This window comes from Nyctibius grandis, chromosome Z, assembly GCF_013368605.1.
Source record: "Nyctibius grandis isolate bNycGra1 chromosome Z, bNycGra1.pri, whole genome shotgun sequence".
NCBI lineage: Eukaryota > Metazoa > Chordata > Aves > Nyctibiiformes > Nyctibiidae > Nyctibius > Nyctibius grandis.
The window spans coordinates 56404654-56476742 of NC_090695.1; the positions used below are offsets into that span (position 1 = coordinate 56404654).

The 72089-nt window shown below is 40.6% G+C and overlaps 1 protein-coding gene across 1 annotated transcript; it reads left to right on the forward strand.

Moving 5' to 3' along the window:
• Window positions 1-9601: 9601 nt before the first annotated feature.
• PJA2 (praja ring finger ubiquitin ligase 2) lies at window positions 9602-47326 on the forward strand. Its single transcript, XM_068423275.1, has 9 exons — window positions 9602-9646; window positions 25362-25562; window positions 28225-29287; window positions 32890-33075; window positions 35283-35468; window positions 40581-40692; window positions 43815-43929; window positions 44238-44353; window positions 46675-47326. Exons 2-9 carry the CDS (start codon window positions 25364-25366, stop codon window positions 46804-46806), a joined length of 2109 nt encoding a protein of 702 aa, XP_068279376.1. The 5' UTR covers window positions 9602-9646; window positions 25362-25363; the 3' UTR covers window positions 46807-47326.
• The last annotated feature ends 24763 nt before the right edge of the window (window positions 47327-72089 follow it).

Sequence of the window (72089 nt, forward strand, 5' to 3'; positions counted from 1 at the left end):
AGCCACTTTGGTAAATGGTTCCTCAGCCACAAAGCCCTGGCTGCTTGTGATTAACATGTTTTGCCTCTCTCTCTGTTTATCACCTGTAAGGAGAAAACACTCCACACTGAATATAGTAATGAAAGTCAGTATAAGGTATACATTGCAGAAATTATATAAAAACATCATTTAGTGAATAAATTATTCTATCAGAATCGAGGGAGAAAGAGCAATTAGTGGCACTGACATGGGAAAAGAAGATATGGCATACAACGCAGTTTGCAAGAAGGGGGAAATTAGCAAGACACAGATGGCAGGAAACACAGAGAAGAGAGCATTGACATTAATGGCTTGCACAATCTGCAAAGGAAAACAGAAAGGAAGCAGGTTAATAAAGAAGGAAAAAAGAAAATTATGGGGGAGAGACAAGTTAGGGGCTATATCCGAAAGGTAAACTGCAGAAAATCTGTATAGATTTTTAAAAGAAAGGAGTGGTTTTGAACTGGATTCTTAAAGGGCTGAGGAGTCATTTCAAGGTGACCTGTTTCTATTCTTAGTCCAAGTGGTAAGATTGGTTGCAGAGTTCTGCAGGTAAGAAGATGACAGAGGAGTTACAAGGACAACAAATGGAAAGGAAACGTAAATACAAACAGGCCAGAAGATTTCAACGCTGTTGGACAGTGCACTCAAACAGATGTATGTGCTGACAGTGGGAAAAGATGCATAGTTTGGGATCCAGGACTCCATTGCTCTGAGAGAAGTCAAAGACAAGTAAGCAGGCAGCAGTCTCCTCAGAAACCTCCTTACTGTTGTAATACAGCATCTTTAGCATTTTCTGGTGTTACTTCCAAACGAACCCAGCATACCAAGCAGCAGTATAAACCAAACAAATTTTGCCAGCTACCCACACTACCGGCTACTTGCAAACGGCGCCTGTACCTGTGAGAATGACTATTAATCAGATTCTAGTATTATTTGACCTTCTGTAGGTTAAAAAAAATATTTCTAGTTTGAAAATATATTTTGAGCATTGAAACAGAGTGGTGGAGTTAGAAACTAACGCTAGTGTGTACATTCCTATTTTTCACAGTAGCCTCCACACTTCTAAATACAGATGTTTTCACCATGTGCTTGCATCCTGCTAAGTCGAATGCTCTGGAGTATCCAGAAGTCAGTAAGTTGGAAAGGTGGAAAGAGCATAAGTATTCACTGGTCTAAGGAAGAGTTAAAGTCCTACTGACACACAAATGATTTCTAGCCCTCTCTTACTTTTTAGAAGATTGAAGTTGTGTTGTTGCTTTAATGACTCATCTGAAGAATTACATACTAACTTTGATATGCATTAAAAAAACACCAGACAAAAATATTTTTGAAACAAACTCACTAGCCCTTCTAAAAGAGCCTTTCTCCCTTCTTGGATACACCAGATACTTACTTCCAGCTTCCTAGTTTACAGATTTCCCAGCACATTAACTTTTTGGCCTGTCAGCCATATGTCTGTTGACCTTATAGACTGTTGCCTTTACGGGTTTTAACCATACGTCCGGCTCCCACAGCAACTGCAGCAGTGGATTACCGCAAAGGCCTTAGAGATAAGGAGTGACATCATGCACTATTGTTACTGCCTTTGCTAGCTCAGCAACACACATCCGTACAGCCAAACACTTCACGGGCTTCCTTTCCATGTTGCGTTCCAGTTGTTGGTGACATAACCCATACCGTAGTCACAGAATTATCCACGCACTTAGTTCTTCAATAGCAGTTCTAGTTCTGATATAAACTGCTTGTGTTAGATATTTCTGTGGTACACTAAGAGCTGTAATCTGTATGTGTAATCCTCTTTATGTTGTGATGTAGCACATGAGTTGGCTGTTTGATACAGTATTCCTGTCCTTTCTGGACAAAAAAATGCCGCTAAATCACTGTAGTGTCATGAAATTGCAGCATATTAAGCTGTTTGTATCATAATGCTTTGTATACTTTCCACATTCTGAAAAATATGGATTAAATTATATTTCCCAAATATATATATATATTTTTCCCAAATCATCCCTTGAAGAAATTAAAGCGGTAAATAAGCATATAAAAAATAATCATCGTACCATGGCACCAAGTTTACAGAAACGCATGTAACTGCTGCACAGCTGTCAGAGCCTCCCCACACCTTTTGCTGCTTTACTGTTTGTGTTATGAAGTGTCCCTGGACATGATGTCCTTCGAAGGTGAAGCCCAGAACAGAACTTCATTCGTTAATAGCTTATTTCTTTCTGCCATTGTGTCAGAATCAGTACTTTCAAAAACACAACAGGGACTGTATTATAGCAAGAGAAATTTTCACTACTGCAAGAAGTGATACAGTTTACAAATTGATTACTCCTTATAAATGCAACTGAAATACTTTTTAAATTTATTTATAAATGCCCGAGTACTTCAGAGTTCCTGAATCCTACCCTCTTTCTCTCTTCTCTTTCCTATTAACAAGTGTTCTGCATCTTTTAGAGAGCCTCCCTCCTTTAGCAAACGCTGCCGGTGCCGAAACCGCTGCACTGACGGGCACGGAGCTTTTCCTGACCGCTGCCGGAGGGGCGCGGGCCCCCGCAGGCCCCTGCCAGGCACAGGGCACCCTGGGCCCGGACCGGCCCGGCCTGGCCCGGCCCGGCCCGGCCCCGCGCACCGGCCGCCAGCTCCGCGCTCACAACATAGCGCTCCCCCGCCTCCGGTGCCGGGCAGCGCTTCGGGGCGCTTCAGGGCTTTCTGGCGAGGGCAGTACGCCGCCGGTTCTTCCCGCCGCGCTCGCCGGAGGTCGGGCCTTCCCCGCCGTGGTCCCGCCGCCCGCCACCGGCCACCGGCTCAGCAGCGGCGCAGCGCCACCTGCCGGCCGGCGGGGCCGGGCCGGGCCGGGCCGGGGGCGGGCGGGAGCCCAGGGGAGCCGGGAGCCCGCGAGAGCCGGGAGCCCGCCGCTACCTTGGATCAATTAAGCTCATTAACTACACGTGTAGAGCTGCTGTCTGCACTCCCCGGGGAGGCTTCTCCTTTCCTCACCGAATGTCCCTCGCGAGGTGAAACACGACCCTACCGCAGCCCGGGCGCTGGGCGCCCCAGTGGGCCCTGCTCACCCACCCAGCACAAAGGCCGCCCATGTTGTTCGGTGGTCTGGCAGCTCTCTGGGGCCAGACTCCCAGGAGTACTCGACAGGACGCAGATCAGAGGGGAAAAAACATCCTTGAAAATGTGAATAGGGGAAATGAAGGTCCAATCCCCGTGAGCAGCACAAATCCATTCCTTAATTAGGGGGGGTCCTGCCTCCAGCCAGGTGGAGGAGAGGGACAACCGACTTTATTGGACTGTGTGGATTCGATGGCCTGGCACATCAAAACCACAAAGGTATCGAGCCCTGGTAGACACTGGTGCACAGTGCACCCTAATGCCATCGGATCATAAAGGGACAGAATCTGTTAGTATTTCAGGAGTAACAGGGGGACCTCAAAAGTTATCTGTATTGGAGGCCAAAGTGAGCCTAACTAGAAATGAATAGAAAAAGCACCCCATTGTGACTGGCCCAGATGCTCTGTGCATCCTTGGCATAGACTACCTTAAGAGAGGGTATTTTCAGGACCCAAAAGGGTATAGATGGGCCTTTGGTGTAGCAGCTGTAGAGACTGAGGACATTAAACAGCTGTCTACCTTGCCTGGCCTCTCAGAGGATCCTTCTGTTGTGGGGTTGCTGAAGGCTGAAGAACAACAGGTGCCAATTGCTACTACCACGGTGCACCGACGACAATATCGCACCAATCGAGACTCCCTGATCCCCATTCATAAACTGATTAGACAATTAGAAAATCAAGGAGTGATTAGCAAGACTCGCTCACCCTTTAATAGTCCTATATGGTCAGTGCAATAGTCTAATGGAGAATGGAGATTAACTGTGGACTATCATGGCCTAAATGAAGTTACGCCACCGCTGAGTGCTGCTGTGCCAGACATGCTAGAGCTTCAATACGAACTGGAGTCAAAGGCAGCCAAGTGGCACGCCACCATAGACATTGCTAATGCATTTTTCTCTATTCCTTTGGCACCAAAGTGCAGGCCACAGTTTGCTTTTACCTGGAGAGGTATCCAGTACACCTGGAATCGACTGCCCCAGGGGTGGAAACACAGTCCTACTATTTGCCGTGGACTGATCCAGACTGCACTAGAAAAGGGTGGAGCTCCAGAACATTTGCAATACATTGATGACATCATTGTACGGGGTGATACAGTAGCAGAAGTTTTTGACAAAGGGGAGAAAATAATCCAAATTCTTCTGCAAGCTGGTTTTGCCATAAAAAGAGGCAAGGTCAAGGGACCTGCCCGGGAGATCCAGTTTTTAGGGATTACATGGCAAGATGGGCGTCGCCAGATCCCGATAGAGGTGATCAACAAAATAACAGCTATGATGTCCCCACCAACTAACAAAAGGGAAACACAAGCCTTCTTAGGTGTTGTGGGTTTCTGGAGAATGCATATTCCAGATTACAGCCAGATTGTACGCCCTCTTTATCAAGTGACCAGAAACAAAAATGATTTTCAGTGGGGCCCTGAACAACGACAGGATTTTGAACAGATTAAACAAGAGGTTGTGCATGCAGTAGCCCTTGGACCAGTCCGTACAGGACAAGATGTTAAAAATGTGCTCTACACCGCAGCTGGGGACAATGGTCCTACCTGGAGCCTCTGGCAGAATGTGCCAGGGGAGACTCAAGGTCGACCCCTAGGATTTTGGAGTCGAGGAAACAAGGGCTCCGAGGCCAATTACACTCCAACTGAAAAAGAGATACTGGCAGCATATGAAGGAGTTAGAGCTGCTTCAGAGGTAATTGGTACTGAAGCACAGCTTCTCCTGGCACCCTGATTACCAGTACTAGGCTGGATGTTCAAGGGTAAGGTTCCTACTACTCGTCATGCAACTGATGCTACATGGAGTAAATGGATTGCATTAATTACACAGAGGGCTCGAATAGGAAACCCTAATCGCCCAGGAATCTTAGAAGTGATCATGGACTGGCCAGAAGGCAAAGACTTCAGAATGTCACCAGAAAAGGAGGTGACACGTGCTGAAGAAGTCCCACCATATAATGAACTACCAGAGGATGAGAAGCAGTATGTCCTGTTCACTGATGGATCCTGCCGTCTTATAGGAAAGCATCGGAAGTGGAAAGCTGCTGTATGGAGTCCTATTCGACGAGTCACAGAAGGACAAGGTGAATCGAGTCAATTTGCAGAGGTAAAAGCCATCCAGCTGGCTTTAGACATTGCTGAACGAGAAAAGTGGCCAAGGCTGTATCTCTATATTGACTCATGGATGGTAGCAAATGCCTTGTGGGGGTGGTTAAAGCAGTGGAAGCGAAGCAACTGGCGGCGCAAAGGTAAACCTATTTGGGCTGCTGAACTGTGGCAAGATATTGCTGCTCGGCTAGAGAAAGTAGTCGTGAAGGTACGTCACGTAGATGCTCACGTACCTAAAAGCCGGGCCACTGAGGAACATTGAAACAACCAACAAGTGGATCAGGCTGCTAAAGTGTTCCAAATAGATTTGGACTGGGAACATAAAGGTGAACTATTTTTAGCTTGGTGGGCTCATGACACTTCAGGTCATCAAGGGAGAGATGCAACATACAGATGGGCTCGTGACCGAGGGGTGGACTTAACCATGGACTCTATTGCACAGGTTATCCATGATTGTGAAACATGCGCCGCAATTAAGCAAGCCAAACGGTTAAAACCTTTGTGGTATGGGGGGCGGTGGTTGAAATATAAATATGGGGAGGCCTGGCAAATTGACTACATCACACTCCCTCAGACCCGCCAGGGTAAACGTTATGTACTTACCATGGTGGAGGCGACCACCGGATGGCTGGAAACATACTCTGTGCCCCATGCCACTGCCCGGAACACTATTCTGGGCCTCGAAAAGCAAATCTTGTGGCGACATGGCACACCAGAGAGAACTGAGTCGGACAATGGGACTCATTTCAAAAACAGTCTCATAGATAACTGGGCCAAAGAGCATGGCATCGAATGGGTATATCACATCCCCTATCATGCACCAGCATCTGGGAAAATTGAACAGTACAATGGGCTGCTAAAAACTACCCTGAAAGCAATGGGGGGTGGAACCTTTAAAAACTGGGATAAGCATTTGGCACAAGCTACCTGGTTAGTTAACACCAGGGGATCTATCAATCGAGCTGGCCCTGCTCAGTCAGACCTTTTACATACAGTAGAAGGGGATAAAGTCCCTGTGGTGCATGAAAGGAATCTGTTGGGAAAAACTGTCTGGGTTCTTCCTGCTACAGGGAAAGGCAAACCCATTTGTGGGATTGCTTTTGCTCAAGGACCTGGATGTACTTGGTGGGTGATGCTGCAGGATGGTGAAGTACAATGTGTCCCTGAAGGTGATCTAATCCTGGGTGAGAATACTTAATTCTGAACTGCATGATGTTAATTGCTGCATAATACTAACAGTGTTCATAAGTGTCTTTCAGGTTGAAGCAGTGGTGATGAGACCAGAGCTAGCTTCATCAAGTGGCATCCAGTAACCTCCTCGAGACTGACATCTTTAACCTGCAACCCGTGGGCACGAACCATGACAAAACTCATACCATCTCTCCTGCCCTGAGAGACTGCTAGCCAGATGGAAACCCAAAATCCTGAACTAAATGAACTTAATGAACTTTTTGTATAGAGATGAATCATAAACTAGTGATATCTGTATATAGCTGAAAATGAAAAGGTAGTGGTGATCTGAGTATGATGTGAATGGTATGGAATAAGGGGTGGAATGTCCTGGTTTGGCCTAAGCCAGGCCAATTTTCCTTTCAGTGATTTTTACTTTCAGCTAAGTCTCTTCTAAGTAACTGCACTTTCTGCAACTAACTGCATGTTTTACAGTCAGTGTCTGCTTCTAGGACAGATAACGCTCAAAGTTTGTAGTTATGACTGAGGCACCGGTAGGGATGTTATGCAGAAAGGCTCCTGCTGTACTTATTCCTAGAGAAACCAAGGTCACTGCTGAATTCCTCACTGCTTACGAGTGAAGAGCCGAAGGGGGGTCGCACCTGCAGGGAGGGAGCGGACAGGGCAGGTGACCCAAAATTGACCAACGAAGGTATTCCATCCCTTGCACGTCATTCTTGGTATAAAGCGGGGGGATCACGAGGGTCTCGCTCTCTTTCTGCCATGGCCGGTGTCCGAAGAGGACTCTGTCTGTTTTCCTGCTGCCCCCGATCCCCATCTGTGCATCCCTGAATCCAGCTCTCGACCATAGCTGGGCACAGCCTGGGTCTTCCCGGAGCCTGCCCTGCAGTGCCCGTGGTAACGTGGCCGACATCAGGGGAGCTCGATTTTGGTTTTGTGTATATTTGTATATATTCATATATATATTACATTATTCCAATATTATTATTATACTCTTTTTTGTTATTATAGTTTATTAAAAGTGTTTTATCTTTCCAACCCGTAAGTCTCTCTCCCTTTTCCCTTTCCCTTTCCCTTCAGGGTAGGGGGGAGGGTTAACAGAGAACATCTGCCACAGGTTTAATAGCCGGCCCAGCTTTAAACCATGACATCCCTATACTCTGTTCCAATACTAAACATCGTCAGTTCTTGCAAAAAATAATTTTAAGAAAAAAGGTATTAGATGATGATATCCTAGCCTGCTTCCATGTACATCAAAAAGTTTTGGTCATCCAGTATTACCATGCTGGGTACACATAACAGGAATGAATCATTTACAAACACCAATATCTACTTGTTGAAACATGGCAACCAAGATAGAGAATAAACTTCATCCCCAACAAAGAAAACAAGTAAACACTGGACCTAATGAAATGTGATTTCTATGAATGTGTCCTATACTCCTGCTGCCACTCAACAAGAATCCCCAGTCATCTGTTTTCTTACAACTCCTCCCCTCCTCTCTTACTTTATCAGTTCAATTCTTGCTCCTTGGCCATTCTGCCCTTCCATATTTCCTCCATTTTAAGCAGGGCAAGCGACAGGGCATACCGTGGCTGGTTACTAGCTTTCTATGTGCTAACAGCTAGTATGTGCATGCCAACTGCTAGCCAGGAAACCATATAAATGGGTAACTGTAGAGTTCATGCTTAGCAGAAGTGCTGACTCTGCTTTCTCCTGTACGTAGCTGCTAATTTTTGCACAACTTACAGAAATCTAAATATGTTGAAGATGGTCACCTGGCTAATAGGGATGAAGACAAAATGGAGGCATTCAATGCTTTTTTTGCCTTACTCTTTAATAAACCTGACAGACCTTGGGCTGCCCAGTCCCCTGAGCTGGAGGACCACAAGTGTGGAAACAGTCACTTTTCATTCATGGACACTGAAATTTTAAGGGACCAGCTGTACCAGCTGCATGTTCACAGGTACATGGGGCCTGGTGGGATTCATCCCAGAGTACTGAAGGAGCTAGTGGATGTTACAGCAGGACCCCTCTCGATCATCTGCCAAAGGTCTTGGGAGTCTGGGGAGGTCCCTGCTGACTGGAAGCTAGCCAGTGTTATTCCAGTTTACAATAAATCATAAAAATCAATATGCAAACTTTATAAAAATAGTAGTCGAAAACAGGTGAAGCTTCATCACTGTAGACAGTGTGCAGCATGTCTTCTCTGGCCTTGTTTTTATATGTCATAGTCTGTGCTGTCTTCATCCCAAATGCTGTGCGCTTCTCCTGCTTTCTCCACGCACAGAACAGCACAGCTCTTCTCATGCAAGGCCATTATTTTTCTGCTTTTCCCTTCCTCTGTCTTTGTTTCATCTGCAAAGTATACGTCTTTTGCTTATGTCCCTCTTTAGTACACTGTGTATCGCCTGATGTTGTAGGTAAATCTTTCTGTCACACCACGTGCTGCCCTTTCCCACTTTGCAGTAAAAAGCGCGATTCCCTTCTGCCTGCCTCTCAATAGTACAATCTCCTAAATTCAGGTAAAAGTGACCGGCCCAGAGGTGAACTCACTCTGCATGGTTAAATGACTGATGAAAAGGCCAACAGTAATTTATTCAGTAACAGACAATAAACGAAGGCCAGGAACACGAAATGCGGACAGGAACGCCGCTCCCGGCGGGCAGCTCGGTGGCAGCTCGCGGTGATGAGGCACGCTGGCCGCCACGGCGTCCTTGCCGCGGCTGCCTCCGGGCCCTGTCCCCTCGGAGGTGCCCGCCCTCCTCGGAACACTCGGTAAGAGCCGGTCAGCGGCCCCCCCGCCGCGGGAGCTCACCTCAGCCGGTACGGCCGCAGTGCGCCGTCGGCCTCCGGAGGTGTTAGCTACACAGTCTCCACCCCCGCCGGGCAATCCCGGGCGGCAGCCGGGCGTCACAGCCTGCAGAAGGGGGCAGCTCCTGCCGGTCGAGGACTGGGGAAGGGGCAGCAGCGCCCGCCGGGCCGCTGGGTTCCGCTCCCCGCCGAGGCACCGCCCCCGCCCCGCCCCTCCGTGGGCGGCCGGTCTGCCTCGGTTCCGCCCCCCCGTCGGGATTGGTCGCTGCGTCTTCACCCTGGCCAAGTATTGGCCGCCGCTGGCGGCTGTAAAGCGACCGGATTGGCTGTAGTGGCGGACGCGGGCAGGCAGGGAGGCGGTGGCTGCGGGGAGGTGGCCTAGCCGGGCTCGAGAGGGGTGAGTGCGGGCCCCGCGGGGCCGGCCCGGCCGGGCGGCTGTGGGTTGAGTTTCCGCGCGGCCGTCTTCAGCTCCCGGGGCTGTTGCTTGGGCCGCGGAGCGGCGGCCTCCCCTCAGGGACGAGCTTGCGGGGCGCGGCCCGGCCCGGCCCGGCGCGGGGGCGGCCGCGGTGGTGCCGTGGCTGAGGACATGGGCCGCAGCCCGTGGGCCGAGGAAGAGGCTGAGAGGGCACCGCGGCCGCGTCTGTCCAGCGCAGCGGGCCGTGGTGGTCCGGCGCGTGCCTGTGCGTGAGGGGCCGAGGCCGCCGGTGGGCGCGGGGAGGCCGGCGGGGCACGCAGCTACGTGCCAGGCACGGGCAGGCCTTCAGTTCAGAGTTGGTTATTTTTGTTGGCTTTTGTTCGTTGTTTTTTTTTTCCCCCAGCAATGTGACGGTCACTCAGTGTCCCGGGGCGGAAGGGGGAGCCTGCTGCGTGGTGCTGAGGCCGGAGAGCCCTCGGCAATGGCGGGCGTGGGCTCCCCGTCCTGCGCTGCACGCCTCCGAGAGCAGCCCTGCCAGCTGCGCGGTCTGGGCTCTCGCTGCTCTGCCTCAGACAAAATAAAAATGGATGTGAGCAGGCTCACTTCTGAAATAAAGCACTTAACCTTGCTTGAACAAAGTTATGAAGCACTCGCAGTACCTGTTTGCTGGAGGAGGGGTGGTCTGAGCTGGCTGTGAGCAAAAAGACCTCCAAACGCAGGGACAGGAGTATGGCATGGGCCTGCAATCCAGAGGACATTTGTTAAGGTGCATCAACTAAAAGCGTACATTTTCTTACAAGCAAAAATGCACTAACCTCTAGTTACGCTGCGCAGGGTGGGTTTTGCACCTGGGTGAGAGCATCCTTGAGAGTGTCTCTGTGTGTGATTTGATGTTGCACCTTTAGCAGATTCACTTGAACTGCTGCTCTTCAGCTGAGCTGACTGCAGTGGAACTGAGTTCTCAGAATACTGTGCACTGCAGATACACTTGACTGGATAGTGCGGTGAAGTAACACTTTTTATGAACAATATGTATCAGTTACATAGCATGCATGTGAGTCTGCATGGTGCACAAAGATATAAAAAGGTATAAAAAGCTGGTATGATAACTGTGATGCTGAGTACTTCATAGGATGTGTCTGAAAGCTTAGAGACTTCATTTGGGTCCTTTTTCTGTACTCTGACGTGTTCAGACACTTCATTCTTTCAGTGTAGTGCTTGATTCGCACTTGTCTGTGTACCCAGTTAAGTGATTTAGAGGAACGATTTTTGATTAAACCTCTGTTATACTGTGTCTAGAAAAAATAAATTATGTCCTGTAGCAATAAAGAGTGCTGTCACACTGTTACTGTTCTCTATTAATGCACAAATAATGAAGAATACATACTTTATAGATGTAAATTTCATTTAGGAGAAGTATGCATATTTAAATTTGTGTAAGCAAAATATATGTGATAAAATAAGTTTATTTGCAGCTGAGTCAGGCTTGCACAGAATTGATTTCCTGTTCTTTCTCACCTATTAAAGAAAGGAAAGATGTCTGGAAAAAGTTGTTCGGAAAAATCATTATTTTGAAGTTGCATTAAAATGCAGGATTGGAAGACTTCTGTGAAATGTGCCTGGTTTTTAATTTCCTTTGCCAACTCAGTGAATTGCAATGCAGTGTAGGTAGTGTGCAAAAGTTCTTGACTGATCAAAGCCACATCAAAATGAGACATATTTATGAATTATTACCTTGTTAAGTTGGCTGCTCCCATGAAGATGTTTACTTCTTCAAGAGCAGTTTAGCATAGCAAATAAAAAAATATCGTGTATTGGGTTAATTCAGCAAATACTGTTATGGCTGTTTGTAGCGAAAGTTAAGCTGATATTGCTACCATTTTTACATAGCAATCTCCCTTATGGTCCATAGTACTTGTTGTGTTGTGTTTGTTTTGATTCTTGGTCTCTTAGGAAGGCTTGAATAAAAGAAAAAGTATTACTGTGCTCTACAGCAGTAGAGGTCAGAATCCCATTGTACTGAAGACAACACATTTGTAAGGCAGACAGTCCCTGGCTTATAGTTTGCAGTGTAGGTAGTGTTTGTTTGGCATCTGAGGTAATTGGAGTTGTGGATGTAATTAAAGTTGCGAGCATAAAATTTAGAGTTCAGTGAAGGTTTATCCTAGTATTTCTGAACCATATTTTGAACAAACAAAGTATGGGGAGCAAATTTGTTCTAATTAATTTATTCACTGATACGTTAATGATGCCCCTGCATTTTTATGGATAGCACTGTAAGTCTGATAGAGTCCACTGAAGAGTTATAATGAAGCTTCAGCATTCTTTTATCTATGTGTTTAGTAGTATATTTGGACAGGTCCCAAAGGTCTACTTTGCATTTATTTCAGTTGGCAAATGTATTTGAAAACTTCAGTTAATGCTTTGAAACGTTGTTCAAATTACAGAAACAACTTTGAATGTGGGATAACTATAGGTAAACCCAAACCCCTGGAGGAGGGGAATGCTAGCTAACCTTGGCCTTCTGTTCAGAGCACCCGTTGGAGAAGCGTTATACCACTAACCTGAGTTTAGGATGGTGCTTTCCATCAGTGTTTAGAACTTCAGCTTCTGTGGTTTTGATAGCCCGAACTTTGAACAAAATACACTTCAGGATGTTTATCACAGTGATATCCTGAAGTGCTTGGAGTAATGCTGCATACATTTAATATAGGGGCACCTATTTGACTTGTCAAAGTGTAAAATATGGTAGGTCTTGCAAGAACCTTTGTTCTCTTATACGCCACACCTGGCTGGCTGTTTTTGTGGTATTTGTGGAGCAGGGCTATAACTTATACAGGAAATGGAGGTAATTTTTAATGAGCTTTTAGTAATTAGTGGAATACTCTGCAAGGATGACAGAATGGATGGCCAATGTAAATTGCTAAATGTTCTTGTGTCACAGTGGGAGAAGGTGTTTAGGAATTCTGCTGCTAATGGTGTTAATCATTCTAAATAGTTTTAAAACAGCTTTTCAAACTTGATTAATTTCAAGTGTGATATTTTGATACTACACCCTTATCCTGCATTTCAGGTAACTAAATATGTGACTGTGGAAGTGGAGAGAATTCCAGCTGGCACATGTGTGTCCTTTCATATGTACTTACAATTATTGAAACATGGCCTGAAAAGTTTGTGGTGGTTCAGATGCTAAAATCCCCTATGCAATACCTCTCTGCTAGGTGCTAAGCAGGGAAAAGAAAATCCAGAGTGATAACTGATTTGAGTATGAAATGATGCAACTAGTTGATGCTGCAGAAAAGCAGGATACAGAGAAATGGTTCTTATCAGGAGTGTGAATTGTGGGTGATTGCTCAGGAGATAAGTGATAATCAGTTATACCAAAATGCCCTACCCTGCCTAGCTTAGTGTCAGAGGTGAAATTTCTGAAACAATCAAGAGAAATTTCCGTAACCCAAATTATTTTAAAACAATAACGAAACCCGCCTTCTGTTTTAGTGGCTCTGTAGTCGACTTTACATCTCAAATAGATGTGTCTTCATCACATGTTTGGTGAACAAGATATTTGTAGCTTGGTGACAACTTAAAAAAAAATTGCAGTGTAAGATTTTGAACAGTTCTCAGAGTCATCAATCTGCAACAATATTTTTGAGGTCTCAAAATTGGCTCCTGGGTAATGGATCTGTAATATTTTTCCAAGATTGTAGTAAGTTGCTTTAAGTGAAAAGTGGTTTTTAAAAGGAGATGACAAAAAAAAAATCAAGTATTTGTACCACACCAGGTAAAATCATACAGCAAGCAATTTCATACAGCATATCAATTGTGTAACCTTTTAGAAAATTTTTAAAAAGAAAAAAATGTGTAAAAGTAATAGTGAAGTTGATCAGTACAGAAGTTGTGATTTATCTTCTAAGTTATGTGAAAGCAAGCAAATAGTGATTGGGAGTCACATTGTAGATCCTATCTTAGTGTATACACCAGGGGGTTGGGAAACAAAGCACACAGATTTTCCCCTCCACCCTAACACAGTTATGTACAATTGTGATTCCGGCCCCGGGAGCAGAATAAATATCTGAAATTCTGGAGGGCTAGTTCAGAGAAATGATTGGGGGGCTGGTAGGGACCTCAAACAGTTACCCTGTCAGGCTTTTCCTCTCTCCCAACCCTTCCTCATGGTGATTCTTACACTACGTGTTTGTTTGAAACCCTTTCTCTGGGCTGCACTGCTGATTGATAATCTTCAGCCTCTACAGGCAATATGTTTAAGTGATACGATGTTTCTAGTGGTAGAAACATTTCTCTGATGTAGTTTCCATGTGTTGTTTCCAGGTGTTGCGGAAATCTTCCTTGCTGCCATTTGAGTGATTTTTTTTTTTGAAGTATGGTACTTAAAACTATGTGCAGAGTGTTAGATCCGATTTTAACATCAATCAGAATAGAAGGATTACTATTCCTGTCTTGTAGCCTTCACTCTAATACAGCTCCATATGTTGCTGATTGCCAAAACAGAGGGAAGTATTGACTTGTGTGTAACTTGTAGTCCTCTGTAATCCTCCGCTGCCCTTCTGCTTAGATGCACATCACCAATTATTTCCCTTCTAGTAATTTCCTCAGTTGTTTGTTCCTACCTGCCAATAATATCCTGCACTTTTCATTTTGAGAATGATCTCACTTTCTTCACAGGTAGATTAGAATCACTTCACATTCTGTTTCTAAAATTTAAGAGTCTTGAAGGCACAACTGACTTCAGATCAGCTCTCCTGTCTGTTGGTTGGATGAGAGGCTTTTGTTACCCTTGTATCCAAGGTACAGAATTCCCTTTATGAAAGGAAGAGTTTAAAACAGTGAGTTTTCACTGTTCTTCAGGAAAAAAAAATACTTCCAAAAAATGACTTTCACTACTTTTGGTAGTGGACAAGGATTCATTACATGGTTTGGGTTAACTTTGCTTTAATAAAGACAGTTATGTGAGATGAAAGACAACAATGGAAAAGTAGATCTTTATAGTTTGCTGAATGTTATCTCTCCATTGTCCAAGAGTTTCAAGTACCTGAACTTCCACCTTGGGATTCTCTTGTCATCTCTTATTTGCCGTGTTTATGGGGGAGAAAGAAAGTGACTGTTCCAACTTCTTAAAGTAGGCTGAGGTCATGTGCACTGACAAAAGTAAAAGTGAACCGTGTCTGCTTAAATTAGAAAGTTTTGGTGTTTTGTTCATTACTGGCTTGTATTTGCTGTCTTTCAGCTCTAGAGAGATGCTTCCTCGTTTAGAAAGTTTGTAAATAGAATTGAAATAGAAATGCAGAATGTGAAAGTCATGGGCAAAGGACAAGAGGACAGATATGGGGAGTTTGGTGCTTTTTTTTTTAAGTGGATAAGTAATTTGAGTGAGAGAGAGGGAAGGAGACAGACTACCAGTGCACCTTTTATTAAAAATAAGGACTGGGTGTCTGGTAGTCTTCTGAAAAGCAGTAGGTAAAAATTACTGCTTCCTTGCCCTTAGTTTGGTGCACATATTTAGAATATGAAAAAATGTGATATTGGGGAAGGAGATACGAAGGTTCAGCTGATGATTAGCAGCCCCTAATAGTGTTCATCACAACAGGGGCTACTGGCAAAGTTACGCTTTTTATGCTTGCAGCTGTAATGCTGTCTTTCTAAGGGAGAACGGGACTTGTTCTTAATTGGTTAGTACATGACACATACAGCATCCTTATCTTTAAAAGCTTTTAGTACTTCAGTAACTTAATCTTCCCTCTCTCTTGAGTTGAGATTTAATGTGGGCTTTCTGCTGAAGCTATTTGTCAGGATGAAAACTAGAAAAGCAATTATTGTGGTAAGCCAGAGCTGCCAGTTTGTAGAACAGATTTGCGTGTCCTTCCCAGGTCAGGGTTGTGTCAAAGTCAAGGAAGAAGAAAGTGATGCATTCAAACTATTTACAGTTTTGTGTTAGAAAAGAAAGAGAGCTGGGCTAAAATGTGAGCAAGTCGGTGCAAATAAACTAGAAATAATGCAGAAGTTGAGTATAGTGTTTGAGCAGGTAGATGGTCAGAGGACAGTGAAAAATCAGCACTGGAATGGTTACAGATCATTGCCCAGTGAAGAGAGGGTCCATGGCTCAGGGATGCAGGGGCTTTGGCAGCAGAGTTTGTGTAGCGATTCCTGCCTCAAGCTGCTTGCATCTGTCTTGGTTCTACAGCCTCAGCTGTGATAATGCAAGTATCTACTGAGCTTTAAAAAAATGAAGGCAGAATTAGTCCCTCAAAGAAGGGGATTCAGTAAAACTGAGTAAGTTCACTCAGTGCAATTTACAGCCTGACAGCCAACAGTTGTAGCCATAGCTGGGGCTGCATCAGAATAAGCCGGCCTAACCCTGCCTCCTTGGCTGAAGTGGACAGATGACAGACATCTCTGTAGAGGGATTCTGTGCACCTGTGTGGGTCAGAAGAGCCTGGGTGAAGGAATAGGAACCGTGCAGGATCTTGAACTCTAGGAGGATGTCTAAGGATAGAAAGGGACTGTATCAAGGTGGTGGTTTGTAGCAACTCACCCGTTCAGACACCTTTACATGGGAGGTGGTGACTAGGCTCCACCTGTAAAAAGAGTTATGTCCTTGAAGCAATTTTGGGTTTCTGTTTTTCTTCATGACTTTACTAATTGCCCTGTGAATATATTTAATGCACTTCATTCAGAGCAACCATTTAGAATTTCCTGCGTATACTTGAATTCACTATTGTTTGTATACTGGCAGCACCTGTTCCCTTTGAAGTCTAGCAAAATGTTTTGTAATTTGGATAGAGTTGTGAATTGTATATGCTGATTATAGGAGGTCCTTAATTGAGATTAGAAGTATGCAGACAATGTCCAAAAAACTAATCGACTTGCTTCTGTTAGCCTGCATGTTGAATAATGCTTTGATAAATGCAGAAATTGAACTAATTATATTTGCATGCCTAATGGTTGCAATATTTCAGAACCTCAGCTTTGCATTTATGGCATAAAATGCATACAAAACTGCAAACTTTCAGGGAAATGCAAACCAGAAACTGTTTAGTATTGAAGTGGAAGGAAGCTGCTGTCAGTTTACTGGTGTTCATCCCCTCTCTTTTGGTATTTGGGAAGAGACTCAGATCAGTATGAGAATATTTACAGTGATCTTGCTTATGGAGGTCTTAGATTTTTAAAATATGTGTGTGTGGAGGTGGATGCTAGTAGTGTTTGGTTCATGTGTATTTGTTTATTACCTTTTCAGGCAATTCCAAGGAGTGTCTGTTATGTAAAGAGAGTCTAACACTTAAGCATTTGTATGGCACTGAGCTAAGACATATTGTGTTCATCAGTAAGGAGAGGAAGAAAAAGACATAAAACCTGCTTCAAATTTATCTCCAGATCTCTTCTGTTGAAATAGAGAGCTTTTTTATGAAGCAGCATTTTAGAGTTTCTGTCCTCTAAATTGTTGATTACTAACTGTTTACATTTTAAGCACAAATAATGTGCTTCATACAGTATCACCAAGCATCCTACATTAAAATGCTACTAAATATTGGGGCGATGGGGTCTGTTTGGTGGTCTCATCTTCTGTTTTCCCAAAGAACAATCTCTTATTAGTCTTTGATCTGATTTTATATTCCTTGGAGACTGGGAATTTGGCCTGTGATAAAAACTGCAGTGGAAGTAAATCCCTCCACTCCCTTTCAGCCCTGGGAATGCACAACCTTCCCCTTCTCGCCTGTTACCAGATGTCTGGCTGTGCACTGCCACTGTGGTTTCCAGCCCTGCTGCTGCAGGGAGCACAGTCTGTTTCTGATCTCTTCTTCAGCTGCCGGAGCTGAAAGTGTGTGCGGATAGCCTTTCCCTAGGGGTAGGGCTGCCAGGCAATTGGGGAGCGCTGTGAGTGAGTGAGGGCAGAGCAGAGGGTGAGTGAACTGTCTTACAAGTGTCAGTACCTAATTTTGGTACTGTGTATGCTTAGTGTCATAAGACCGCCTTGTATCACTGTTTTACTGTTGCTAGCATTCATTCTGATTATATCAAAATTCATAGGGTCAGGCTAGTAGTATAAATGTGTTGACACCAAGTGTGCATGCACACTTAATGAGTTTAGTTTGGAGTGACTTAACAAGTAAGTGTGAAAAGCCCAGCAGTGTTTTTGAAGTTCAGAAAATATAAATTTGCTGGGATTAATATTTTCATTAGCTCTCTAAATAGTGTTAACTGCAGAATTATTTTCGTCATTAAAGTGGGCAAGGTGACAGTAAGCATTTCCTTTATTCACAAAGGTATTCAGATATCTTTCATTGCCTATGCTGTATTTCCAAAGTTAGGCCCACAGTGGAAGAAATACCTGATTCATGTTTGCTGCAAGGATCCTTTGCACTATGGAGATTCTAGAGACGTAAACTAGTCAATCTGTTTAAAGGTACAACCATCTGCTGTTTCAGTCATTAACAAAATAATCGGCTTCTGTAATCTGAGAGGTAAAAAGAGTTTTATTTTCATTTAAAGTGAATTCAGTGATGGGCCAACCTGCCAGCTTATTGAACTTGGACCACAGGCCACTTTCAGCCTCAGGCAAAGGGAAGGAACCATACTAAGTAAAAACATTGACTTAGTGGAATCTGTAGCTCAAAGAATAGTGCAAAATGACCTGGAAAGTTAATGAAAAGACAATAACTAATGCCTGAAAAATAAATACATGAAGCATATTCCATTTTTCAGTGTACATGTAGCTGAGCTGATACTGCTTATGGAAATAATCACTACCATGTTCTCAAATACCCTAGTGAGCAGCCTAAAATCACTGCTAAACCAAAGACTTTGAAGAAGGAACTTTTGGATGAGTAAATACAATCCTTTGGAAAAACGCTTAATATTTGCTTATGATGTAGTATACTGTTTTCAGCTGGGATAGAGTTAAATTTCTTCGTAGTAGCTTGTATGGGGCTGTCTTTTGGATTTGTGACTAAAATAGTGTTGATAATGCAGTTTTTGTTACTGCCAGGCAGGGCTTACAGAGAGCCAAGGCTTTCTCTGCTCCCCACACCACCCCACCAGCGAGCAGGCTGGAGGTGCATGAGGAGCCGGGAGGGGACACAGCTGGGACAGCTGACCCCAATTGACCACAGGGATGTTCCGTACCATATGACATCACACTGGGCAATGAAACTGGTGAGGGGAAGGGAGGTTGGCCAAGCTGCCGTTACTTTGGAACTGTCTGGGCATAGGTAGGTTGCTGGTGAGCAATTGGGGATTTTTTGTGTTGCTCTTTCTCCTTGCTTTTGTTTCTTTTCCTCTTTATTCTTTTCTTTTTTCCTTTAAAAAATTATTAAACTGTCTTTATATTGGCGCACAAGTTTTCTCACTTTTAACCTTCTGGTTCTCTCCCCCATCCTACTGAGTGGGGGAGTGAGTGAGTGGCTGTGTGGTACTCAGCTGTCTACTGAGGCTAGACCATGACATACAGCTTTCTGAGGTTTAGATAAATCCCAGACAGCAAAGGTAAGTTCTAACTGAATATTCATTGGTTTGAGTGGACATTTGCCAGTGTATGTAGTTTGAAGCTAGTGAGCATAATAAAACATTTAAAGAATTTCAGTGTTAATCTGCCCATAGTCTCAAGGCAGGGAAGTTGTGACAGTAATGTGTTATTTTAAAATATTGAAATATTTCTCTCCCTTTTTGCGGTTACTCCATGCCTTTCTTCTGCTAACTGAAATGGAGTAATCTCCCCACTGTCCTGAGAAGTGGTGCTTAGAAGACTGAAAATTTTCCATTCTAATTAAAATTTCTTTTAAATTCATCTCCTCTTGGAAACTTTCAATACCTGCAGGAAATAGAGATGTAGAATATTGGTTACAGATCAAGAATACCGGATAAAACAGTTTAAAAGATAATGTGACTATTTTTACCTGCAACTTTTATCTTAATTGATCAGGTGTATGCTTTCATTATGATTCAGAATTAGTCGGGTATGGGAGAGAGTGTCAAGAATGTGAGTTGTTTTTAAGTTTCACCCATTTGACAGACAAATGCATTCATATACTTCTGGAAGTAAATGCAGATTTTTTTTTTTTAAGACGGTAACCTAGAAAACAGTAATTGTGTCAGTATTACATGCATTCCCTTTTCAGACCTTGAATGTGGGATCCTGTTCTTGCATTGTGGAAGAATATGGTTTCTGTAATTCATAGATGTAAAAGAAAAAAGAGCGGCTGGGTAGAATAAAGGAGATTTGTTTTTCCTTCTATGTCAAGTGTTGGTGAGATTGAGACCAGAATATACAGGCAAGTTTTTTTAAGAATGCTGGGAAAAATCTGAGGAAAAGTGGAAAAAGTTATGAGTTACTGAAAGACAGAAAAGAAGTACTTCTTAGGGAGGTATTTGAAGCTTACTTGACATGTCTTTTAAAAAAAAAAAAAGCTAGTTAAATACCCTCTGCAGCAGAAAATTATTATCCCCTTTACCTCTTTGGGATGAAAAACACTTGGGTCTGCTTCCCCCTAACTTTGTCCCCCCTGCCCCCATGCCACACACTCCTAATTTTGTTTTCCCCCTATGAGGTGCATAGTAGGCCTAGGAGGTGACTGTATGTGTGAACGAATGATACCAAGTAAATAAAATTGGACATAACTGGGTGAAAACAAGATCCAGGTAGAGTTGATGGAATACTTAACTGAAAATGTCCTTGTGAGGTTTTTAGGGTTATGGGATATATTTTTGCAATGGAAGTTATAAAGCTTGGTTTCCTTCTCCTTAAACTGCAAAAATTGCTAGGTGTGTAAGGAAAGGTTTTCACTATTTCAGCTCTTGGGAAAAAAGCAATATTTTGTTCAGATGTTTAGAACGACAGTTTCTTCATGTAATTTTTTTATTGTTACTTCTATGAATTAGACTGTGCTCCAACAAAGTGATGCCGTCCAGGTGGGTCACAGCAGTTCTGGGAGTCACAGATAAGACTAGCCTGCCTGCCTCTGTGGCAGTCGATGTTGCCCCATTCAGGAGTTAGGTGTATGCCACAGTTGGTGTCTTACATCTGCTCAAGTAATTGTGATTTGTTTGAGTAGTGTTGTAGATGTAGGTCATGCACTTCTTGATCCCCAAAAGCTGCTTCTCTTATAGTGTGCAGGTTGTGAGGGAGTCGAGAGGATGGGGAGAACAAAAGGTAGTGGAGAGGAGAGTAAAGGGAGGTGTGTGGGTTTCAGTGGATGGGGACTGGGATCCTGTCAGAGGACTGAGCATGTAACTGAGCAGGAGACTCCAGTGGTCCTTCATATGGCTCTGTAAATTAGAATGATTTGAGATTTGTATGTAAGACTGTGGTCAAAGGGTTGGATTATTTCTGAACATTTAAGTTACGGTGCTAGGTTGTGAACACAGGTGTGCATGTATCTATGGTTAACCTTGAACATTGTGTTACTTCTGGAAAAACAGTGGGTTTTTTTTGTGGGAGAGGACAAGTTGATTATGCGAATTGGATGGATTGGGTCTCAATTCTCAGGCTTTCTATGTTACAGCCTGTAGTTAGCTGGCTCTAGGGAGTGGAGTCCTTAGTGCAGGATTTGTAGAAGTAAAGAGGAACTATGCCGCTCTGCAGTGCCAGGGAAAGGCTGGACCTACCTGTTTGTGCATTTTTAGGAGACACTCTCTCCTGTTTGTTTTTTTAATGCAGCACTGGTTATCTAAAATGCTTTTCTGCTTTATGGCAGCTGCTAAAGATCCTTTGAGGAATTCAGGTGACTGTAGTACCCTTTTGAAAGGATGGAGGTGTACATATAAACATCTTTAGCCCTAGAAGTGAATAAATAGCCTGTTTCCCCTACCTTGATTATTTAGTCACTGGTGTGTTGCATCTCTAAGACTGGTCAGTTTTGCAGAACTGTGTATTGTCAGCAGGTATTGGGTATGTTTTGAACAGGCCTACTAAACTGAGCTTCTGAAAGAAGATGGAGCAATACTCACTTCTAAGGCTGGGTTAGCCTGGAAGATGCTGGGAGAGGATATTATGTGTCTCAGGAACTTGATTGCCTGAAGTGTTTCTTGTAAATTGGTCTCTAGATTCAGGTGCCTAAATGCTGCCCATTTTAGGCATGTAGACAAATAAATGCATGGCTGCTTCTCTTACTTTGAGATATTTTGTATCTAGGTAGAAGTTAACCTCTTCTGTAAACCAAATGTGACATCCAAACTTCTGGTAAACAGTGAAAGCTTTCACTATATTGATCCAATAAATATTTCCCAGGGCAGAAGAATAACTGCATGATGTATCTGTTAAGAACAGAATACAAGATGAGATACTCTGTATGTGAGAGAATTACTTGGAACAAAAAATTGCACCCAGCTTTAAAGGTTTTGCATACTGTGAACATCTATTTTTAAAAAAATAAAATATTTACATTCAGAGAGTTTGACTCTCTTGAGTGGACATCTGGTTTTGAACAATACTGGTGTTTTAGAGAACAAACTAAAATTAAGAATTAGGCAGTTACATTGTGTTTTTACCTTTTTTGTTTCAACCACTTGTATTACCATGTTTGAGGGCAGATTTCTCTGTTGCTGTGCTGGTTTACTAATATAACTGTTGGATTCTGCTCTGCATCTTTGGATGTGGCTGCATATTGTCAGCTCCCTCTAGCAGTCTGCTAACCAGCCATGTTATAATCAGTGGAAATTTAAGAATTGTCAGAGCTTGCTTGAATAAACATGACTTGCTGGTTGACTTAATTAGTCAGCCAGTTAATATCCTTACTAAGAAAGTTACATTTTCACTCTCCTTTTTCTTACATTAGTTGCAGAGACTTTTTTTTTTTTTTGGCAGAGGTGGTAGAGAGTTTTCAGGTTTATAAGGATTGCAGGAGTAGTATAGTTAATAATGAATTGACCATTTTAGCTTCTGTTCTTTAATGTGGGATGGTCAGGTTTGAACAAATAACTGAAAATATTTTCAAGGGAGATTATATGTAATTGAAGTACATAGAGCTTCATAGATAAATGAGAAAAAAGCCTCTGATACTTGTGAATTTTTTCTGCAAACGTTCAACTGAGTTGTGTCCCAGGTCTGTAGAAATAAGCGGTATCACCATATTGCAGCAAGTGATGGACATGTTTGGACTTCTGCAGTGTTCATGGAACTGGGCTATGGTTGGAGAGATTTCATGTGTGGGACGAAGAGTGGAAAGTAGACATGCCTAGGATTACGTGTTTTAAGAGAGATTTAGAGCCATAGATATAATATGGTGAGTTATAGCACAACATTTTTGTAGCAAATGGTTTCTTAGGATTGGCTAAAGATAACAAAACGTGAAGCTGACAACATTAGGTAAAAGATTCCTCATCTTATAATTTGCTTAAATGTTGCAGTTTTAAGGAATCAAATTGTAAATATTTGCCTTTTAATTTTAAGCACTTCAGGTATCTTCATTGTTGCTGTCAATTCACTGGGAATGAAACAGTAATATTTTAGACACTTGTGGCAGGTGTTCTATTGTGAGTATAATTTTGTTTGGTTTACTCCAACAGTAATGTTTTTCCATGTCAGGCTGAAAGAGAAAGTGATTATTTTTCTTTTCCTGGAATTTGCATTTCTTGTGTAGCCTTGAATCTTCCACTGTCATTATAATACTCATGTTTGTCCTTTTTTTTCTTTTTTTTTGCTGTGGGAAAGATCATGCGGAAAGTATTTGGATTTTTTCCACAGAAATTTGACTGAAGTTCATATTAATAGGGAATGTTTTCAGAATTGCTATGCTGGCAATTGTAGACCAAATTCTTGTAGAATGTTATGTGTCTGAACCTCTTAAGACTAGCTTCTACGAGAAGCTGTAGTTTACAATTGGTAGCTTTTTTCTATTTGCTTCTTTATTAAAGCTTTTAAGGGATCATCTGATTTCTGAGAGTGCAGTCCCAAGAAAAATATTTTTTTTTTCTTTGCATTTTATTTTTCATGATTTATGTTAGGCAGGCAGCAACAGAGTTAGTTTTATATATGTCAGTCCAAGGACAATGACAGCTTCAACAGAGATACTAGATTAAAAAACAAAGAAAAAAAACCAAAACCTACTTGGACTCTGTCCTGGTTTAGCCTGCAGCCAAGGATAAACAATAAACAGTTTTTCCCTCACCCAATCTCCCTCCTCCAAATGAGGAAGTGAACTGGGAAAAGGAGGGAGACCTGTAGGCTGAAGTTGAACAGATTTAATGAAATAAAGAAATCAATATAAATGACAACACAAGAGACAAAGCTATACTTATCTACAGAGTATTGGCAAGTTGCTCCAGGAATCACGATCATTGGCAATGAGGAAGAAGGGAGGAGAGGCAAAGAGAGCAAGAAGACCCCCACCTCTTCCCAGCCAGCCCTCCCTTTTATAGTGAACTTGATGTTAATGATATAGAATACACCTGTGGGCCAGCCTGTGTCAGCTGCCCTGCATTTAGCTGCTAAGGACCTTGATCACCATGGCTGGCCACAAACTGAAACCAAATCCCAATGAAACCAGGACAGACTCTTTCACAGTTCGTAAATGTGTGCAGTTGTATCCTTTAGGCAGTCCACATACTGGAACTGCCAGCCTTACTAATGGCTATACAAAGCTGCATAAAATAACTGCTAATAAAAGGTGTCTTTGCATATAGGTATTCTCTTTTGAAGGGTAGTGAAGAGATCAGTTTAACAGCCAGGAAAGAAAAAAGCTTTCTTACTTTTCTGTAGTTCAGAAAACTAAATGATTGCAAACTTTATCTTCCTGGACTTTAGTGTCTCTTTTTCAGTTTGGTGAGTTTCAAGAACAGAAAAGCTACTATGTTAATTCCATATCTAGTAAAGATTAAAAGTGATGTAGAGCGTCATGAAAAAGCCACTGAACATCTGAAATACTGAACTTCTAATTGCATTTGTACAAGCAACAGCTTTTGGACATGAACACTTGTGTTGATTATTAATGGCTGATAGTACTGCTGTATTAAAATCTCTCTTCATTACAATATCGGCAGCTTTCCCCCACTGTTTTCAAGATTCCTTGTACTACTTATCCCATGTTTCCTTGATAAAATCATTAAGATCCATTGATATGGAATACTGCTGTAATAATAGAAGCCATATGTGGGCAATTGCCTTGTGTGGCCATGCTTGAACATACTACATAGTGGAAAGAATAAAGCCTTCTCTCTGATACTTGGGACTTCTGTTTTAGAAGGTGTGATCTGATTAATTGTACTTTTCCTGTCACAGAGATAAGCTACCTAGGGCTGGCTGAATTGTGCTGCATTACCTGAAGGCTTTTGTATTATAGTGCTTGCAAATGTTTTTTGTAAGGTGGCATGTGTTGTGTCAGAGCTACGTGCAGAAGAGTATCCCATTCAAAAAAAAAGTCATGCAACATCTGGACTTGATTTTTTAAAATTTTTTTTTTATAAAATCTCTGTTATTTACTACAAACATGATACAGTGGGGGCAAGATAGGTGTTTGTCTATATTATTTAGTGTAGATGAAAATGCTTTTATGTACTTTTGTGACACGTGTCGAGAGCACTTCAGGCTCTTAATAATTGTATTGTTAGTGAAGCTCAAGACTTCAGAGAAATAGGAAATTCCTTGCTAAAATAATTACATCAAAGTGTTAGGGAAGAGGGAAATTACAAAGACGTATTGTTGTCTAATGCAATCTCACTGTCTTTTTCTTTCCTGCGTAATCTCATGTAGCAATGGGTCAAGAAGCTGGCAAACCTGCCTGGCCTGAACCAGCAGGAGGATATCAAACTATTACAGGTAGAAGATATGGAAGAAGACATGCTTATGTTGGTTTTAGACCATCTTTGAATAGCCGAGACAGAGGTGAACATCAGCACCATGAAGACCGTGAACGATTAGAATTGGAAGATGTTCAGAATGAGAATTCTTCATGTATGTGCATATAGTTTTGTATGTGCCATTTAATTGCAAACTGGGATGCGTGGGGGTGGAGGGGGAAGGCACATAAAGAAATGTGAAGGGAAGAGAGTAGCCACTTAAATAACACGTGTAAAGTACATTTCATACAGCTTTATGGAATGAAACTTAGCATGAAGGCAAATTAAAGTAGTCTATATAATAATAAAAATATAAAGTAGTCTATCTTAGGCTGTTTAATTTTGCCTAAAGTGCATTCCTGAATGAGTTAATGCATTCTGACCAACTAGATAGCCATAACATTGCATAATTCAAATTATTTTGTCTTCAAATCAATTTGCAAATCTCATTTGGAAGAGAATACCTATTCTAACCTTCTATTTGGAAGGCTGTGAAATATTTAATGTATCACGGACCAGGTTGTTCTGTCTTTATCTGCCTTAGTGTAGTTACAGTGGAAAATAGTTTAAGCCTATAAAACATCGTTAAAGGTTTTCTTTTTGTTTGTCTATACCAGTCAGGCCACTTTCCTTTCTTGTTTAATCAATATTGAACATTAGTAATTCCCAAAATGTCTTTGGTGACTTTAGCATCTGAATAAGAATTTCATAGAGAAATACAACATGGCTTGATGGATTAGAAACATAGTCCCATCTCCTTGAGTGTATGAGGTTTTCTGCTAAAAAAGAGTTTGATATAGCCTCAGATCTTCCAAAGTAGCATTTTTTTCTTGTTCCTTTATAGACTATTTTGTAACTGCTTTCTCCTTCTAATTTTCTTTTTTTTAATAATAGCATGGTGTTAATTTAAATTTGTCATATACCATTGTTGTTGGAGACTGTTACGTGATGTAGGTTACCTTGGGGTGGTTTTATTTTTTTGTAACTTGAACGTTTTGGCAGTTGTCTGTGCTTCATACATTTTCTACACTTTCATCTAGTTAAAGGTTTGTTTCCTGTAAGGCAGTGTTGATGCTTGTGGAGATCTCCCTACTGGTCTCTCTATAGTGCTACTACCTTCCTTGTTTCAGTTACTCAGAAATGAGCATGCTATTATTTTAGGGGTCATAAGAAATACGCCGTTTAGAGCGTATTATCTCCTTGTTCTTAATACAGTTGATTTGTATATAAATTCTAAGAGTGACTCATTTTCTATATTAAGTTTAATAAGAAAATGCCTTTCCTTTTACATTTGGTCTTTTGGGGTTTTTTTGTGTTACAGCTTTTCAAATTTATTTCTGGGAAGTGTTTTGGATTGATTTATTTCCCTTACTTCAACTAGGTTACATTTTTCCCCAGTTGATACTTATTTTTTTGTAAGTGGGTACTACCTAAAATATGTTGCATATTTCCTTGACAGTTGGCTTGACATCTTATATACATCTAAGCAACTGTGGAAGATGGGTTGAAGGAGATATTCTTGGAAATATTAAAATCTGACTGGACTTGGTCCTTGGTAACCTACTATAGGTGACTCTGCTTGAGCAAGAGGGATGGACTGGATGACATCCAGAGGGGCCTTCCTGCCAGCCTCAGCTGTTAGCAATTTTGTGAAGGAGCTTCAAGATTTCAATTAGATAAAGTGTAATATTGCAGTATTGCTTCCTGCAAGCCAGACGCCTAATGCTGAGGGGCACACCTCTCAAAGAGTCCAGTGCCATGAATTCACTGACCTAGGCATGGACTAGCTATTTAGATTATACTCTTTTTTTTCTTTTTTTGTTTTCTTTTTTTAACCCCGTAACACTGATTTTACATGTTTTCCTGCCTTTACCTGTTTTTAAGATAACATGCTAGGGAGTCCTTTCAATTAACCATGCATGTCTTTTTTTTTTTTTTTTCCTCTTGTCTTGTAGTTAAGTTTCCAGATCTCTTAATATTGACTTAAAAATTTCAATTACTCTCATCAAGTTATGCAAGCCATTGTATGTTCAAAAATAATTTGGACTATTGCCTTGGTTAGTAGTTTACAAATGACTTGAACTAAACATTAATTTTGTAATAGCAGCAGTATACATGCTTTTACCTTCTTTAACTTTTGCTGCTGGGTTTGATATTTATTGTCCCTTGATGCAAGAAGTGTTCAAGTGTAATGTAACCAAACTGAATTTGTGATGATGGTAACTACTAACTGTAATTCCACATTCATCCCTGCTATTATTTTCTACAGAGGAGTTGCACTCACAGCTTCATATACTATAGTGCTATTAGGATGTAATTTATAGTAGCAATAAATGGCTGTATCTAAGTGTGGCAGGAGTCACAATTTAGCCCGTTAATGGCTAATCCAATTTTTAAATTATGGAAAGGAATGTTGCAGCTTTTTTAATCTTATAGTGTGTTTTTCCAGATTTCCTGTTTAAATCTTAAAATTCCCTTTTATATAAACAATGTAAAAATGCTGCTTATGAACATGTTCCTTTAATACTTGTTTTTTTGCTGTCACAGACTAAGCTCAAATTGTATCATTTAAGTGTATTTCTGTATGCTTAGTTTATATAAATAAGAACTTAAATATATTGGTGAAGAATGACTGCATCTCTGGTAAACACTTTATCAGATTGCACTGCTGTCCTATTGAGCTATACTTTTTTTTTCATGAGCAGTTGTTGTAGATGAGAATATTTCTATTGTTTTTTATTATTCCAATGCATTCTTTTTTACAATTTTCTGTGAAGATTCCAGTCCGTTGGTTCAAGTTTCTTCTGACTTACTGGAGGAACCTTTGTTAGAAAATACTGGAACTGGAGAACCCATTTGCCAAAGTGTATGGAGCCGAACTTTTGAAGCAAGCACATCGCCGTTTTCTGTATTCTGTCATGGTCGGGAAAGCAACAAAATCTCAGGGAACTCCGTGAAACCTTATGAAAATTCTGAGGACATTGCAGATTATGTATCTGGGGGTTGTAATGATTTGAACGGTCAGAATGGAATTGCTTTTGTAAACATTGACTCTTATGAGCCAGATAGCAGTGATGGAGAGGAAGATGATACTCAAAACAAATTTTCTTTGGCAGGAGAAGAAGCAGGTGTATTTCAGGAAACACTAGATAACATGTTTTCTGAGTTAGAAAAAGGCGTAGAGTCTTTTACTGACTTGCAGACCCGATTGTCTGCTCTCAACCACCGTGTTTCTAGAGAATGTTGTGAAGAAGCAGGACCAATGCCTTTAGTGAGATATTTTAACATAGATTCAGGCTTGACACATCCAAACAACAGGACATTTAGAACTTCTGCTGAAGATCAAGCTATATCAAAAAGTAACGTGAGTGTTGCCAATTGTGAAACACAGCAGATGAGAAATATAGTGGATGTTGGAATCAGAACCCCTATAGCAACTGCTAATGAATTGAATGTCAATGATGGAACGACTGACCAAAGAAATTCACCTGAGCTAGTAGTGAGACCTAAAATAAGAAAACAAAATACTGCAAACCAGTTGGAGAGAGAGAGGCTTCTCCCTAAAGGTGATGAAGAGGGAAGTGGTTCCTGGAGGAAAAGTGAAATTGCTGAAGTCCAGCAAGGCCATGCTGAGCGTGCCTTACGAAATGGCAAAGAAGAGATGAGTTCTAGTATCTTCTTTGACTCAAAGTACAAAGGTCATCGAAAGAACACAGAAATAGACCTAAGGAAAAACGCAGCAGCTCAAGAACAAAAAAATGTACAAGATGATAGCACTTTTTGGGATGAGTTTGAGCACTGCAGCAGACACTTCTCAACGTCCCACAAAGATGAAGACAGGTAAAATTTCATTTTTATATATCCATTAGTATTGAATCTTTTATGTAAATTATGTGCAAATCTGAATAATTTGTTAGCAATTGGGACATAAAAACTCAAGCAATTTCAGAATATGATCAGATAACAAGATGCCAACTTTTCCTTTCAGTTCTCCTTCACCCTTCCTCAAGTCCATCTAAAGAAATGGTAATGTACATTCTTCTGGTACTGTAAAAAGCCTTTCCTTATATTTGGGGTAAAAGCACCTTACCACTAAGGAAGACTGCTTGTTTATTTTTTATTTTATTTTTACTGAGCAGATGGAGGGTAGAGAGGAAGAACCTTGTTCAGCATAGTTTTTGGCAAATTATGGGTCTTTGAACATTATGTTCAAGACTTGTTATTTTCAGAATCTGTTCTTTTTGCCATCGATTCTCAGTACTCCGTATGACAGCCTGTGTATGTTCCTGTCTCCAGCCCTTTGAAAGAAATTATTCTTCCTTGTTCTATCTGAAGAATAGCTTGATAGGATTGCTTATAATCCCTTTTTTAAATGAAAGTTCTTTAGACTAGTAGGTGTTTCCAAAGTAACTATTAATGAATACAGTTTCAAATCTACAAATGGATTCATCCTGGACACCAGGAACAGTATTCAGGCTCCTCCTCTTTTGGGCTGTCTACCCAGAAGACAGACTAATTTGGCTAAACCTTATATTGATTAACTTTTACTCATACAATGCTGGTGAAGGACTTTTCACTGTGAAACACTGTTAGGTACCTGAGCTATTTGAAGGTAAAAGAAATCATAACTTTCTGTTCATTTATGGTAAATGCAGTAGTGTTTGTCATGGCTTTTGTTTGATTTTTTTTTTCCTGTTTTCCTTTAGTTTGCTTTCATCATGTTGATTCTTTTCCCACTGCATTCTTTATAAGACATGTCTTCTGGATGTTGATGTGGCTTTTTTGTACATGTGCTTGCCATTAGGCTTCATAAGCTAACCTGCTTAGTAGATGGTGTTTCCACTGCTTTTGTGGAGAGAAAATTAATCTGCATAAACTCTTGTCCTTAAAATATCACGGAGTCCCAGTTATGAGAGGACAAAATCCTTAAGGCATTGTAAAATGGGTTAGTAGTCTTAATTTTCTTTTTTCTTATAAAAGATACAGGTGGATTTGCAAATGAATTCTTTCTTCCTTGTAAGGTTTACTTCTTGAAAAATTTTGTTACTGCATAATCTTTTCTGCTTCTGAAATACTACTACTAGAAGATTAAAATGCAATGGAGGAAATGGACTGTATTTTACAATTATAGTATTGGCTTCCATGATGCAAATTGAAGGTTAGTTGTAGCATGACAAAAAGAAATACAGATTACATATCTGAAAGTGACTATGTCATGATGGCAATAACTGAACCACTAAACAGGAGGCATATGTGTTCTTTAAATTAAAAAAAAACCACAATTTCTGTTCTAAACCCTCAAAAGACTTATCCTTATGATGTAAATTGTGAATGATTACTCTGTACAAAGGAGTAATATGTTTTTCCACTCTCAAAAGGTAAAGTTTTATGTTTAAAGGGTTAATCCATATTACATGTTTAGGTATACATATATAGCTGCATAAAAAGTGGTATTGACATATGTGTCAAACTACATCCTGCAACTCAACTTTCACTTCTTTCCAACCCAGTGAGAAATTCACCTTGCTGATTGCTGCAGCATGGGCCTTCACCTCACAGTTTTGCTTCAAGGAAGTGCCCAGCTGTTACAGTGTTGGCATGTAGAAGCTGTGTGAGAAAGAGCGTGTCTTACATGTTTGTTAGAACCACATATGGTCTAAGCTGGAAGGGTCATGGCAGGTCCCTGGAGGGCAGGGTTGGTGGGATAAGGACCATATCCTTTAGCTCCCTCCATTTAGTTTTGGATTGTATGGCAAGTACAGGCCAGTTCAGCCAGGGGAGAGACTATTCTCAGAAAATCTATGTACAGATGCTAAGTTAGTGTGTTATGCTTTTGGCAAGTGACAAGTCTGTAACTCTCTAACTCTTAAGTGATGTTCTGCTTCTCTGCAGAATTGGGCACAGTTAAATCCTAAGTTTTGAAATATATATATTCAATGTTTTTCCTTTGTTCATTATTAATGACTTTAGGCATGTCCTCTTTTCTGTTTTGAATTAGTGTTTGTGTATAAACTTTAAAGAGAACAAATTTGACTAACATGGGAATATTATTATAAACTGTGTTGGAAATAATTCCTGGGTTGTAATATAGAGAAAACTAAAATAAGAGACTTGAATATTTGGGCTAGTCTTACAGTATGCTCAGTTAACCTTTTTAAAACAAAACCAAAAAAACACAAAAAAACCCAAAAGGTTCTAAAACGTTAGTATTCAGCTTTAATTGGTGTAATATAAAATGCATTTGCCTATCAGAATTTCTTAACAGATATGACTTCTATTGTAAAGTAGTCCTTTAAATAGCCCAGAGTTAATGAATATTCCCATTTCTATCACTTTGCCTAGTCCTCAAAATTGTGATAGAAAAATATATTCCTGCTTCAAATGAAAATGCTTCCATATAATTTGTGTCTTGACCTTCTTTATTCATGTAAGACTTGCAGTGTATAATGTACAGTTTTTCAAAAGTACTTGTAGTTTATTAAATAACAAGTTTTATTGGCATGTGCTTGTAATATTATATAGAAGGAGGGTTTCTTTAAAGTGAGTTTGTAGGTGGGGAGCTAACATTGATACACACAGACATACTGGGTTTAGGAGATTGAAAACTGAGCTGCAGGTGTTGTGGATTGCTGTGTAAGATGTGCTCTATTAAGCATGTTTGCTGTTCACATATTTATTAGTTTTCTTTAACTTTGAAGTGACATAGCTAGTTGACTATACTTTGGTAGGTGTCAACTGTCACTGTTAGTATTGAGTGAACCTTCTAAGTGGCATTACCAAAGGTAGCAGTAGGTAAGTTCATCCTTCTTGAGACTCTACTGATGTCACTATTTTGTTTAAGCTGCCCACAGCTTGTTATTTACTGCCCTTTTCTATGTGGTGACTGAGCAAATTCTCTTTGAAAAACTCCATGCCATTCATCTGCTTGGGCTAATGAATTATATAATTTGCAGTAAGTCATCCATTTTATTGTCGTATGATTAAAAAAAAGGGACCATTTTATATGGCTTAGAGGTTATGAGACCTTTAAATTTTGTTTCGCTGGGAGGTAAGGCTGACATTGCTTATTGTTTCTTAAGCAAGCATTGCTGCTGCTGTTTTTTCTTTGTGTGCTAGGGGAAGGATGTCTATAGTGGGTCTGGGCTTAGATTCCCGAGTTGTTTTATGTACTCTGCAAATGTGGAGGGGGAAGAACAAAATCTTTTTGCAAAGTGGGATGTGCAGAATTCTTTCTTAGGAACTGATTTTTTTAATCAGCTCTTTATGTATACTTGCCTTATAACATCTATAAATAGTACAAAATTAACTTCTTTTAGAAAAAAACAGTCTATATTGAGAGCAATGTTCATAGAAAAGTAGGAAATCACAGAATGTTTGTGTTTGTTTTCCTTCCCCTAAAGCAGTGTTTAAATTCACACCCCATTGCCTTGTTTAAATTGCAGCTCTGAATGCAGTGATGGAGAATGGTCTACAGCTGTGACTACCTATTTTACTGCTGCAGAGAAAGGCCAGTCCTCAAGTGATGAGAGCTGGGAGACTGTCCCAGGCAAGGAGGAACGTGAGCCTGAAGTGCAGAGCAGCAGCAGTGGTGTAGAAGAGGAGAACACAGACTTCTGTTTCCAAGGAGGGTATGGTTTTATTAGCTAACTTCCTGTAAATTCTGACGTCAACAGTAACATGTTATCCATATGACGCTACACAGAATAACATCAATTCTAAAAGTAGTTACTATACTAGCAATAATAATTTGCCTACTTCAAAATAATGTGAGTAGTTGTATGTATTTCAAGTCGGGGGAAAAGTGGCATGTCATGCAAACAATTCTGTTTTATGAAAGATACAGAAATAATGAGAGAGCATTGACATGTAGTGTCAGTAATGATAATGGGGTGGATATACTGACTTTAAAAAGCCAGATTAGGCAAGTTAATTGTGAAGACATATGTTACATACATATCTTGTGATACTGCTTACTACTCCTTGCAAAGCAGTTGTTTATCTCTTTACTTTATTGCATCTCATATTCCACTGCTGCTTTTTATTTCTTTAGCCTTATCAGTGATTAAAATAAACTTGAACTGTTCACTTGCTGAGAACGTAATTATTTTTCCAGTCATTCAGTACTTCCTGTTATAGAATGTATCTACCTTTGTTGCAAGGCAGAATTTGTAGCTATAAATAGCCAAGGAAAGTTTTTTCTTTTTTTAAGCATCTAATATTGACCTTATATTCTTGGTTTGGGTCTTTATAAAACAACAAGCCATGCCTAAGCATTCTTTCAGCTTCTTCCACTCTTAGGTAGATGGTACCTATTACCAAGTAGTCCAAATCTCTGTTACTGCTTTTTTAGTATCTGTGTCTCTTGAGGTTTAGAGAATTAGCATGGCTTTATGAAAACATGTGAAAACTCATCTGTCTTGGAACAACAACAATGGAACTGTGTACTCTTTAGCTTTCTTTGATGTGAACAGCCTGCAAATGTACTCATTTCTGACATGATTTCTGTTTATTTGCCCTTTGATAAGGAAATGGGACTCGCAGCCCTGTGGCTCTAAACGTCCAGGTGACTTGTGCTGCTCTAGATAATCCAGGAATGAGAGGAGTCTTTCTTCTTATGCAAATAGTTTATCTTGCAAATAATATCTCTTTGCATTCAGGCCAAGTTTCCCCATGAAGGCTGTTCCAGGGTGTCGAGAGCCTTTCTTTTTGGTGGCTTTAGGAACTTGTAGATGAATAAAAAAATATTTAGTACCAAATTTACTAGCCCTGGCAGGGATACTGCTTGTACTAAGGAAAATGCAAAGCAAGCTACTTACTGTACTGCCAGCCTTGAGCATTAGACAAATAATTTTACCACAGAATCATGGGTGTTACTAGATTCTTAGTCTGGAGCTGATATTGTTACCGGAAAATAGTAACCAAGAAAACTCTCTAAACCAAATGATAGTTTAGAAAGCCGACATTGGTTTATTGCAGCGCTGGGTGTATGGGGGATCTCTCCTCCTAGCATGCACACCTAGGAACAAAAGCTTGCTCCTTATGTACATTACAGAAAAATGAATATTCATGTAATTCCAAGAAAAGCCCACCTATTCCAAGAAACTTATGCATACGCTAATACATTATGTAATTGTCTTTGCACGTGCGTACTAAATTGGGGAAGGGGTCTGGGGTGGTCTCTGGGGGTCTCTGGTGGTCGCAATCCCCCTTAATTGTGCTTCTGCGTGAGCATGGTCAAGGCCTTCTTGTTTACAAGTGCAGGTGGCCTCAAAGAGAAGATATCGTTCTGGTTCTTACTGGACTTATCTCTCCTCTGGCACCAGAGTTTGTGAATCAGGTTAATTTAGACATCACAAAGGTGTTCTTCACAGTCTTATTTTGTCTTTGGCCCTCTGTATAATTAGCAAAGAACTTAACAGAGACCTTGGATTCTCTAAGACTAAGCGTAAGCAAGAATCATTGACAACTATAACACTGTTATCAGTCCCATAAGCAGACTCTATCTACAAAACATGTAGTTTGCTTCAGAACGTACTGTTATTCTCTGTTATTCTAGTTGAAAGGAAAATTACTGACAGGAAAGATGATTCTGTGTAAAGGTAACACAGAGCAGGCCTTTTAGAGCCTACTCTGAGGCCTACTCTTGCTAAACCATTGTTAAACCATCTGGTATCAATATCACTGTGAGTGTCTTGGTTTTTTACAGCAAATACTGGGACTCTGCAGTCTGGAAAACATGCAGCTGCAGCGGTTGTAATATGTGTAGCTTTTGTTGCTTGCATGTGTTTGTAAATTCTCGATTTCTAGTTTTAGCTTTTCATTTATTTATTTGAAGGAGACAGACATCATTGGAGGAAGGAGAGATTCCGTGGTTGCAGTACCGGGAAGAAGTAGAAAGTAGCAGTGATGAAGAAAGTGATCCAGTTAGTGATTTTGTGCATCCTGGATTCTTCCTGTTGGATGGAAATAACAACCTTGAGGATGACTCCAGTGTGAGTGAAGACCTGGATGTGGAGTGGAGGTATGCCTTTGATAGTTTTCTGCATTAATTTCAGAGGTTTTATAATTACTGTTTTGCTTTTTATGTAAGATGTCAAAAATGCTCACAGTTACCAGTATGCACTTGCTTCAAAGGCTGATAATCTGAGTTTTAAGGTACTTCAAGTGCTATGTTTCTTCTAACGAAGAAGCATGTAGAATTGCTAAATCAGGCTCTGATCTGAGAAGATTCTGGTACATTAATTCAAGAGATGGGTGTACTTTTTCAATTAATTTTCAAGATGGTAAGTATTGTGGAAGTATAACAAAAGTAAAGCAATATACATGTAATCAACATTCAATTGGTCTTTTCCTTTTTTGCAACTGGTATAAATTAGATGTTATAAGCCTGTTTTATTTCTTTGAAATTCCATGCGCTTACCTAATTTTGTCATAATTTTGAATGCTTCACTCAGTTTTGTGTCGTTAGATTACTGAAGCATATTGCAATGTATTTATTATAAAAATTCTGCGAATACCAGGAAGAATATGATTGAAGCCACTGGCACAGCCTAAATCCTAGAATAGTATAGTGTGTTTGTTTTAAAGTAAGAGTGAGCTAGACAGAACGCTTTACAGTGAGAGACTTAATGCTTGCTCGTTTCTGCTTATTAAAAATATTATGAACTACAGTGTACACATACCAAAACCACTGGTGTCTTCTCCTTCTAAAGTTGTATTCTGAAAAAGCATAACAGGGACTTAACGCATGAGACTCCAAGCGAGAAGTAAGGCACATGTTCTTACAGTGCCAGGCAGCAAGCTAGCAAAGGAATTGTAGGATATGGACAAAAACTGTTTTTTAAAGTGTTGGAGGTTAGCCTTGGTAAGCTTCCTGATGACTCAAAATAGGCAGGAAGATGCTTCTCTAATAGTCTGTTAAGTTTTGTTTGTTGAGCATATGCAGATCTGTACGTGATTTTGCTTGTGCCCATTCATTTTAAGATTTGATCTCTGAATGTTGAAAACAGGACTTGAAGCAGCTGCCAAGCTATGAACTGTGACACACAATGTAATCAAAATCTGAATGCTAGTTATAAAATGAGCTTAATAGCATACATATGAAATTTATTAGCTGAGCTGTACGCCCTTTTACTCTGGAGCAATCAACAGTAAAAGCTGCCTTCAGAATTTCATGTTCTTCTGAAGTCTCTTGTTTTGAGTGTACCTCTGTACTGGGAGCAGATGCTGGCAGGGAGGGCTGCAGGGCTGCCCTGTGTGGGGGACAGCTGGCTCCAGCTGGCTCCAATGGACCCACTGCAGGGTGGTTCCTCTGGGAAAGTGTATTTAAGAAAGAGTAAACAATGCTGCAGAGCAGAGTGTGACAGCAAGGAGTGAGGATGACGTGATAGAAATAACCCTGTAGACACCAAGGTCAGAGAATAAGGGGGAGGAAGTGCTCCAGGTGCCGGAGGAGAGATTCCCTGTAGCCCCTGGAGAAGACCACAGTGGAGCAGGTAGGTATTTGCTGAAGGAACTGCCTGTGGAGAGCCCATGCTGGAGCAGTTAGTGAAGGACTGCAGCTTGTGGGAAAGACCTGTGCAGGAACAGGTTTATCCTGAAGGGCTGCAGCCCATGGAGCAGGGGAACAGTGTGAGGAGGAAGGAGGTGACAGAGAGGAACTCCAATCATCTGACCACAACCCCCATTCCTTGTTCCCTCTACACTGCCTGGGGTAGCGGGACGTAGAGGAGTCAGGAATGAAGGAGTGAAGTTCAGCTCGCTCCCTGAAATGCCTGTACACCAATGCGCGCAGCATGGGGAATAAACAAGAGGAGTTAGAAATCCGTGTTCGGTCGGGGGCTATGATCTAGTGGCAATTACAGAGACTTGGTGGGACGCCTCACATGACTGGAATGTGGTCATGGATGGCTATGTCTTGTTCAGGAAAGACAGGCCACTAAGGAGAGGTGGTGGAGTTGCTCTTTATGTGAGTGAGCAGCTAGATTGTATTGAGTTCTGTCCAGGGGCGGATCAGGAGCGAGTTGAGAGTTTGTGGGTGCGAATTAAGGGGCAGGCTGGCAGGGGTGATACTGTTGTGGGTGTCTATTACAGGCCACCGGATCAGGATGAGGAGGGTGATGAGGCCTTCTACAGGCAGCTGAGAGCAGTCTCTCAGTTACAGGGCCTGGTTGTCTTGGGGGATTTCAACTACCCTGATATTTCCTGGGAGGCCTACTCAGCCAGCCATCCTCAGTCCAGGAGGTTCCTCCAGTGCATTAATGATAACTTTCTGATGCAAATGGTGGATGAGCCAACTAGGAGAGGAGCGCTACTGGATCTTATCCTCATTAACAAGGAGGGTCTGGTTGAAGAGGTGAAGGTTGAGGGCAGCCTTGGTTGTAGTGACCATGAGATGGTAGAGTTCAGGATCTCATGTGGCAGGACCAGAATAGCTAGCAGAATCACAACCCTGGACTTCAGGAGGGCCAACTTTGGCGTTTTCAAGCAATTGCTAGGGGAAATCCCATGGGACAGGGTACTAGAAGGTAAGGGGGCTCAAGATAGTTGGTTAGCATTCAAGGACTGCTTCTTCCGAGCTCAAGATCAGAGCATCCCAACAGGTAGGAAGTCAAGGAAGGGTACCAGGAGACCTGCATGGTTAAACAGGGAACTGCTGGGCAAACTCAAGTGGAAGAAGAGGGTGTACAGATCATGGAAGGAGGGGCTGGCCACTTGGGAGGAATATAAGTCTGTTGTCAGAGGATGTAGGGAGGCAACTAGGAAAGCTAAGGCCTCCTTGGAATTAAACCTTGCAAGAGAGGTCAAAGACAACACAAAGGGCTTCTTCAAATACATTGCAGGTAAAGCCAACACTAGAGGCAATGTAGGCCCACTGATGAATGAGGTGGGGGCCCTGGAGACAGAGGATAAAAAGAAGGCAGAGTTACTGAATGCCTTCTTTGCCTCTGTCTGTACTGTTGGAGGCTGTCCTGAGGAGCCCCGGACCCCTGAGGCCCCAGAAGAAGTCAGGGTAGAGGAGGAATCTGTCTTGGTAGATGAGGGCTGGGTCAGGGACCAATTAAGCAATCTGGACGTCCATAAATCCATGGGCCCTGATGGGATGCACCCGCGGGTGCTGAGGGAGCTGGCGGAAGTCATTGCTAGGCCACTCTCCATCATCTTTGCTAAGTCGTGGGCAACGGGAGAGGTGCCTGAGGACTGGAGGAAAGCGAATGTCACTCCAGTCTTCAAAAAGGGCAAGAAGGAGGACCCGGGTAACTATAGACCGGTCAGCCTCACCTCCATCCTTGGAAAGGTGATGGAACAACTTGTCGTTGGTGCTGTCTCTAGGCACATCAAGGATAGGGGGATCATTAGGGGCACTCAGCATGGCTTCACCAAGGGGAAGTCATGCTTAACCAACTTGATAGCCTTTTATGAGGACATAACCCGGTGGATAGATGATGGTAAAGCTGTGGATGTGGTCTATCTTGATTTCAGTAAAGCGTTTGACACGGTCTCCCACAGCAACCTTGCAGCTAAACTGAGGAAGTGTGGTCTGGATGATCGGGTAGTGAGGTGGATTGTGAACTGGCTGAAGGAAAGAAGCCAGAGAGTGGTGGTCAATGGGACAGAGTCCAGTTGGAGGTCTGTGTCTAGCGGAGTCCCTCAAGGGTCGGTATTGGGACCAGCACTATTCAATATATTCTTTAATGACTTGGATGAGGGAATAGAGTGCGCTGTCAGCAAGTTCGCTGATGACACAAAACTGGGAGGAGTGGCTGACACACCGGAAGGCTGCGCAGCCATTCAGAGAGACCTGGACAGGCTGGAGAGTTGGGTGGGGAGAAATTTAATGAAATATAACAAGGGCAAGTGTAGAGTCCTGCATCTGGGCAAGAACAATCCCATGTACCAGTACAAGTTGGGGGCAGACCTGTTCGAGACCAGCGTAGGGGAAAGGGAGCTGGGGGTCCTAGTGGACAGCAGGATGACCATAAGACAGTAGTGTGCCCTTGTGGCCAAGAAGGCCAATGGCATCCTGGGGTGTATTAGAAGGGGTGTGGTTAGCAGGTCAAGAGAGGTTCTCCTCCCCCTCTACTCTGCCCTGCTGAGGCCGCATCTGGAATATTGTGTCCAGTTCTGGGCCCCTCAGTTCAAGAAGGCCAGGGAACTGCTAGAGAGAGTCCAGCGCACAGCCACGAAGATGATTAAGGGAGTGGAACATCTCCCTTATGAGGAGAGGCTGAGGGAGCTGGGTCTCTTTAGCTTAGAGAAGAGGAGACTGAGGGGTGACCTCATGAATGTTTATAAATATGTAAAGGGCAAGTGTCATGAGGATGGAGCCAGGCTCTTCTCAGTGATATCCCTTGACAGGACAAGGGGCAATGGGTGCAAGCTGGAACACAGGAGGTTCCACATAAATATGAGGAAAAACTTCTTTACGGTGAGGGTGACTGAACACTGGAACAGGCTGCCCAGAGAGGTTGTGGAGTCTCCTTCTCTGGAGACATTCAAAACCCTCCTGGACGCGTTCCTGTGTGATATGGTCTAGGCAATCCTGCTCCGGCAGGGGGATTGGACTAGATGATCTTTCGAGGTCCCTTCCAATCCCTAACATTCTGTGTTTCTGTGTTTCTGTGTTTCTGTGTTTCTGTGTTTCTGTGTTTCTGTGTTTCTGTGTTTCTGTGTTTCTGTGTTTCTGTGTTTCTGTGTTTCTGTGTTTCTGTGTTTCTGTGTTTCTGTGTTTCTGTGTTTCTGTGTTTCTGTGTTTCTGTGTTTCTGTGTTTCTGTGTTTCTGTGTTTCTGTGTTTCTGTGTTTCTGTGTTTCTGTGTTTCTGTGTTTCTGTGTTTCTGTGTTTCTGTGTTTCTGTGAAGTTGAACCTGGGAGGAGAGGGAGGGCTAAGGGGTTTTTGTCTTTGTTTCTCACCATCCAAATCCATGTTTTGACAAAAAATTTGTAGAATCATAGAACAGCCCAGATTGGAAGGGACCTCAAAAGAGCATCTGGTTCAACCTTTCAGTTAAATTAAGGTTCCACCTTAAGTTGAGACTGTTTTGCCTGTGATGGTGATTGGTGAGTGATTATTATTATTTACTTAAGTTATTTACTTTGAAATGAAGACCTTGTTTCCTAACTCATGTTTTTCAGACTACTTGATGAGTTTGGTGATGGTCTAGGACTTGCTCAAGCCATTCCTTATACCGATTCTCAGTTTCTCACATTTATGGCGCTGGAGGGACACTTACAACAAGCTATGGAGGTACTGAAATATTATTGGTGGTATTATAGCAGTGATGTTGTGACATAGATTTTTATTATTGAATCCTTTTTCAGCATAATCTGAAAATTGGGAGAATCAGGGAAAAAAATTACTTTCCTGTTTTAGCACTTTCAGGTCTGCAAGCTTGAAAATAAATGTTGGCAGTTCTTTTATGTAATGCAAGAAGTCACTGATCAGTGCTACTCCTTTTAGAATATATATTTATTTTCTCTTAAAGGAAAAAAGATATTGATTTCTACCAGTATAAATACATGCTATTTAAATTATTGTAAAGAATGTTGCCAAATTCCCTACATAACAAAGCAAAGTTCATACCTGGATCTGTGCCTATGAATTGTCCCAGCCTTTTTTTTTCCCAAGAGTAAAAAACTCTTGAAACACTGTACCCCAAGCTGATTTGCCACTTTGCAGTTACATATTATCTGTGTATTTATACTTGGCTTTTTAACAGGCTACTTGTTGCCAGTTATGCTATTTTAGTATTATTTAGATCTGGCTTTAGGGCAAACAGCTATTACTTAAATCTTGCTTAATCTGATTCTGCCTTGTGGGTGCAACATACCTCTGCTTTTGCTTCAAGTTTAAAAAGTAACCCATCTTCTTCCTGATAATTATTTTTGCACCAGAGGTTTTGTAATGGAGAAGTCTGAGCTTTGGCTATTTTCAATTATTATTCTGATTTGATGAACAGATTGGATTGAGTTTAATTATAACATCATCTGTCTAATGACTGTGACTTTATTCAGCCTGTTACTGATTTACTTAATCCACCTCCTTAAGTTTTCCAAAATTCTCTTATCTAACATAGTAGATTTATTAACCAGATCTCTTTCACCTATACCAACATACTTTATTACGGGAGTCTATTATAGCTCAGAAAATTCTCCAAAAATTTCTCTATCCAGCAAACTAATTTACTGTAGCTACACTTGAAAGGTATGTGACATGATAATGCATCCAAAATTCAAGTGTATCTTAAATGAGGGGGAGAGAGCTGTCCCCTATTAATTGTGACATTTGGAGGGGAGAAGTAGTGAATATATTAAATACATTTTTTTTAAAAAACTATGTTCTATAAGACTCTGGGATCCTAAAATGTACTAACCTCTGTGTGTGATCTATTTTTTTTCACTTCCATTTGTTTTAAAGAAATTACGTAGCTGGAAGTGTTTGTTTTACTTCAGTAGCAGTATAGAACAGGTTGGGTGTCTCTGTGGTGTCAGTGACTTAATTTATGACTATTTCCTGTGCCAATTCACAGATGTGAGGAGCTTGAACCCCTGTAGGCTATAGCACTCCGGTTTTTAGCAGTGTCCAGCATTTGGTTTATGGTACATGGAGCAGTAGGCAGTCACCTTTATCTCCTTCCTCTTATTACTTGTGTATCTTTGAAGTTATAAAAGTATCTTGTATACAAGTTGTAAAACGGATGCGTCTTTGCTCTGCTTTGGTTTTGAAGATGTGGTTTTAAGCATCAGAGTCATTGTGAGGGTTTCTGTCTGTGATGTTTCTTTTACAACGCTTTCAAAACCAAACAATACAATGCTGTTATAAGTTGTTTTCTATTTGAGAGTACTAATACTGGATATAGACACAGAGGTTTGACACATAGGTAATATTGCATCCTTCCATCTGCCTGGAATCTTACCTAATTTTTCCAGCTGTAGTAGTTAACCTAATTAAGCATAGTATTTTACCTATAAATTATTCTCAGACCATTGCAGCTGTAGCAAAATATCACTGCAAATATTAAAATCACCTTAATGTTAGTAAGGCAGTATTGTCTGCTGTACCAGAATTGAATGCTTTTAAGCCGCATGGAGGAGAGTACCTATTTTGCAGGTGGACTTGCATACTGCACTAGGGCTAACTGTCCCAGGATTTCCTTTAAATTAGCAGATTTCTAGATGAGAATACATGTGGCTGTAGAGGCTCTAAATATTTGTCTATTAGCTCATGCTGATCTCTCTGTTGCCACAAACATTTCACTGTAGGTGTAAACCTGCTAGTTTAGATCTGTGGTAGGGATGGTTGCCTGAGCTATCTTGCCACTGCGATAAAAGTGCGGGCATGTTTTCAGGCTGCAGCCCTAGTGACTTTCTCAAAAGTTTAAGAGGAAAGACTACTGAAGATGTTGGTGTATAATCCAGTGTTTCTCTAGTATATTTTTGGGTTTTTAGTTAAGCGTATCCCCAACATGACAAAAATGTTGGGTTATCTTAAACTTCTTAACAAAGGGAGTTTTGTGGCCATTAGAATAGTATTTTTCATGCTGATTAGAGCAATAAGCAGTTGTACTTGAGAGGAGTGACTAGTTCATTCAGGATATGAACTCAGTGCTTCTATATTCTTGGCTCTTCAGTTTCAGTTTGTTCTAGTGTTCAAACAGGTATATCTAGTACATTTCTAGGCAAATATAACCAGTCTGAATTCTGTGTTGCATTTTTTTCTACTGGACATCCTTTCAGTGTCTTACAGCGTTGAATGTATGTTGTAAACATCAAATCTGCCTGCTGTAGCATTTGAGTCTTAAAGATTGTGTGGTGAAAAACTTCAGTTTCAAGCAAGATGACTTCAGAGCACTATGTCTGTCTTAAGTCATTATACAGATGAGAAATATCTATGTGGATCCTGTTTGGTTTTTTTTCTGAAAGCTTTCATTGATGGTGTAGCCAAGGTACTTAATATTTTTGTTTGCACCTGCGTAATTCAATATTTTCAGTAGGAAACACATGAATGAGGCTTTTATTTTCAGAAAGTGAAATGTAATGACAGTTTTGTATTAGCAAGCTTTATTGCATTTTTGACTTGCTGCCTTTTCTGAAACTTCATAAAATGAACAAATGTTCATTAGAGAACAAGTTGTGACTCTGTCCTGATACTTTAAGAAGGCCTGAAAAACAAGCTCTTACTGTTATGACCTTCGGTTTCATCTCATTCATTTCGAAAATAAAAATTATGTAATGGTTAGTCTGACAGACATAACTTCTATTTAAGAAAATAATAGTATTAGAATTGGATTCCTTTTCTTGCTTATCTGTTTTTATATAGGATGTTACATTTGTTAGTAAGAAAACTTGGTCTTTTCTCACCGTTTTCAGACTGCTCTGGCACATTTGGAGTCTCTCGGATTTGATGTTGAACAGGCTCATCCACCAGCTACTAAAGAAACGATAGATTGTTTGCCACGCATTATCGTCAGAGATGACCATGATGGTATGGAAAAATAATTAAGAATTAATTTCCATAAAGTTTATAAGAACAAATTTAGCTTTCTGTAATACCATAGATGCAGTATTTAAGCATACTGTGCAGCTGGCAGTGCTGTTCTAAAAGCTTTTGAATCTTGAATCAGGCTGAATATAACTCTGGTTGGTTTGGAAAAACTCAATCTTTACTGGAATAAGTGTGATTGTATTTTGTAATCGTTAGTGATACTGTAGATAATATATGTATTTTAATTTCAGCTCATCTTAGATGTATAACAAGATGATAATAATAATGTTTTTTCTTCATGGGTGTAGGTCAAGAGCAGTGTTGTACTATCTGTTGCAGTGAATACATGAAAGATGAAATCATAACAGAGCTACCCTGTCATCATGTGTTTCACAAATCTTGTGTAACTCTTTGGTTACAGAAAGTAAGTACTACAGGATTGGTGGGGGTTTTGTGGGTTTTCTTGAGTATTTGGAAGAACAGTTTGTAACTTTTTGAAAATGTGGGATGAAATACCAAGAAATAATGGGCTGTTCATTTTATGCATTATGGAACCAGATGCTAGTGCAAGTGAGGAAATTAATTTATATCTGTACTCACCTGAAGGGCAATTTCTTGAAAGAGGAGGTATTTTTGTGAGGAAAAGCATGGTCTGCTTTACTAAGAATGAAAGAGATGGATGAGTTGTAACTTGGTTTGGTACAAGAAAAGCTTTCTTTACTGTATTCATGCCTTGAAGTAAAGATGGCTTGGTTTTCTCTAAGAGCAAAGGATCAGATCTGCTTGCCAGAATGTCAGGCTCATTTATGGTGACAGCTAAGGTTGGCAGGAGAAGTACTGAAATGCCTGTAAATTAATTTAAAAAGATTACCTTTGGTAAATCTATATTGTATTAAATTTCTTTTTCATAATCTGTAATCAGTTTCCTTCCAAATGTCTTAAAAAGGCTTACATCATATTGAGGTGTATTGGGTTTGTGTGGCAAGGTTTGGTAGTGGGCGGGCTACAGGGGTGGCTTCTGTGAGAAGCTACTAGAAGCTTCCCCCATGTCCAACAGAGCCAATGCCAGCAGACTCGAAGATGAATCCACTGCTGGCCAAGGCCAAGCCCATCAGTGATGGTGGTGGCGCCTCTGGGATAACACATTTAAGGGGGGGAAAAAAACCACACGCAACAGCAACCGTAGCCAGAGAGAGGAGTGAGAATATGAGAGAAACAACTCTGCAGACACCAAGGTCAGAGAAGGAGGGGGAGGAGGTGCTCCAGGCATCGAAGCAGAGATTCCCCTGCAGCCCGTGGTGAAGCCCATGGTGAGGCAGGCTGTTCCCCTGCAGCCCATGGAGGTTAACAGTGGAGCAGATTCCACCTGCAACCTGTGGAGGACCCCAAGCCGGAGCAGGTGGATGCCTGAAGGAGGCTGTGACCCTGTGGGAAGGCTCCTGGCAGGACCTATGGCCCCGTGGAGAAAGAGGAGCCCATGCTGGAGCAGGTTTGCCGGCAGGACTTGGGACCCTGTGGGGGACCCATGCTGGAGCAGTCCTTTCCTGAAGGACTGCACCCCATGGAAGGGACCTGCTGGAGCAGTTTGTGAAGAGCTGCAGCCTGTGGGAAGGACTCACGTTGCAGAAGTTCATGGAGGACTGTCTCCCGTGGAAGGGATCCCACTCTGGAGCAGGGGAAGAGTGTGAGGAGTCCTCCCCCTGAGGAGGAAGAAGCGGCAGAGAGAACGTGTGATGAACTGACCACAACCCCCATTCCCTGTCCCCCTGCGCCTCTTGGGGCAAGGAGGTAGAGAATTCGGGAGTGAAGTTGAGCTCAGGAAGAAGGGAAGGATGGGTGAAAGTGTTTTTAAGACTTGGTTTTTATTTCTCATTATCCTACTCTGATTTGATTGGTAATAGATTAAACTAATTTCCCCAAGTCAAGTCTGTTTTCCCTGTGACAGTAATCGGTGAGTGATCTCTCCCTGCCCTTACCTCAACCCACGAGCCATTTGTTGTATTTTCTCTCCCCTGTCCAGCCGAGGAGGGGAGTGACAGAGCAGCTTTGGTGGGCACCTGGTGTCCAGACAGGGTTAACCTACCACATGAGACTAGACTAAAAGAACTGTAATTAATGAATTATTTTGTTTGGTTTTTTTTTTCCTTGCACTTGCACTCTGCTTTACGCACAGTGTGATCCTGGACTTGCTAGTCCTCAGTGAGCCTATGGTGTAACTCATCATTTCCTCAAGAGGTACAAGAGGAAGATTAATTGGTTCAGACTAGGGAGATCAGAACACCTCTAGCATGGGTTGTTGGTGGGTTTATAATTTTTTTTGCATTTATAGTGTTGATTACTAGGTTGATGTTGCTTGTATTATAAGTCTTGACTTTTTCTGCTGTTCTAGTGAACTGCTCTTGCTGAAAACTAGGACAAAATACTTCCTGTTAGATTTGGACTGTACCTAGTTTATATTTAATCCTTCCCTCAAAAAAAGTTCCCAACTGTAAAATCAATTATTTGAAGACGACCTTGTGGAGAGTCTGGTGTATCTGCTGTGTAACTGGTGTAAAAGCAAAACAAACCTTTGTTCTGAGTTTGTTAGCTGTCTCTTAGCTCCAGGCAGCCATACAGTCAAATTTAACTTTGAGACAGTGCTGTTGTGAAGACATTAAATACTTTGTAAATAATAACCTTTAGCTTTTCAATATAATTGAATGCAAACTGCACAAATGACCTGTTTTTTTCCCCTTTTTTTTGTAGTCGGGAACATGCCCAATTTGTCGTCATGTGCTTGCACCTGTGCTTCCTGAAGCAGCTGCCGCCACTGTTTACTTTCTACCTGATGATGATTCTGCATCTTCAGTTCACAGTGCTACAGGAACTTCAAACTAGGGTCTGAAATTAAGTCTTTGTCACCAAAATAAAAATGTAAATTTTGCCTGTTTAATTAAAATGTTAAAACAATTACAGATAAAATATTATATGTAAAATACTGTCTATATTATGTATATTAGTTTAGAAAGAGGGTGCAAGACTTTCTAAACTCTTTAGGTTTACAATAATAGCTTAAATTTTCAAACTGTAATTTGGAAGAATGTGCAGCCTTTTTTCTTAGGAGGATGTTGCTGGTAAGTGTAATGTCTGAAGCCTGTATTAAGATTAATTTTTCCAAAAAGATAATTAATGTGGCACTTTGTTCAAGTTCTTGCAGCTGCAGTGCAGTTGCAGCTTATTAAAGTTAAATTTGTTTCATGTAATATAACTGAACTATTTGGTTTTGTCAAAGTTAATACCACTGAGTGACTTTGTAATTGATCTCTCATATTTGCATCAAATGTGAAGATGTTGTGTGGTGCCAGCAGTGGTAGACTTTGATTTCAGTGGAAACAAATTGCATAATGAACAATATTTCTTACCAGTTTATTCCATAATAAACTTTCTTCCAAAGGTTAGAAGTGCTATTAAATTGATGCTGGTTTGTGTTTTTGTGGTGTGTTTTTGTTTTGTTTTGTTTTTTTGTAAATGCTAGCACCATTTTTAAGCCTGTGTCCTGAATAAGTGTCTGAACTATGGATCTTCAACATCTGGAGTTCTAAGTTTCTAAGAAGTTGTATCTATAAGAGCTCGGCAGCTGGTTCCTTCAATTTGTGTTTAAATTCCATTCTACTAACAAGGTCTCCTGCACTCTCTCCTGCATGCATGCATGTTCTCTCTCTTTTTAAGATATATTTATTTTTTTAGATATCAGGGCTGGAGTTGTTTTCTAATGCAGATGTAAAAATATTTTTGGCTCTTGGCATCTTAAGTCTGAAAATGTAGGAGAAACTTTGCACAGTAAGTTGAAAAATACTTGGCAATTAGGATAATTGTTGTAAAGTTATTTCAGAAATTTAAAAATCAGTGATGTCTCTGGTATTTGCACTTGTTACAGTGGGTTATGCTACAGCTAATATTTTAAAGGAGAAAAGACTGATCTCTAAAATGGATTTCTATAAATAGCACTCCAGTATATGCAGAAACTTTAAGGGGCATGCAGTTAGTCATTACAAGACAGAAAGTTAATATTTGGATGTGTATATGTGTACTAATGGATGCACAAATACTTTTCTGTGGCCGTTGGATAGACACACAATTCCTAAAATGTTGATGCATGGGAATAACACATGAGGGGTCTAATCAAATCCTCTTAAAACAGTTACAGGTTTTTCCAGTAGCTTTGAAATTAAGCTGAATTAAGCTCTTGGAGAAGTGATTGATTAAAAATTAATAATCCTATAGTAGCTTTCTGGCTAGTCAGTTATGATTATGGCTGCCATCATAGTATGTAATTTCTTTACATATATTAATATATTCTTTTATTAGCAGTAGAAGATAGTAGTAGTATTCATGTTTGAGGGACATACTGAGTTATGTGATGTACTTTGCAGTGTACCTTGAGGACTGAAGCAGAAAAAAGAATGGTGGCAGTTGCCATGAGTCTTCTGAGGTTTTCAATTATTTAATTCCAAAATTTAAAGTACAAGGAAGTCAAAACGATAGGATACTGGTGAAAAGTGGCAGATGTGTAGTTCTTTGCAAGCTTATTTTCCAGTATTAAAACTTCATATTCACTGAAGTAGGCGTCAGTAAGATTTGGGGAAACATACAAGGAACATATACATCTAGGCATACTCACCAGCAGAATTCATACTAATCCAAGAAATGCTATAATCTTCTGCATCTCTATCATAAAATAGTGCTGTGGAAAGTAGATGATCCATGGCTACCAGCTCCCCAAGGCAACAAAATAGTAATGCAACCTTTAAAGCTCATCTAAGGTGTGTATGGGATGTATGTAGATTTAAGACAAAGTGGAAATGAAGACATTTGTATTGCTTGCAGGAGACTTAGTAGTATCAAACTTGTTCTTTGCTAGGGCCTTTGGTTCTTCAGTAGCTCCCCCTGCCACAAATATTACAGGTATTTTAGTCAGCCTGTGCTTTGTTTCTCTCTGGAATGGCACAATATGTTGGCCTTCATTTAATCTCTTAAGCACGGTGTTTTATAAAGAGAATTACTTTAACTTCTGTGGCAAGATTTGGAAATCCTCCTGCTAGAAGCTTTTGATTCCAGACTTACCTAGCAGTGTCAAGAGCTAAGCTAAAAGCTTTTTCCTTCATTCATTATCTGTTGCTGGCCTCGGCTCTGACTTCTTCCTCTTTCTAAACATCTGTCTAAAAGAAGAGTGTTTGTGTTCTCTTTTTTTTTTTTTAACTTGATTGTAGAGGTCTTATTCATAGCTCTTTCCTGGCTCCTCATCTGAGGAACTAGCAGATGAAAGGTCTTTCTAACGAGGTGTCTGAAAAAGCATATGCTAGGTCATACTCAAAAGATTAACAGTAGAAGTGTTTAACACAAAATAGAAAGTAAAAAAAATCCAAACCTTTGGATCATGTCCAAATGTTTGTTATGATTATTTGATTTTTTTTGTAAATGAACTCATAACAGATTCTGTGTAGATCCTGTGGTTCCTGCCTTAAATACAGAATTGTTTGGTTAAAATAAGCCAGTTCTTGAAAAGGTTCTGCAAAGTGTAATGTTTTTCTAGAATAATAAAAATTAATTTTCTTTTTTGCTCAAAGAGAATTTTCAGGTAAAAGAACTTGTAGCTGCAAGGAAGAAAATCTTTTTTCCCCTTGTTAGGTAAAACCAAGCATTCCACAAGAACAAGAAATCAAATGTGAAAAATAAGCTTGTTTCTGGTGAAGGTTCATGTTGTCTGTACATGCACTAGTACATTGGAAGCATCTAACTTAACTGTGTGATGTAAACTGAATTAATTTAAAAATTTTCATTACAAACTTAAAATGCTTTTTTTTGGCTTTAAAAAACCCAACAACAGAGCCATTTTAATGTTTTGTTTCTCCCTTTCAAATACTGTCAGGTTTTGAAAGGATAAATTGTCTGTTTTGGCTAACAGATTTTTCTTAAATAGCCATAATGAGAGCAATTAACTAGTGTGAAAAGAACTTCCCTTCAAGTCAAAGTCTGCCATGACTTTTCAAATATGATGAACAGTGGCTTAGTAACTTCATCTGCTAGTTCCCTCAGGACCCTTGGATGCATCTCATCAGGTCCAGTGTTATTTTTCATGTCCCTAGCCAAGTTCAGCTCCAGCTGTGCCCTGGGTTTCCTGATCCCCTCCCTGCAATCCCAGGCCGTATACCTGTAATCTCCCCAGGATGTGTATCCCTGCCTCAACTGCCTATGCATTTTGCTTTTGTATTTTAGCTTGGCTAAGAGGTCTTGACTTAGCCAAGCTGGCCTCTTGCCTCCCCTGCTTGACTTCTTGCACATTGGGATTGAGAGTTATTGTGCCCTAAGAAAAATGCCTTTAAATATCTCCCAGCTCTCATTCGCTCCTTGGCCTCTGAGGGCAGTTTCCCAAGGGATCCTATGCACTAGCACCCTAAACAGCTAAAAATTTTCCCTTCTGAGGTTTAGGGTCCTGACCTGACTTTTTACCTCTCCTGTACTCCTCAAGACTGAGAATTCCACCAGGGCATTATTACTGCAGTCCAGGCTACCTCCAATCTTGACCTCTCCAATAAGTTCTTCCACATTAATGAAAAACAGGTCCAGCAGTGCCTCTCCTCTAGTTGGACTCTCCATCACCTGAACTAGGAAGTTGTCGATATGATTATATTATTTGATACTTGTGCTCTGTTTGTTTGCAAAGCACAGAATTTTTTTTTTTTTTTGTGGCACTAGCAAGGCCTACTGAGTGATGCTTGTAACTGCTTTTTTCTTTTTTTTTTATGTCAGACCTCTCTTCATTGGTAATTACTGCTTTACATTTGAATCCTGAAAACTGTATTACTACTTTAATGATACTGCTTGTTTTTCTGCATAAATACTTCGATGTATGATCACAAAATACAATTTGTTATTACTCAAACAGAATATGAATACAAAATGGAGCTTGCTGCGGCAGACAGCATTTGTCCAATACATGGCTTCCTTGAGTCATCATAAGTTCACAGGCATTTTTGTCATGGTGGCAAAATGGGTTGAGGGAGGAAGAAGATAGCACTGAGGAATGGGCAGATGGTGTAAGATCAGAAGCAGAACAGGGAATTTGAGGATGCTGCCAGATGGAGGCAGGGAGGTGGTGTCTTTTACAGGTCTTCTCCTACCCCCTTCTGCAAACCTCTTCCACCAGCTTCCGGTCTTGCTCCAGGACCAATAGGTGCCCTTTCCTTCCCTGGTACAGCAGCATCCCATGAGTACAGCTTTTGTTCATTTCCCTCGGCAGTGACCCTGCTTTCCTTCTTTTGGCCAGTCATCTGCTGGAACAAGACAGGCAAAGGCTGTGGGCTCTAGTTACAAACCTGGAGTGCTGGTGGAGATGAGTGGCCAGGAGAAAGCTCCAGAGCTCTTCCTGTGTTACTGGTGGTGGGAGCAATGAGGGCTTTCAGAGGGGTGGATCACATTCGTACCTTTTCCAGCCATACTTTTCTGTAGAGAGACACTAGGGAGGTTGCTGTAACTGCACTCTAGCTGGCCTCAACTGCCTCTTTTTGCCTATGTTTAAGCTAGCTGTAGCAGGGTAGCTGGGTAATCACAAAACCAATTCTGGCAGAGACTTCGTTCCAGACTTTCAATGACATGTAACAGTAATGGCTTGCTTGCTTAATATGAAACTCATTAGATTTTGTGGAAATGTGAATGTCACCATTTAAGTAAAAATAAAATTCAAATATTATATTTAATTCATATTAATCACTGGAAACAGTTTGGCATCTTATGGTTGGAATTATAATTCATAGGTTTTTAGTTATAAATAAATCTTCTTTATCTTTAATACTGTAACCTCCCAATAAGACACAACTATTGCCACTGAATGAAATATACTACTATTGTTGGTAGACTTGTTCTTGCTCAGAAAGCCAAGATGTTTCCTCTTTGATTGCCCAGCTGCTCTTTTACCTTGAAGATACTTTTTTTCCTCTTCCTTGTTGAGGCAGATGTAATGAGGTTTTGTGGAACACTGAGGGTATACAAAGAAAGCCACCTTTACACTGGGGCTTGGTTGATTATGGAGGGGGGTTCAGTTAGTGAATTGTAGTACAGCTGGCAAATACTAGTGGATAGGGCTCCTTGTCCTATGTTGTACAGGAGACAAACGGGCTGACAGTCATCTCTGTGTAGGCTTTGGATGTATGAACCTGATATCAAAGGTTAACCAGTGTTCACGAGTCCTGAAGTGCTCCTGACTGTTGCTGCTTTGTCACTGAAATCCTGTCCAAACTCACCAAAACAAAATTTGGTACTTGTCCGAAACAAGGGAGTACAAGGCTTCAACATAAGCTCATGTCACATTCCTCACATATAGTGTTATCAAGTAATATTAAAAAAAGGTTCTCTTCCCTGTGTTTGAAAGCAAAATCTTTCAGATGATTTTAGGTGGAGAGAGAGGAGCCTGTTTTGCTGAGGAAATGATATATTTGGCATGGTTATTTCAATACACACTCCCAAAGTGTATGTCCAGATGCATTATCTTTTGCTTTGAACTTGCAATGACATCAATCTTGAAAAGGCCCATTGTGTTTTAGTGAATTTAAGACTATTAACATGTGACACATTTTAAAGCATCAACATCAGGGTTACACTTATTCTTTCATAAAACAAATGTATGCAGCTGTAGGAATCCTGTTCCACATTGTCCTTTAAATAGGGCAGTCCCTTCATGGTGATGGAGGAACTTTGTGAGCACATCTGAATTGACACTGTGAATTTAACACTTGTTGCTATAGATATCTTGTTCTGGAAAATGTCAAAGATGGGAAAACAACCCCAGCTCAGTAATTTGAGCTTTATTTTACCTGCATGTTTTTGGAATCCATGCTCTTTCCCCTGTATTTTGTGTTGCTGAGTGCTTTAGGATATTCACAATGGAAAACAGATAGGAAAATACGTTGATCATGTGCAGTCCTTTAGTCAGTGTGGTGCACACAGACAACTAAGATGCACAATTATTTAGGCAAGAGAAGGAATATCACTATGTGGAAAATAAGCCCTTATTCTTTATAGGCTAATAAGCAAAATCTATATTTACAGATCTTTGTTGTCCTAAAATTCCACATAATTGTGATTTTTTTTCAGTGTTAAGCCTCTCCATAGATAGACAATTACCTTGCTCTGAGCCATGTATCATAAATAATGATAGACAAAACAGCTAATGGTGGTTATTAATGAATAAGTATGAGAGTTTAATGATGTCTTAGGGCCAAAATGTAAAGGGCATGATTTTCATTTATAGCAGAGTCACTTTGCCCTCCTGAGGCATAGGAAAAGGCTTTCAAGAAGAAGTAAAAGATAAGTAGGTAACAAAAAGGGAGGATAGTGTGAAAATGATTATAGTCCAGTGTTTCTTCAACAACCTTTAAAAACAAGCCCTTTTTCAGTTTTGAAGCAGAATTGTCTTCAGCCTGCCAGTGTGGAGGCGTTGAAAAGACCTCATGGAAGTCGATGAAAATTAATGTGGTGGGGAGGATTATATTTTCCAAGTCAGGTTAGGTATTTTATGTTGGATTTTCTAATTGAAAAGAAGTGAGGGCTACAATTATAGTGTAACAGTGGAGATACCAATTAATAATAGCTAGGACCTGGTGGCTGGTTGATAGCTTTGCAATAGGAAAACCTGCTGAAATAAAAATTATAAGTCAAAGTATTTCTTTATTGTATATTGAGTACCATGACCTGCTAATGTGGAAGATGATCTCTGTCAATGGGTAGAAGAGCTTTGCTGTGCATGAGTGGAATTCCCTATTACTAAAAACAGAAATACACAAAACGTTTATCTAATGCTGCTTTAATGCTGCAGTAGGAAGATGTCAGCTGCAGAAACACTGGCACAGATTTGAAAATGCTGGGTTTATATTTCAGCCAGTTTGGTAGTAGCTGAATCCTATTTTAAGGTGGTAGCTTTCGATTTGCTAGTGTCCTGGTTTCATGGGATAAAATTTATAGAAGCAAGTTTCTGTTAGATTTTGTTTCAGTTTGTGGCCAGCCATGGCGATCAAAGGGCAGCTGACCCAGGCTGGCCCACAGGTGTATTCTATATCATTAACATCAAGTTCAGTACAAAAGGTAAAGCTTGCTGTGGAGGTGGGGGGTTTTTTTTTGCTCTCCTCTCTTCTCCTCCCTTCTTAGTATTCTCAGCAATTGCTATTCCTGGAGCAACTTGCTGCAACTCTGTAGCTAAGTATAATTTTGTGTGTTTTGGATTGTCACTGATATTGGTTTCTTTATTTTGCTAAATCCATTTAACTTTAACGAGTCTCCCTCCTTTTCCCAATTCCCTTCTTCCCTTGGGGAAGGGACACTGGGTGAGAGAAAAACTCCTATTTAGCCCCGGGTGCGGGCTAAGCAAAGACAGCTAATCAAGGAAGATGTTCCTGTTAGCAGTACCGTAAATAGGCTCCTCTTAAGCTGTTGTAGTGAAATGCATTGGAGCCTGTATAGAACCAGTTCTGTGTATATATATGCCTTTGTCTTCTTTATTGTTTTATATGCCTGAATCGCAAGCCATGTAAGAAAGAGGAAATTTTTGCTGTAAAGATAAGGGGCTTTAGTCCTCATTAATTACATTAAAACTATGTTGGTCCATGAGACTGTCAGACCTTTTTTCTGACAGTACAAAATATAAGTAAATGCAACAATAAAATCACCCACAAAAATAGCAGAGCCTAAGTAAAGAGGTTGCTAGTGAGCAGTGAGCATTTGGGACATGAATGAATAGCATCATTTAAATAGAAAAGTGATGCAAGAGAACGGGTGATCTTCAGCAGTGTTTGTCAGCAATGTAATAGCCACGGTCCACCTTCAGTTCTCTTTCTCCCTGTGAGACAAAGTGTCTTGCTTGGAGCCTTTTTTAACAAGTTTCAAATTCACTGGGTTTTTTTTGAACCTCCGGTGAAGAAATGCCCTTCAGGTCCTTTCACTCCATGCAGTTTTCTTCTGAAAGTGGACAGCAGGAAGAGGAGAAATGGGAGCAGAGAAAGTGTGGTCTTTTCAGTGCATCTCAGCAACCTACCTTACCAACCAAGTCCAAATCCAGTTGTGAACAAGGCGAGAGGAAGTCAAATGAGGAGTGTGCAGCACAATTGTGCTTTTGGCAGCTCTGTCCCACAGCACAAAGCATGGAAACTCCCCAGGCACTGCTATCTGGTCCTCAGCACTCTCCTAGCTCTTCAGGAAAGGTGGAGCCTGCTCACTACAACACATTCACAACTCTCTGGGTTTAAATCTTACATGGCTCCTGAGACAGTTTTCTTACTGACTGAGAGGAATAATTTGCATGTATTTGGCATCAGGGACAGAGAAAGGATGCCTGTGTGCCCTGCGGGATATTAAAGGTAATCTAGTACTGTGTTCATGAGGTACATATCTGCAGAAGGGTCTCTTATCTTGAAATATCACAGCTCCTTCAGACTGTTTTACTCTATGCTTTCCTACTTTAAATCAGTCAGCATATCTAATCAATAGAAAGAAGCATTATTTCATTTGTTGAAAAATTATTTTCCGTTCTGTTGCTGAAAATGGTTTAATGAATGATAGGAAACACAGGCATATCGTTACAAGTATAGTCAGTGTGTGTTAGTGGGAAAATGTCTGAAAATAGTATTTTCTCCTTCCATATGTTACAGAGGGAAGATCTCTCTGTGTGCATAATTCAAGAACAGAGCATCAAGAGCAACTTCTGGATGTTTCATTTTCAGACTTAACAGATATTCAAATAGCAACTTGTATTTCTGAACAACTATAAATTATTTTGTCTACCTTTTAGGGTTTGTGCTTGGGATGCTAGTATCTTTAGCAAGTGTTCATCTTGTGCGGAGAAAAGGACTCAGCACACGATTCAATATGAATCAAGCATAAGCTGTTTATTACAAAAAACAAGCCCCTTTTTATAACATATTTTCTTCCGTACATGCAGCCAGGCACTGTCCATGCAAAACCTGATTGGTTGCCCCACTTCTGCCACACGGTGTCCACGCACCTTTCTGTAACTTCCCATTGGTCAGTCCTTTCATCATCTTTTTGTGCTGTAACATGATCTTGCAGGTGCTAAGTCTGGCACTGTTCACAGTGATGTCTGCGGTCAAGTATGCAGAGGCTCCGTAGGAAGCACACAGGAGATTGGCCTGTGGCTCAAACTTGGAGAGCTTGTTGACTTCAGCTCTTGATTCTTTCCGTTAGCTGTGACAATATCGCCCAACAATCTTCTACCCTTTGTTATGCATGACATCACACATCCGAGGCAGATGACTATATTCTTTCCCATCCACCTGCATTTTGAAGTTATCATCAAGGTAGTATAAGCAGTTAACTTGCATTAACATTCTGCTTGCCTTGTTACACTGTGGTTTGGAGCACACTGGAGAGTGCTAGCTAGTCCCAGCTGCTCTAGAGTACCAGAAAAACAGATGCATTCAGGGAACATACTGCAATGCAGGGTAGCTGCTCATCAGAAAGATTTTAGACGTTATTTCCTAAAGGAAAAAAAAGGGGAGCATGTCAGTGCTGATCATTTCCAGGTTTCCATAGTCTTTGCTGCATAATCTCAACACTCACTGGATAATCATCTGAATACTTAGAGATAATACCACAGGTGTAGGTCTAAGTACAATATCTGAATAAAGATTTTTTTTTCATATAATAACCTGACTTCAAAACTGAGATCACACCTGTGTACAACATACAGTGGAATTTCTAGTTTGTATGAAAGCTCAGGAGATGAGTTAGAAATCCTTTCAGGTTTTGCATTATCCAAGTGAAAATCAAATCAATCAAATATTAAATAACTTCTTGAAACATTGTGATCTATTGTTACATCATGATAACAAAAAAAACCCAGTTTAAAAATAAATGTATATATTTATATCGGCTACAGTTAGAACCGATCTCATGCAGCTTTTAGCTATCATTCTTAACAAATACTATTTATGACTTACTGTACCACACAAATTGGGATGTGAAGATCTAAATCTTCAAAATTCTTACCACTCTTTCCATGCATAAAATTCAAATATCTTTGCAGTCCCCAAATGCAAAAGACCATTGCTGTTATATGACACACATCTTCATTCACAGGAAAATTACCTTTGTGGTTTTTTTTTTTTCTGAGGTGGAGCGGTGAGAAAGGAAAAAAGTTGCTGAGCCTTTGTCTGTTTCTTTACATGAGTGAGTCTCTTATCCTCTGTATCTATGACAAATTGACATATGAGGTGATGACTAATTTTGCAAAACATCAAGTATGACTTAGAATGGCAAAACTTGCTGAAAGATGTTGTGAAAGTTCAGTTTGAAATCCTAAAATACATATTCATTGCAAAGACACTTACATGCCTGCAAGCATTTGCATTCTTTTCTCTGCTACTTAAAAAGCTAATGAAGGGACGATTGTGTTAGATGCTCAAATGTTAGCCTTCCAGCCTTTAAATGTCTTCATCATGGGCTTATTATGTTTTCTTAATCATGACCACTATCATTATTAGCTTTTTTCTGAGAGTCTATCTAATGTAAATGGGTAGTGATTTATAGTTCAAAGTGAGGAAGCAGGAGGAGATTAAAGGCTGTCCCTCAGTAGCAAAATACAGGCTGCAGTACTGACGGGTAAAAGAAAAACTTGGTAATTTTCCAGAAATTAAAATAACAATGTTGCTATCAGTTTTGTGGCTCCTTTTCAGGCAGTATTCCCACTGACGTCGGTGAACTAAAGTCATATTAAATATATTTACTTTTTTTTTTCACCGCAGTATTATTCAAAGCAGAAGCATATCAGTTCTTCTAAAAGCACTTATTTGCCACAAACTCAAGGCATATGCCGTTTGGTTTCTTTAGCTACTCATAAAATTTTAGATTGTGGCTTTTATAATTTGGTAAATTCTAGAACACTTGATAAAGCATTAGGGATCGTTGTAAGCAGTACTTTCAGGAAAAAAAACATTTAATCCCCTAAATGTTTGTATAAACTAGTGTAGGTTTATACAAAACATTAGGCAAGAACTGTGCAGCAAGTCTGGATGGACTACAGGAGACTGAAATGCCAGCAAAACAAACGTGTTTTACATGAAAACGGGCAGTCTTTGCTTGCCAGCTGTCTCTGCCTTATCAGATCACAGAGTAGTAGAGTCATCTCAGCAGTTTTCGGGAAGGATGTGAAGGAGGACAAGGCAGAGACTTTATGGAGTTTGACAGGTAGCATTGCAGAGGCACTATTATACGAGAAGGCATCTTTATTTGAGGAGGCAAGGAAGGATTTATGGAGCACAGTGTGGGACACCATATGATCATGGGTGCGGCCATATGATCATGTGGGCACCAAGGGGATATTCACCAAGCTCTTTGCAGCCCTTCTGCAAATCTAAAATAGATGGATTAGTGTTTAGATTTGTGTATTTTAAAACTCATGCAATTCTGTGATGGCTGTGCAGACTACGTAATTTCCGAATAACTAAATGCAATCATCTATTACGTTTTTACAAGTGCAAGTAAGTCACAGCATCTGCTTGCACTGTTACTAATGTACAGTGTGCATCTGTGCGTGTATGTACACAGGACAGAAAAGTAAAATGCTGACATTGAGATGAGAGAGCAGTGGAAATATATGGCTCATTCACTTAAATATATACTCTTGTCAACTTCAATGGAATAAATATCCCTAATAAACTCTCATTGTTAATTACATATATGTGTGTGTACATATATGATAGCCCTTAGAATATTTGCATTTTTTATTGACTGTAGTCTCAAATTTTTCTCACCAGTGCATATATTAAATTTCATATTTTAAATTAAAAATGAGTACAGTACAATTTCAGACAGCAACTATCTCATTTGTACTAAAATCTTAAGATACAGTAGACTTATGTGTTCTTATTTAAACTTTTATGACTAGAATGTATACCTAAATGTCAGTCTACATGCATGCACTTGTATATGTAAATACTTAATTGACAGTTAGAACATATGTAGGATAACTTCATCTTGCTGTATTTTTGAAATGAATTTTACATATGTGTTTATTCCGCATTGTCATCACTCCCATATTTATCACAAGGGGCTCTATTAATCTGAGTAGCAGCAAGATCCTGAAACTGAAATCTATGGCAGACAGAGGGCAAAATCAGGTATTGCCTTGATTTCCCTACTTATTGGGTAGGTTTTTATATGTATTTTGCTTAATACCAAGACTAATAATAGACGATAATTGCATTGGGTGTCAGATAAACCTGCTTTTGCCTGGTCACTCTGCCTCTGAAGTAAGGATAATGTCTGCCAGCTGTATATGGCTCAAAGACTGGATTAGTCATAGAGAATTTGGGTTTTGCCTCTAAAGGAGGTGACTTGGACAATAATCTTTAATGTATTTTAATTTATATGATTTACCAAGTCATCTAAATTAAGTAGCTAAATCAAATTCCAATTCTCATGTATCTAAAAGAATTACAATCTGTGATGTGCAGTTCTGTCAGCAAACAGTAACCACGGAACAGCAAACATGCAGTCATGGATAACACATGTGAAATTTGGTCTTCAGGAGATTTCAAAACCTCAGGCATATGCACAACATACCCTTTGACAAGCTGCTTTTACAATCTGCTGGAAACTCCATGTAATAGTTCCACAGTTTGCCTGCAAAGCCAGTGAACAAAACCCACTGCTGCACCAAATTAAACAACAGCACCAGAAATTAGTGCTGAATCCCTGCCTGAAAAACATGCAACGGCCACAGGCCACATCATCACGATTCATAAACATTTATGAAAGCACAGCATCATCAGGAACAGAAAGAAACCGAGAAAACTCTTTTAAAATTGTTCTGCATATGAAAATCAGCATTTTAAACACAATGATGTGACATGAAAACATTTGGGGGCGGTTGCACTTTCCTGCTTAGTAAACTTTGAAAGGAAGTTTCTATTAGCTGTTTTACTATCAGAGTAACAGAGTAAGTTACCTCAGTGAACCCAAAAAAAGTCCTTACTTATGCTTTGGCACTGGTAAATCCTAACTTTTTTGCATACTTTGACTAAGGAAGATGTATCACATAATAAATATGTGATAAAGCATGAATTTAGTATTTACTTGAAACAAGAATATAATTGCATTTGAATGTAGGAAACTACAAGCTTGAATTCGTTGTGTGCAGTTCTGGCGTGTTGATTACAGTATTAAGAATGGAAATATAAAAGACCTACTTGGTAATGAGGTGTTTTACATGGTACCGAGCAATATTGCTTGGTTTTGGTTTTAAATCTTGCTGTCAGTGTACTCTCAGAAACAGTCTGTGGGGTCAGTGTGTGATTAGGTTCCCCTGCTCCCCAGTGCTCATGCTGCAGTTTATGCCTCAGTGTGGATTCCCATTTGACCTCGTGGATCTCCTTTCCACCCACAGGATCATTGTCACTTGGAGGAACTAGCAGTCCTTAGCTCCCTTTTAGCACTCCCTTGTACTAGAATTGCTTACAACAATGGGATTTTTCCATCTGCACTCTAACGTATTTCAGCTCTTTCATAACTCAGTTTAGACTAAATTAATCTCCTGTTAACTTTGAATTTATAGGCTTTACAGCACGGTTTACCCTGGGCCAGTGTTTGTAAATTGGATCTGCATAGACACTGGTTCTTTTTTTGTTTCTTTTTTTCCAGCTAAAGAGCTTGGTCCAATTTCATATTGCTCTAGCTGATGTACTCCAGGCTGGAGAGCTCATTGCAGCCGTCAGTTGCTGTCTGATGGTTTGATCCTATTCCAGGTTACAACACAGGGAGATTTAAATTGATGCTGTACTTCTGTTTTCTTTTTTTCTCTTTTGCATCATTGGCAATGTCATGTACATTAGCACTGTGTACAAGAGTGATGAGTTGCCAATAAAAGAGGCTTTCTAAATGACACAGATGTCAATACAAGAACTATTTTTACTTTCCAGTATTCATAGTAATTTTAGACATAACAGAATGGAAATGTTTTAAGGAATTTTGACATAGAATCATAGAATTGTTTTCTGCAAAGTATGTAGCAATTACTTTACAAATTCACATACACTTAAATATTCACTGCTTTGTTAAGTCAGGGTTATAAAAGCTCCTTTCTTCATTCTCTAGGGCTGGGAGAGCACATAACCCTTTCCTGCTCTCCCTGTTGTCTGGGACCAAATGTTTCATCCTCTGTTTCGTTCTCATTTGTATCACTCAAGTACTGACTGGTTAATTGGGTCTGCATTTACAGAAATACTGTACCACAAGTATCACATCATAAGAGTGCCAAAAGAGAAGAAACTACAGTTCCTTCTTCCTCCCTGGTGAAAATCACATTCATCACTGCCTGAAGTAGCCTGAAGAGCAGGGATGCTGCACTGCTGCGTAGCGATACAAACGGAAGTCCTTGACACCCCTTTAGGACAAAATCATTTTCAGCTGTGTTTTCCTGAGAAAATCTCATAATCTTTACCTTCACAGCCATAAAATGAGACTAATGAGGCTTACTTTAACATGTAAAGTACAGTGTTAGTCCTATAGGAGTTACAGCAGACTATACCAGCATTTCTACAAGACATGACAGGTCATGTTCATCTAGAGTTTCACTCACTCAAACAATCAAAAAGGTTCCTTTCTACAGATATATAACATTCTGTTAATGACTTTTGAGATCTGTGTCTAGCATTACGAGAAATCATGTCACTTGTTCCTGAAAGCCATTTTGAACTCAATATCATTCCCATTTGTTTTTTTTATTTCTTAATACTTTCTTTTCTAGCAGATGCCTTGTATCTATTTTCCTTCTAATTACTTTAGAACAAGATCATTTCAGAGGCATACATTTACAGATGCATAAATGAATTCTTCAGAGCATTAACCTCTCCAACATTATCTTTAAGTCTCACCTAAAAGAGAACCACCACTCTGGGAAGAGGTGGGAGGAGAAATCAGGGTTTTCTCTCTGACGTTTTCTGGTGGTTTGACATTTTTATTCTTCAGTGCTTAAAAACCCCTCAAGCTCAGCTTTGTGATACTGATTCATGTATCAGCAAGAGGAATTCCTTGAACAAGTGGACTTTTGTATGGATGTTTTTTGTAATGATGAGCAGAAAAATTCATAAAGGACCAGGTCTCTTACTGTTTGCTGGTTTAAAACTGACTGTGGAGGTTCCTAAGTTGGATAAGTGACCTCTCCATAGGCTCCCTGTATGTTCAGTGGACAGAGAGAAGCTGGTCCCAAAGCCCTCTTGGGTGGCTGCTCTCCGTGTCCACTGTTTCCCTTGGTTAGCCTAGACTAGAGCAGCTTCATTAAAACATTGAAATGAGGTGCATATCTACACAGTTGGACTTGGGGGAGATGGGGAAAGCACTGTCCTCCAGCTGTCCATCTCTCAGGGCTGCCAGGACTGTGCCCATTTTGAGTGGTCTCTGCTTGGTTTGTTTTTGTAAAGGTGTTTTCATATGTGGTACTGCTGGTGCCTGTTAGCATTATAATGAAGATGATAGTGTAACATCAGCCAGAACAAAAACTGAAGACTGAAGAATGTGTCACTGTAAGATGTGCACTTAAAATACCTGTAAAACCAAAATATTCTTCTGTTTGGGCCTTATTTTGCTGTAAGCCTGTTTTCCCACATTTTTTTTTTCAGAAAAGGAAATTCGAGATTAAAACTGGTGATGGAATCTTGCCCAGAGCTGAACATAGTTGCAAGATGCTTAAGCCCAGGTTCATCAAGATGTCCTTGTTTTATCTATTGCTCAATACAAAAATTCAATAGCTTGGTTAAAAGTCAGTTGTCCTTTCTGCATCCACGGATTTTTGCCTCCGCCATTCACCTTCTCCTAACATCCCAGAGAAAAGTGAAAGGCTGTGGCAGCGATTCTTAGGAGGAAATACCAAGAAGGTTAGGGGGACAAAAAAATCTCATAATAAACTGCAGTACAATTTCTCCTTGCTGTGAGACAATTTACAAACAGTTCATGGAATCTGAAAAACATGATTGGATACAAATTCATCCCATGCACTGGTATGTGTTTCCAAATGTTGCATCCAGTGAGAAATGTATGTGTATATATAATGATTCATGGTACTATGTATCAAATATACCTGTAATCTTCAACAAATACATACTCTTTTCTCATATTATTATTTTGCGTGTGACTGTAATGTTCTGTTCATTGCACCTATGCCCATTTTTGCTGCTTATATGTGGAAGTGCTTTCCCACATAAAATGAAGGAATAATTTTTTTTTAAATAGAGTGCACATGAAAATATGAAATTTTTATTATTTGCTTACTGCAGCTTTGTTGTTGCCATTGGTCTAGTTAATCTTAAAAAAATAATTTAGATAAATTGTTCTTATATTTGTAACTAAATGAAAAAAATGGAACCAAATTCAGTCATGCATTAATTGTATTGATTTCAGTCTGCTTATCCTTAGTTTGTTTTGGCATATTATGTCCAGGCCATGCACTGCGTATCTATGTACTAGACAAATAAGTCTCTGCAGGTGTAGAAGAGAGATCACACTATCCTTATCAGAAACAGTCCGGTGGTGAGCACCATCAAGAAAAGAAAGAAATCATTGTGCTGAAACGTGTAAAATGTTTTTGCTGCAGGCAATGAAAATGAAAGATAGACAGCACATACCTATTACATCTCTTGTAAAAGTAGCAGAAAGTTAAATGCTTTCTGTTAATCCTTTGGTTATTATCAAGTTTCTGAGCATTCAGACATGTATGAGATGAAGAGAGCACAAGTGATCTCGCAGGAAAAATGGAAGACAAAAGCTAGTGGGGACATGGGTATAATATTTGTCTTTCACTGTCCTCTAACCTTCCCAACTTTCCACAATTCTGTACAGTGAAGCAATTGTCAATATTGGATTTCCTTATGAGGTCCCTGAAAATGCATTCTGGTTTTGAAAAGTAGGTCTTATTACTTCTAGGTGAATATAGTATTTTTTTTTTCAGAAATAGTAAAGAGGAGCAAAATATAATCCTCATATTACTCCTCATATAAAATATAATATCCTCAGCTGTGGATAAGTGGACAGTCATTGGACCAGCGCTGCCATAAAGGCAGCAAGGAAAGCATTGCTTTAGTCTGTTGTTTTGGCAACCACTGCATTACCTATATATTATTTCGGGTTTTTCTCTAGTCAGGTAGTGATTTCTTCCTCCACTCTTCCTGTGTTGTATCTAGTCATGAGATTTTTTGGGGGCCTCCTGTTTTCTCAGCTTTTCCTCTGCTGCTCCACTATCTCTTTTTCTTTCCCAAACAGCTGTTTAATCCCCCACCAAGACATTTCTCTCCAACCAGCTCACAGAAGAGCCACCCCGCTTAGTGTGTCCCCAGGGGAGGCAGAGAGCAGGGGATCGGGTGCATCTGCCCTGGGCGTGCTGCAGCCCCCCGTGCCCATCTGTCCCCCTCGCCTCTGCTCCTGGCTGCTCCCAGACAGATGTGAAGTAGAAGGGAGAAGCACAGAGAAATGCCGCCAGTGCCAGCAGCTGCGCCGGGATTTTTACCCAAATGGAGGTGTCCGCAGGCCTTGTTAAGTTTCTGCGAATGGGTTGGTTGGACAGGTGACTCTTTAAAATTTCCTTACTCTGAACATAATGAAAATAATGTTGTAACAGTAGTGTTTCAGTGGAGTATTAAATCACTTCACAGTAAGAGATTTCTACATTTAAATGTCACATCAAATGGCTCAATCCACTGAGTGGTAGCCGTATTTCAATCAGCAGACTTTTTATGAAAAAAACACAGTTAAGAGATTCTTCTTCCCATGAAAACTCACAGCCAGGGTGTGGGTGAAGAAGCCAGAGCTCTGAGCACAATGCCTCTTGTAGCTGGAGTAAGAAGGCTTCATCAACAGGCTCCCCTTGATTGAGCAGCCTATATTAAACTCCAGCCACAAGGTTCCCTTTGTTGGCTTTGTCTCTAATTCTTACCCATAAGCTTTCAAACCGCTCATGGCTATTCTTCAGAGACAGCTCTTCACAATCTATCCATTTCTTGACGTAGAGGGCAACTCCTCTGCCCCTCCCTCCTTGCCTGTCCCTTCTGAACAGCCTGTAGCCATCGATAGCAGCGCTCCGGTCGTGGGATTGATCACACCATTTTTCAGTAATGGCAATCAGGTCGTAGCTTTCCAGCAGCATGTTGACCTGAAAATAGTGACAAATGACATCATCCAGTACTGAATGACTTCTCCCTGTTGTGGCTGTCACTGCTCTGACCTGAATGCTCAGTACAGCATCTCACCAGCCTATTAACAGAAAATTGTTAGCAGAGAAAGTCTCATAAGACAATTTACAGCACAAACCACCCAGAACCATAATAAAGACTTCGAAAAAATATCAATGGACCACAAATAAAGTCTTGTCATTGGTCCCTTCTACAATACACACACACAGAGTGGTATAAACACACCTCAACATTAGTGGGTCTTGTATTGAAATGACCAAATGCTATGTTTTTCCTTCTTTAAGACGAAATACAGTTCAAGTGACTTGCTGAGTTCAGGCAGTTTCAGGTTGTTAAATAACTATAAAGTACTATGCTTTTAAAAAGAAAAGAAATCTAGGAACCTCGGCTTTTTTTTTGCTTTTTTTTTTCATTACAGTTTCTTAGCAGGTGCTGGAAAATAAATTATCTTCCCCTTTCAATACTGAAGTTGCTACTTAATGCTACTGTCTGGCAATAATTTAACTTAAAAAAAGTTAATTTCTGATGTAATTCCAGAGATTTTAACATGTTAATTTAATCTCCAAGGACAGAAAGAGTGATAACTATTAGGAAAAGTAAAAAAACAGTCCACTCCTATTTCAATTAAAAAGATGCTGTGTTTGTGCTGGAAACTACTTCAACAGTTTGAATTAAATATAAAATTAATTTATTTAATTAAACTTATAAAAATGTGTATTATTAATGTGAACACCTAAAAAAGGAGGAAAATTTTTTTTGTTTGTTCTAAAACTCTGTTGAGGACTGAAATGTGTTTTGTTTTCCATATTACTTATGGTTGCTTTCAGCATGTAACTCACAGGTGCTGTAACATTAGTTATACAAAAAACCTTCCTCTTAATCTCATGCCACCAACAGCTGGGAATTTCTACGTATTTTCTTTTTAAACTTCATCTTGCAGAGGACATTAGCTCTTGTCATTGTTTTTTCCTTTCAAGGAGAAACTTTGGCAAAATATCTGGCATAACATCTGAAGTTTTGAGACACACTTTGCTTATTTACAAAAGCTAGCCAAGCTGTATGGTCTAGAGATGGTTTAGTGGTGAGCGCTGCAGAGGTAGCCCTGCTGGGCCTCTGAGGAGCGCTCAGGAGTGACAGATCTTTTGCCTCATAAATCAAACTCCTTAGCCACCACTGCAGTTCATTTTTCCTCACATGAGAGTCTTCAGTCTTAAGTTGCTCCGTGCAATGACATGAACTGTCAGACAAACCTGGACTCTGACCCAGATGGTGTCTGTGTCCCTGCAGTAGTGAATCTGGCATGTGTCACTTCAGCTCTTTTCTTGTCTGCCTACTTCATTGCTCTTGCCAATAACCTACCTCAGTCCTGGGTGTTTGGCAGCTAATGTCCCACTATCCTTGACATTGTATGTATGTAGATGTAACCTTCTCAATGAGAACGTGGGCAGTGGTGGAGCAAGTAATCTGGTGAGGTTCCCAAGCAGAACACTGAGGTGGGAGAAGTTAACGTAAATACAGTGTAAGAAAGAGCATGCAAGATGCAAGTTATTTTCTATAACAAGGGCAAGTCTACTATTCACTTTTAAGTGCATCACTGCCATTTATCAGGGGTGGAGAACATCTGAGAGCCCTCTTGTGTCACATCTAAAAATGAACTTCAACTGATCAAATGTGTTTTGGTTTGTTTTTTTTTGCTTTTGAATTTCACCTACCACTCTGCAGGACTTGTGTCTCTCTCCTCAGTTACTCAAACCTTTGTCAAAGACCTATTGGCTTGAAAAGTTGTCTGCTGTCTCCCTGCCTAAAAATGTCTCACAGTCTTTCCTGGAAATCTGTGGCAATAAAGCCATTTAATGCCACAGTTCCTGCTGGAGTCTTTGGGTCCCTGTGTCAGGCACTGGACACCTTTGACTTTCAGTGGGGATGTTCGGTTCAGCAGTGACTAACTTTGCCCCATGCCACTGTAGCTGGACAGCAAGTTTTACCTGTGTCAATCAGCTAACATAGTGCAAGGTCAGTTTTACCTGCGTAACAGCGACTACAGTGCAGTTTTCCTCCCCCTTTTCCCACCCGAATTTGGGTGGTTATTTCCCCCTCCCTTGCTTTTCCTCACCCTTCGAACTTTCTTTTTTCTTCTGCCCTCCCCATTTTACTTTCTCCTTGACTAGACTTAATCTCTATAATGACACTCACTTTTCTTCTCTGAGAAAGCAGGTAAGGCGATTTGATAGAAAGGGGGTCATACATTGGTTTGCATCTGCTGCCTGGTTCTGCATATACAGTGTTCTCCTCTTCCCAATAGCGGTGAGCAAATCCAGAGCTGTGGTAGCTCCTCTCCCCACCACTGTCTGGGCACAGGGGTGCTGATACGGGGATCTGTCTTCTGCGACTCCCAAATCACATGGGAACACTTTCTCCACTGCACCCACAACAAGACCATAAGAGCAGTAACATGGCTTATGCTGGAGAGGCAAGTGACAGATCTCTTAGGGTAGGCTCTTAATTCGTTTCTGCATTTCTTTCCCCTCCCAACAGAAATGCAGAAATGCTAGCCCTTTTAACCCCAAAAAGAAAAAAGCCATTAAAAGGTGTGAATCAAATTATCGTCTTGAATTAGTGTGAGCTTCTACAGGGGATAAAACTAACCTGGCAGAAATTGGGAAGATATGATTTACATAGGACAAAACTATTGTTGCTTTGAGTTTTGGAGAAGCTGACAGCATGTCTTTCTAGAGTACATGTGTTTCTGCAATTTTCCATATTGACCTTTGAGATAAATCAACAGTGACTTATGATACTTTGCATCTTGAAAGGTGGCATTTTATGCTAGAATACTTGAATACTTTTTCTAAGTTTCAAGTTGCTTGTCAACTGTGCCCATAAATATAGACTGAGCAGAAGCTAGGTGAATAGAATCATTTAATACATGCCAGAAAATTTATATTTTACAATGCAAGAAACTAGAATGTCTCACATTCTTTCCCCTCTCTTTCCTGCTCTTTTTGGCTGTTACATTGCTTCTTGCATGCTACAGCAAAAGTCCAAGGAAAACCAGTGCTCCACATTTGTCAGTCAGAGTCTTTGGCAGTTCAATGGTCTGTAGATGTTGCTGTTACAGGCAGTGTTTCAGAAGGACCTTTAGGTGTTACTGGGAAAGATGATTGTGCAGTGCACTGGAGTTCAGAGAAGGTTTCATTTGTCTTGGTACTTTTGAAGTGTTGCATATATTTATAGCAAACCTTGAGGCTTTTGCATGTTTCATCATTTGCTTCTTTCAAAAACTAGATGTTCTTTCAAAAACTGGATGGCAGATGTTACCAAGTATGAATATTGCAGTAATGCAGTACCATAAAATACCCCTCCATTTTGCTGTAAGCTGTGTGTAATGAGGAGGAAGAAGACTGGTTGGTAAGGAAGAAACATGGCAGAGAGGAGAGTAACTTTTTCTCCCTTTATGACAAAGCATTGCTCCAATTTTCTCAATGGGCAACAATTGCCCTTGGGAAGTAACAGGGGTTTTGCCCTGAACCTTCAAGGATTCCGTTTCATTGGGTCTGAAAAGGTTTTTTTGTGTATAAGATCTGTTTTAATCTGTTGTTACATGAGGTGTCTGAAGTCATATAAAATAATTGTGTTTTCAAAAAAATACATAATGTAAATGGAAAAAGGTTAGTTATTGAAATGCAAAAGGACTAAGCAAGACCGCTGACCCGCTGCTTTCACCAGCTTGCTCTTCTGTGTCCATTTAACTTGTAGAAGAGGGAGTGGTTGGATGGCTGTTCAGCTGGGCTTGCAGGAGGAGACACCTCAGTCTCACTGTGAAGGACAGCAGAGAAGGGCCTGCCCTCTATCCTGTCCACTGCTGTAGCTCTGATGCTACAGACCTGGCATAGCTTTCAGGGAGCAGATGTTCCAGATATCAGAAGCCATTTATTCCTACAGCCTGTGCAATGTGTATATTGCAGAAACGTATTGCCTACATGGGAGCTTTAACTACTGTTCTCTGCTATTCTTGATCGGTGGTTTAATGATGCTGGATCAAACCCTGATGAAGGAAACTGGCCAGGGTTGGAGGAGAGGGACTTTTTCACATGAAAGGCAATAATAGCACAAAAACAAGAGAGGATAAAGTGGGAAATAGCTAGGAAGCACCTTCTAATCAGAGCAGCATGTTCAGAAGCATATTTCCAAGATGAATAGTGAGGCGTTTAAGAGCGTTTATTTTTTAAGACAGACCTTGATCAGTTTATGAACCAAACTAATGTTTCATATATGTGGGAGCTGAAAGTCAGAGTCAGGAGGGCCCTGCATGTTTTTTTCTTCTTTGTGCTTTCAGTGCAAAGGTTTTAAGACTGATGTGTTCTTTTAAAATTTCCAAACTGTGCACATAATAATATTTTGTTGGAGGGGATTTTTACAGTTTATGTTTGGATTTGATTATAGCGCAAATGTATGTTTTATGATGGTGTTGATGGATATATCCTAATTGTGCAGGACGTGAAACCATGAACATAAGGACACAACAGCTTTCATAATTAATACACTAAACACTATGAGCAGTGTTTAAACAAATACTCAAAAAGAATTTTAATACCTTATCCATGGTAGCACTATCATACGAGGAGGGATGAAAGAGAGAACACACTTACTGTGGTTTAGGTGTTGTTTTGTATTTTAATGTGGTTTTCTCAGTAGACCCTCTCTAGTCTCAGAAGTGTAAATTTGCTTTTTCAGTTTGGTCGTGTGGTATCTGAGAGGTTTTGAATAGTGCTGAAGTAAGGCACTGTTGTGAAAGTTAGCACTTGCTGATGGTATCTGTACCTATTTAAAAGAATTATATTTAAAACTTCTGTGGCTTTTGGGTATCTAAGTGCAGCATGGATATGGGAAGGAAGGGTTTTCCTGTTTGCAAGGAAAATGGTTTCTGGTACCATTGGTAGGTGCTAGGGCATACAGATGGGATTCATGGGGAATTACATGGGTAGTGACAAATCAATTGCCTTGAAGGGTCCTTGCCAAATCAGAGCCCTGGCTTGCCTGGGCTCTAAGATGAACCTGTAATGTACTTGCCAGGCTTGAAACCTAAGCCTGAAGGCAACAGAAGCATTGAAATAAGTTGCCATCAACAGCCAGGCCAATTCCAGCGACAGCAAGGGACAGACAAAGGGATCTGGAGACAGAAGACCACTCAGTTACTTTACTCTTGGAGTCACCAGGTAACACTATGTTTGAATGCTCTTCCTGATTCAAAGCAGATTTCTAGTGTAAATGAGCCCTCCACGATCCTCCTGACCTCAGCTGCTTCATCAGCACCAGTGGCAGAGACACCAACTGAGAGGCAGCCTGGCTAGGACTCCCTGCTAACAGCATTGCTTTCACCTGAACCAGCTTCGTGACAGCACCCTTTGAAGACCCACTCGAAGCCTCTTTAATTCCTGTATGCTACTGCATTTGAAGGTGGTACAAAATTTATCCTTTCCTAAATTCAAAAGCAATTAAACCATAATGGCATTTCTTTGTGAAAGAGTTGTGTCTTTACCTTGCAGCATCAGAGAATGAATGTTGTTTCAGGGTGGGAATTAGTCCGTATTTGAACTAGTCCATAAGGATTTATAGGTGACACAGAAGCGATAACAGAGTGGCACCTTCCCTCCTCTCCCCTTGACTTTCATTTAATGCATCTCTGAACCAGAGCTGACTAAGAAACTCAAATGAACTGCTTTCCTCAGATAAAACTCTGATCTCATGAACACGAAATTCAAAAAAGATAAGATGCAGAGGACGTGTACCATAAAACTTCTTCCTGGTTGTTTGCTTTTCTGCAAGTGCTTAGCTACTCTTTGGAGACCCTTCTTACTTCCACTGAAGTTGGACATCTGTAAAATCTGTACCCACAAATTTTACAAATGGGTGAGGGGTGTGCGATGAAGCAATGGATGAAGCCATGTCTGGAGAGCAGGCTGCCTCCTCATTGCTCTGAGCCAGGGTGGCCCTGATGGGCGAGAGCTGGCTGCCTGCTAACTCCACCTGCCCTGCAGGCTGGCCTCTCCTCCAAGGGCCCTAGGCAGCCGGACAGGGGTCTGACTAGTGGGATGCTGAGCCATCCTGCCTGGGGCAACCCAAGGTAAAGGCTCTGCCATCATTTGCCTTGATTTGGTGTGCGCTGCTGGTCCAGTGGCATCGCCATTTGGTTGGATACTGCTAGTAACAGCACTGCTCATGCCTAGCTTAATTAAGACAGGAAATACAAAGATAATATTATTTATTTTTCAAAAAAACTTTATATTGTTGCACTTTTTTCTCCCATCCATGTTCAGTGTCACTGAAGAATATCCAATCACCTGAGCCTCATTTAAAATGTTAGCGTTTGGACAGGAGGGTATTAGAGAAGCTCTGTTTCCTCTTGCTCACCTCTATTAATAATTTGCTCTATGCCTTTTCTAAAAACTGGTTATGAAGCAAGATGATAGCCTTTCTCTCTGTGAGTGGGAATTCTCTCAAACAGAAATAATAAGCTGTCACAGGGCTCAAGCACTATAGCAGAGACTGAAAGAGGAACTTCAGGAAAAAATGCATATAAAATAAACAAACCTGGAGACTGAAGCGAAATCTCTTTCTGAGAGAAGGAAAGCCTGTGTTTTGGAAAAGAAGAATAGACAAAAACTGCTGTGTTTGAAGATTTGAATAGTATTTTCTACTGAGTGTTCATGTGTTTTTTGTAGTGCTAGGACAAGCGAGGAGGCAGTTGAAACGGGGAGGATTTATGAAGCAGGGTGGGACATCAGTGCAATGTTGCATGGGTGCTTTCAGGCTTTTTCTGTTGCAGGCTTCGAGAAGGGCTGAGCTGCAGGGGGCTGTGCGCTGGCACTGATAAAGCCTCTGTCATCTACCCCCATGAAACTTAATTGCCTTCCTTTTCGGCTCCAGTAGTCACTGAGC

Bases quoted from the DNA above. Each gene is read 5' to 3' on its own strand.
- PJA2 (XM_068423275.1), top strand. From the start codon at position 25,364: ATGGGTCAAGAAGCTGGCAAACCTGCCTGGCCTGAACCAGCAGGAGGA. The intron at 40,693-43,814 runs GTACTGAAATAT...CACCGTTTTCAG, and splicing joins ACTTACAACAAGCTATGGAG to ACTGCTCTGGCACATTTGGA. The intron at 44,354-46,674 runs GTAAGTACTACA...TTTTTTTTGTAG, and splicing joins TAACTCTTTGGTTACAGAAA to TCGGGAACATGCCCAATTTG.